The sequence below is a fragment of the Dendrobium catenatum genome, unplaced genomic scaffold, assembly GCF_001605985.2.
Source record: "Dendrobium catenatum unplaced genomic scaffold, ASM160598v2 fragScaff_scaffold_1221, whole genome shotgun sequence".
Lineage (NCBI taxonomy): Eukaryota > Viridiplantae > Streptophyta > Magnoliopsida > Asparagales > Orchidaceae > Dendrobium > Dendrobium catenatum.
Window position 1 is genome coordinate 1448442 of NW_021319683.1, and position 72089 is coordinate 1520530.

A 72089-nucleotide genomic window follows, 5' to 3' on the forward strand; every position below is an offset into this window, starting at 1 on the left:
ACAATGATGAATAAGATGAAAATAGTTTTACTACTAATCTTGATTCCTCTTTTTCCTCTAAAGAAGCTTTGGAGGCAATAGATGACTCAATTGATGGAGAAATTATTATGTGCGGACGTCAAACGTTTTGTGGACGTCGAACATTGTGCGGACATCGAATGCCTTCCGGAGACCAACCAGAATGTGCCTTGTCACCCATTTGCTCGGTACCGCGACTCGGTACAGCTGACATGACGCATTTTGGTTGGTCTCCGGACTGCGTTTTGCATTCGATCTCCACACAAAAAAACTTCTCCAATTCAGAAATTATTTTGTGTGGACGCCGAACGCCGTTTGGAGACCAACTAGAATGTGCCACGTCAGCCATGTGCTTAGTACCGCGACTCGATACTGCTCAGTACCGCTCAATATCGCTGATGTGTGCATTTTTGTTGGTATCCGAACGACGTTCTGCGTCCGGTCTCCGCACAAAATAATTTCTCGAAATTGAGAAATTATTCTGTATGGACGCCGAACGACATTCTGCGTCCGGTCTCCGCACAAAATAATTTCTCGAAATTGAAAAATTATTCTGTACGGACGCCGAACGCCATCCTGAGACCAATCAAAAAACGCCACGTCACCCATGTGCTCGGTACTGTGGCTCGATGCCATTGACGTGATGCTATAATACAAGAAATCTATTGAGCATGCCATCATAAGCAACCTAAAGGATGCTTCTAATTTAAATGTTGGACTCCAATCCTACTCGATCAAACATCGATAAATCCCAAATCCATTGGATTAAATACTTATCTAAGCAAATGCTATTTGGATAACTCCCAATCAATCTAGTTTGACCCAAGATCATGAAAACACATAAAACACATGCCAGTTCACAATCTAGAAGAGAATAAATTAGTAGCTCATCACTTACCCCTAATTAGCAAGTTATTGCTAAATTTACAAGTCATATTAAACCTTAACACAACTTCATAAAACGATAGAGCAGAAGACAATGTACTTAAGTAGGCTAATGATCCGATATTAAGGCTTAATGATGAATCACCAAGTTAATGGAAAGTAATTATTCTATTATATCTCACCCCAAATCTAATAGATCGCTCATTTTTACAATACTTATACTTAAGCTAAACTCTTTTTAACCTATTTGGCGGGCCCACTTCTCTAAACCAAGCAAGTGAAGTGAGTGAGAAATCACTCCCACATCCTTAAAAAACACATTTTTTCTGCTCCAAAATATAATAACTAATCTTCAACTGAATTCTATTGCTTAACATCAAAAAAGAATATTCTGTGTACATTCTTTCTCAACTGAATTTTTTGATTAAATCTCTAATAAGAAAAAAAGACTTAAATTTATTCCTTTAATATAAAATTATTAAAACATAAAACACATAACCGAATGAAAAATTTTCTCTCTTTATGTTGGAGTGAAAAATGAACTTTTTCAAATGAGTATGGACTTCGATGAGGTCACTAAAATAAGACAAATTTGAATCAATGGCTTAGAACATTTCTAATGGGCAACAAAATGAACAAAATATGAACCAAACTATGTTGCAAATATATGAATATGGTGACACAGACATAATGTCAGAGACCTATGATATGTCAATTATTGAAAATATAAGACATGCATGAATACGTGTTTGGTATTATGATTTTTATATTTTTAAATAATGAATATAAATTGAATAACAAAATATTAAGAATAATTAAGAAGCAAAAAAGACATTAAACTATTAATATTAGGATATTGAGATTCGAGTATCGATGTTATATGCCAAGCATTGAAATGGGAAACAATAATGCTATAAAGAATCGGACATTGATGTTGTGTAATGGGCATTAAGAATCGATGTTGAGATGGCGTCAATCTTTGATGTTGACATGACATTGGATAAATATGAGATGTCAAGATGGCGAGGGGGCATGATATTGGTGTAGAAATTGTTGTCGTCAAGTGTGAATGTTAACAACATCATACTTCGATGTTTAGATGATTTTGAAATATTGATGTTATGATGGTGTCGGACGTCGATGTTAATATGACATTCGAAGTTGTGAAACCCTAGCCATGACTAGGGGTGTAAATGAGTCGAGTCGAGTTTAGGACCTTATTGAGCTCGGCTCATTAGATGGAAAGCGAGCTCTAAGTTGAGCTTATCTCCTAGTAAACGAGCTCGAGCCGGCTCGCGAGTCGTGGGCGGAAATTTTTAAATTTAGGCGGGATTTTTAAAACTTAGTCAAAATTTAGAAAAAAGTATGAAATGTTTAACATTTAAATAAAACTTGGGAGGTTTTTATTAATTTTGTTAATATTTAAATTTAATAAATAAAATAAAATTATTTTAAAAATATTAATATTTATTTTTTAATCGAACAAATCTGACATGTTTTTAATGCGTGTCATGTCCAATATATGTCATAAACTACGCACCTCTTTGAAAAAAATTATCAGTGCATCATAAGAATCAGATCATCTCTAATGCACTCTTACAATATAAAAGATGTTATAAAACTTGTATACGGCAAGATATTTCTTGACAATTTGGGTGAACTCTCTAGCAAGTTCCTCATGAAGCCCCTTCAAATCAACTCAAAATCACATAAGATAGAAGATAGAAGGGCTAAATCAAGCTCAAATCCAATATCAAATCAAGTCAAACCAGGCTACGTCAAATCAATCTCAATTTTTAGCCATTACAAAGCTCTAAACCTCTGCGATTCCCTCTTAATGCCAAGTTAAATTAAAGTTAAAACTTGCTTAATTCATAAGCAAGGAAATAAAAAATTACTAAATTGCCATTACATATTTAGAAATTTCATAAATTCTAAAACTTTTTCAATTATCATGTGAACTTTTTCGAATTGAATTATAACTACTGTAAAATAAAAGAACATGGCAAGCTGGTTTCAAATAAGTCAAGAACTAGAAGAAACTAAACTTTGGAATCAAATCCGAATGTATACCGAGCAATACCGAGCTTCAGGTGACGTTGCACGTGGTAATTGGTTTATGAACGCGTTCGGTGACCGGACGTAGTAATTGCTCCAATGAGAGGCTAGAGTAATAGCACAACAAAAGTTGAGAGTAAAAGAAAAAAAAGAACATGAGAATTAAAGTAATTAGATCTTCTAGACATATATTCAATATGGAAGGAAAGTGTGATGATTTATTTATAATATAAAGATCTATTTTTCTCTTTTTATATCTGTAAAAGGAGTTATATGTATTTATGTATTGGTATCTATCTCATGTCTCATGTGTCTTCACTTTCCTTCATGGCCTTCAATTGGAGTTTCACTAATATCAATAATAATATTGTTTCTATTTTTGAGAGATAGATTGTAGTTAATAAACTATTCCCGAGAATATCTACTATTATTACATCATAATATTGTCGATGTGATTTGATTTTATCTTGTTTTTAATCTTGGAAGCTATTAAAACATTTGTCATGTTAATCCTCCATTTATGGATTTTGTCTTTATTGTAATATTTGTACTACATTTGATGATTAATGACAATAGATTTGAATCATCTGATAGTTTTGATCTTGATAGTAGAAGACATGAAGCAATTAGTTTTCTTCCCCATTTGATTCCAGAATTTTAAGAGAATTTGACTTTCCCAAAAGCTTTGGATGTCTCAAGAAATTTTTCGATTATTGTTAGTTCTAGGGCTGTTAAAATTGGGTTACGGGTCGGGTTCAGTCCAACCCGAAATTGCACGACACTGTTCGACCCAATCCGAACCCAACCCTTTTTTGCAAACGGATCGATTTTCCAAACCCGAATCCGACCTGCTTCGGGTATGTTTTACTAAATTTTTTTTTATTTAATTCGATTTATTTAAACCTGAATCAAATAAAGATAAGATTTACTTTAATCCATTTAAAATAAATTAAGCTTAATTTAATTTGGGCAATAATGTTTATTATTTTTTTAGAAATATCATTTACTTATTTCATAATAATCTTTTAAAACCCTCTTAAATTAATTAAAAATGGGTCAAACTAGGTTGATTTCGGGTTTCTGGGTCAACCCAAACCCGACCCGATTTTACAAACAGGTCGAAATCCCTAACCCGAACCTGAACCCGACTAGGTTCGTGTTCGGTTGGGTCAAATATTGGCACCCCTAGTTAGTTCTGTGTGGAATATGATTATGTTGATCAACCAAGTTATATTGTTGTCTTGGATCTCAATTCCATCTGTCATGCTCATTTGGTTTTCGCACCCGAAATTTTTTCATACAACCGTACAGCGCTGCAGCACTGTGTTCTCAAGCACTATAACTCTGTGTAGTTTACTTGAAGACAGAAAGAGAGCAGAGCACTGTGGTGCTCCAAATGCTGCATGCCACTTAGGTGCTCCAAACCCCTACGTTGCGGCTTTGTCTGGCAAACTGGAAACGAGGAATTGAGCATTACAGCCCTACAAACTTGGCGTCGAAGTGCTATAAGAAGGGCTAGCAGTTTTTCTTGTTTTTCATTAAGGGTTTTGTCCCTTAATAGTTTTGATATGTTTTCTCTTAGTTTGTTTATTGAGAACAATGCATGAAAGAATAGAGACAAGGAGACAACAAGAGAAAAAAAAGATATGTACTATTTCTCGTAAATTTTTGTAGTAAATTTTTTGGTGTGGGTGACTTTCCCGATTTCGGATTTTTTCATGTTAAATAAGTGTTTTCTCTTTCTATTGTATTTTCTCTTTTTTGTTTGTATTCGCTACATGATTTACTTCCCCAACAGTTATATCCAAAATGTCTCACATCTAATTATTATACAATAATAGTCTTTCGATATTAGCATTTGTATGGCTGATATGCACTGAATTTGACACTTCAGAGAATTTAACGGTTACATCTAGTTCTTCAAATAAGGAACTTTGTTACTAGCTTAGTGACTATGCTTATTTCAAATCTAAATATTGTTATGAGCAAGCAAAGTGGAAATCCACAAGTTTCTTGTGGCGACGATGATTTCTGCTATGATAGTAGTAAACTGCACATGTTGATTGGCAAGCGATGAATGACTAGAGGATTGACAATGGTGGAACTTGTTGCGGCTAAGGGTGGCTCTCTCCTCATCAAGTGGAGGAGAAACACATTTGTTGCTATGTATAATATGAAAGCTTCGATTACAAATCTTCTTGTAGTTATAAAAGTTATAAAGCTTCGATTACAATATAATTACGAGCAGAAATTAGTTGTTTGGTAAATTTTGCCCATGTTACTGTACTACATATTATATGGTTTAATGTACTACATATTACAATTTTTCAGACAAAGCAACTTAGGTGAAAAGAAAGATTCTGAATACTGTCCCTCAGATAATCCAAGGAGAAAAAAATCAACTTAATGCAGAAACTTTGATAGAAAAGATAGAAGATTAAGAAAACCCAAACTTTGTTATAGACACTTTAACCACCTTTCCTCAATTTAGGTGCAAGAAATATCAATTTTGCTTGATTAAACTTGCAGATGTACTATTCTGATAGTGTAACCATATAAGCATATTAAGAATTATTCAGGTGTTTATATGATGCAATAAGGTGTTTTGCAATTACACGCAATGATCAGAATAAATTAAGAAATATTCATCAGATCTGAAACATATTGGGAGCTAAAGATAGTAATATGGAACTTCTAGGGCTGATCATCGAGAAATTATTCTGTGCAAACACCGGACTGTCTGGAGGCGAATCAGAACGCACTATTTCACTCGGTACACAACGGTACATAGCCGCGGTACACAACAAAAAAATGACGTTGTATGTTCTGATTCGCCTTTGGATGGTGTCCGTTTCCACACAAAATAATTTTACCTGGTCATCAGAGTGAGCATGCGATATTACTGTAAGGAAATTACGTGTTTTCAAAACATTAATAATTCCAAATTGAAAGCCAGGTTCATAGATCTTGATTTATGCAACAAACAGATCAGCTCAACAGAAGTTCAGTCCATTGACTTTGTTGAAGTTCTTCTTAATTATTTTATTTATGTAGATCATCATTGGCACTGATATCAAATCTTCAAATATAAATATGATCGCTTGCCCTTCAACACCATATTCAATGGCATCAAATCCTAGCTTTGCTATCTTCAATTCTTTATAAAGATCACCATCCATTAAAGGGTATATAGATCTAGAATGGCTTACAAAGGGGTAACAAGTTCCAGTTATCTACCAGTTTAATCATTAGGGGCAACAATAAATCTCCTTCAATTCCTGTAAATAACCATTTAGGAGATAATATAAAGAACATATTCTTACCTTCTACTTAAAAATCTCCCAAAATATTTCTCAAGTTCTTTTGACTTCAAACTCTGATTTTTTTTATGCAGACCCTTCACCTATTAAATTCTTTGTTCTTCTTAGATAAATTTGTGCAGAAAGTGATAAAAAGTTTGAGATGACGTTTTCTGATACACTCTTATTAAAAAAAAAGTCATTCATTATGGTGCATAAGGCAATGTTTAGTCCCACATTGGATAGAAAAAAATATGTTAATGTTGAAATATTATGTGGTTGACCTTCCCTTATAGGCTTAAGCTTTTTGTTTAAAATATGTTTTCTTATGGGTGTATTCAGGCCAATTTTGATATGTCATTGTACCGCATCAAACAATATCAAAGCTGAATGTTTATTTGAATCAAGAGATTTATGCAATGTGTGACACTAATGGGTCTTGATTTTCTTACTACTATAATTGAGTAAATTTATGCGTGGTGATTTATATTTGTTTAAAAATAATATGTGGATAGCCCGCTCTCTTAGGCTACGTTTGGGATGACTTTTTTACAGCTTATTAAAGCAACTTTTTACTGCTTTCTAAAATGAAGGCTTCGTTTGGGACGGCTTTTTTACTGCTTTCTAAAACGGAGTTTTAGTACAAATTTTTTTATTTTTGTACTAAAACTCCGTTTTAGAAAGCAATAAAAAAGCCATCCCAAACGAAACAGAAATCTTATACTTCATTTGGGACAGTTTTCTTGCTACTTTTTAAAGCAGCTTTTTAATAAAAAAATTTTACAACTTTATTACAGCTTTTTAAAGCAATATTTTAGTAAAAAAATTAAAATTTTAAGATACAGTAAAGAATCCATCCCAAATAAAACCTTAGACTTAAGTTTTTGATTGAAAATAAATTTTACGCACGCATCAATCAAAACTTAATTGTCATTGTATGCAAAATTTTGAAAGGAGAACTATCATACCAATTAAGACACTTATTGTTCTCTTGAACAAAATAGCACAAACTATAACATTATTTGCAAATTTCTCTGCAATTGCTTTTTACTTAATTTACAATGTCTGAAATAAAAAAAGAAACTTCTGTGAACAATCAGCTTGAATCAAAGTCTATTAACCTTGATTTCAGGAATAAATCTTTTTATTGAAGTAACATAATGAGCTGTCTACAGTTGAATGGTCTATTTCTCATCACAGCCAGCTAAATTTTAATTGCCACCACAACCACCTATATATCATCATGAACCAAAATTCTTCCATCAAGACATATGTGGTACAAAGCATCTTCAAGAAAAAGGCAACTAAGGCTTCGTCTAGAACGGCTTTTTTATTGTTTCTTAAAGCAGCTTTTTGATACAAAAATTAAAATTTTTAGACTAAAAAGCTGCTTTAAGAAATAATAAGAAAGCCGTCCCAAACAAAACCTAAATAAAAACAAGGTATATTATTTAAGCTTAGATCAAGAGTAGCATATTCATCAATGTGTCCCCAATCTTTCATAAGCAGTATTACAAGCGTGACTGATGCTGGACCTTTAATCTGAAGATAGGATGTTTCAATAATTAATTGATCATAGTTCAACCTTTTTGGTTAATATTATTTTAATAATAAAAATAATTATCTTTTTATTGCTTAACAATATGATTAATAGAATATTGATTAAAAGCATTTTTTGACAAATATGGGAGGAGAATTGCACTGTAAATTATATTTAGCTTTACAAAAAAAAAAAAAAAAAAAAAAAAAAAAAAAAAAAAAAAAAAAAAAAAAAACAAATTACTGCTGAAAAAAATATAAGCGAAATAGAGCGGGTTGCTTGGCTATATATCTATGATTTTGTTTGAGACTAGCTTTCTTATTACCTTCTAAAATGACTTTCTGGTATAAAAAATTTTTGAACAAAAAGTTTTTGTACTAAACGAAGATCCAAGATGCAAGAAGACAACGGAGAAAGACGAAAGGAAAAGTAAATTTCTTATTATTCATCTTGGGTTGCATATGGGTACAGTATATATAGAAACTATAAGTGTAAGTAACCAATGTGATACAGACACATATACAAAATGCAATATGTGTTAACAGGCCCCCTCAAACTGTTGCTTCGGAGGAAGTAATCAGTTTGTTGGCGAGCTGTTGAAAACGAGCGATCGGTAGTGGCTTAGTTAGGATATATGCAATTTGATCTTTGGTAGAAATATGAGAAATAGTGATATCCTGATTCTTGATACATTCCCGGACGTAGTGACAATCCACTTCCATGTGTTTTGTTCGGGCGTGAAAGACCGATTTATTGGCTAATGTGATAGCTGAGGTGTTGTCACAGTAAAGAGGAGTAGGTGCGGTGGGATGACATTTGAAGTCTTGAAGTAGCCGGCGAAGCCACATTACTTCGGCGGAAGCTGCGGCCAGTGCTATGTACTCGGCTTCGGTTGATGATCGAGCTACAGCATTTTGTTTCTTGACGCTCCATGAAATGAGAGAAGAGCCTAGGTAGTTGCAATAGCCGGTCATAGATTTGCGATCCACCGAGTCGCTGGCCCAATCGGAGTCTGCATAAGATCGTAAAGCAAGTGAGTCATGAAAGAGTGGTAACCCGGTGTGTAGCGTACCTTGGATGTAGCGCAGGAGGCGTTTGAGGGCTTCGAAATGAGTGTTGAGAGGGGTTTGCATATGTTGACAGATTTTGTTAACTGCAAAAGCTATGTCAGGTCTAGTGAGAGTAAGGTATTGGAGGGATCCGAGTTTAGGAAAAATAAATTTCTTATAATTCATCTTGGGTTGCATATGGGTACAATATATATAGAAACTATAAGTGTAAGTAACCAATGTGATACAGACGTATACAAAATGTAATATCTGTTAACAAAAATTTCACTCATACACAACTCTCCTTGGCCTATTGGTTGAGAGCTAAGGCTTCCAACTAAGAGGTCTAAGGTTCGAGTCTCTGTGTATGCGTTGTGTGTGTGAGTTTGCCTTAAATGGCCTAAATGTCCCAAAAAAAAAAAAATTCACTCATATTTTATTCAAATTAGAAAGAAAGTACATTACCTTTTTGTAGTGTATTCAACCAATGCTTATTCTTCTTCCTAAATGATAGGCAAAATAATTATTTTAGAATGGTCAAAATTCCATATTAACCTCCATATAGACCCTTTTTTTAAGGGTGGCTATTTGCCCACTATGGACTATATGGGGATCGGGCCAAGAATGACAATATCAAAGCTTATTAAGAGGAGTTGTTGAGCCATCAAGGCGAATGCTCATAAGCCAAAAATAAAAAATAAAAATTATGACGAGATTATTTATGATTTTTTTTTTCATTTTTGGCTACTCAGAATTAAATGAATTGGATGACCAAAGATGTATAATTATCTTGTAACTAGCGAGAATAAGAACATTGAAATGAAAAAGTTCTAATAATTTCAATAAATTTTTTAGGGGTCACACCATTTAAATAAATGACTTAATTTTGAAGGAGAAAAATGTTTAAATGGAGATACCTATGGTGCATGAAATTTGTTTTATATTCCTAAAAGAAAATAAAAAAAAAAATTATGTAATGAGGTTGTGACATTGGCCTTAAAGCAAGGTTGTGGTACAGGTCTGGAAGAAGATAGTTTTTTTTTTTTATTTAATGTTTCATTTATTCCAAACAAAAAAGGTAATTATAGCAAAGGCTGAAAAACAGACAAACCCAAAATACAAAAAAAAAAGGTAAAACAATATCCAACGAGTTGACAACCAATGACAAAGACAAAAAAAAAAAAATCAATCGGACTCAATAAATGGCAAGATGCTCCCAACACCACTCCGTAGCGAGGCAAGAACCATCCAATAGCGGCATCAACCCACAAAATACAAGCAACATCCCACAAGCCACACATGCAACCGCTGAGCACGAAAGCATGACCACCAAAGCCAACAAGGTGGTGAACAGAGAGCCGCCTCATCATCGTCCAGAACACCAATCAATTCTACACAATTGAATCGCACCGCATCGAAAGAGAAGTGGTAAACCAAAAGAACTATTCTTCTTAGTTTTACTTCTACGCCTTTTGCTATCGCCACTTGATTCTGCTCGATCAACAACTCATCCCACCATGAAACTATACATATCATGAGACTCATATCCATGCTCACCGAAATCATCATACCCCTAAGCCAAGGTAAGTGAATCGTTTAGCCAATCGGCTTAATCCAACCTTGAGTTATTCAATTACGTAGCCATATGGGCTTTCAAATCCTTATTGGACATAACCAAAATTGGAATAACAACAAAAGCCGCCTTTTCCTTCGATACATCAATAATAGGAGACAAGGACGGCTCTAATGAAGTCAAAGGTGAGTCAATAGAAGAGGATGACTCATTCAAACTAACCTTATTAACTTCACATACATCTAATTTGAGACCATCCACAATTAGACAAGAAACATTAGTGGTTTCAACATTCGCAACTGTATTAACATCCGAATTACCAAGATCAATGGAAGGCACAACCATTCCAAAAGCATGGAGAGACGGGCTAACAGGTGGATCCGAAGCTATAGGATTAGGATTAAGACTAACATAAGCATCTTGAACATTCACATTAGCCTCCTCCTCAACAACAACATGTGCATCATCAGGAGGAACTCAACATAATGGATTATTTCCAATTGATTAGCCTCTAAATAAACATTACCCTAAATCACTCGTGCACGGGAGTGACCAATTCCAATGAAGGATTAACATCATAAGGTGCCACATTTTCCGAACGACCTTCATCGCTATCAACCTCCATTTCTGCACTGGTATACCAACATTGTCATGAGAATCTCCACCACCCACATTAGCCTTTAAATGAGGATGAAGAGAGACACATTCTTTTCTAGTATGACCTAAAGCTTTGCAATGCTCACAAAATGAAGGAACTTCATCCAACAACATAGGTTGAACATAAACAAAATTTTCAAGACCCAATCGTACTTTATCAGAATACCATTTTGTAATATCAAGTTCAACCAAAACTCTAGCAACTAACGGTCGAGACTCTACAACCGTAGCATTATCAATTCAAAGAGAACGTCCAAAAAGAGCCCCGAGACCATGAAGAATCCAGGGAGAGAAGAAATGCAGACACAAATTTGGGAAGGAGAACCAAACTTGGATAATGGGGGATTCCTCAGAAATGTCCACAAATGGGGACCACTTAATTAATTAACAATGTAGGGTCGATAAGCAAAGACATGACAGTAATCCATATCACAACACAATTTAATCAGAACATGACGAGAATTGAAAAGGGTGACGAAAAATTCCCCATAAAGTTTTAAGTTGAAGAAAAACTTCCTAATTGCATCCAAAGAAGGGATATGGTTAAGGAAATAGCAAACAAGAGAGAAAGTAAAGAGGGTTGCAAGAGCCAAAACCTCTTACTCTGAAACCCACAGAGAAGGTAAACCCCGAAACAAAGTTGGCTTAAGGTCTGCAAAGGTCACATATGAGGAAGACTACGTTAGGGCATCAATAAAACAATGAGGCTTGCATTTACCATCCAAAAATCTTTGGTCCTCCAACTGGACAAGGTTAGGCGCCATAACAAAGAACCGAACAGAGAAAATCCAAACCAACAACCAACAAGGAAGACAAGAAAAAAAGTTCCAACAAAATAAGAATCTTCTTTGATCGAACGGAAGATATCATGATAAGCACAAACCCGCCTTAGGTCGAAGGCAGGCGGAGAGCCGAAAAACCTTGGGCCGATGCTAGATGCGAGAAAGGTGACGGGAGGCGGCTAGGGCCCTAGCAGCGCCCCAAGTGTATCGGGGAGAGACGAGCTAAAGTGGATATGAAGATAGTTGATGTGCAATTAAGGTTGCTTTATATAAGATAACATTGATTGCTATGTAATTAAGATTACAATGTAGGTCAAGATACAACAATGATAGTGATACAAGTAAGGCTGAGACGAAGGTTTAACTTCAATAATGATTATGTTATAAATAAGAATTTGATGAAGGTATGGGGAAAGATATAAGCTTATAGAATTTCCCAAAAAAATATTGGCTCTTATGCACTTGGAAAACCCGATGCTTTAATGAAGACCGCTTGTAGGATATCTCAAATGATTCATGCTGCTCTATTAAACTAAAAAAATCATACATGATCTTTCACGAGTCAAAATGGAACTTTTATTTGGTTTGGTCACCTGACGTAGCTCTACGTTCGGACGCCAGTAAAATAATGCCACATGTTCTCACTATTTACTGCGCGGCCCGACAGCCCCGACCCGGAACGGAAATGGGATTGCTATGTTCGCATGTTGCTAGGTATTGCTCGGTATTGGTTGATTTTGCTCGGCAATAACGAGAAATACCATTTTATGAAGAGCAATACCGAGCAATACCGAGTAATACCGAGTAATACCGAGCAATATCGAGAAAAACTGAGTATTTCTCGGTATTGCTTGGTATTGGTCTTCACAGAGCGATATTTTTCATTATTGCCAAGCAATACCTTGCAATACCGAGCAATACTTAGATCAATACCGAGCAATACGCGAACATAACATTCCCGGGTCAAGTCGTCGGGCTGCGTGTTATTGAGTAAGACCACGTGACGACATGTTATTGGCGTCCGAACGTAAAGCTACGTCAGGTCACCTGACCTAATAATTGTTCGTCAAAATGAGATGCTATTTTGGTAAAATTTTCATTTTATTTTCTGTTGGGATTTTTGAGGGATGAAATTTTTAACATGATTAACTTTTATGTAAGATTTAGAAGAAGGAACGCAGTTTAAATAAAATTAAAAAAAAAAGATCAAAAACATAAATTAGAAGTGAGTTTTTCAAAAAAAAAAGAAAAAAAATGAGTTTTCAGAAAACGTGAATTAGAACATCGCTTTCATACAACAACAACAACAACAACAACAACATCAAGCCTTTATCCCACTACGTGGGGTCGGCTACATGAATTCTTTTTCTCCATTGTGTCCTATTAAAAGTCAAATTCTCGTTTAAATCTAATAAAGAAAGGTCATTCCTAATATTTTCTAACCAAGTCTTTTTAGGTCTACCCCTACCTTTCTTAACATAAGTCAAATCTAAATATGTAAAAAATATCTTTAGGTTGAGTTTAAAAAATGTTTAACTATTGAAAATTAACATTTTTTTTTGGAAAATAATAATTAATAAATTTGAAAGCAAGGTTAAAAATGTTGTTTGGAATTTATTAATTTGAAAAAATAGTTGTAAAATTAATTTATTTATTTTTCTATAAATAAATTATAATTTTCATAAATTAGTTATAATCAATAACGTATATTTGGAAAAAATTGACGGTTAACCCCTCTGGTCAATCTAAACCGTTCCAGTTAAAACAGATTCTCCAATCTGACGGCAAAGAAACTGCATGCTAACCTGTCATACTCGCCGCCATAAAGAGCGCCGTTTAAGATTTAAATTAACTGTTCGGCAAAGTTAACGGCACCATAATACGTCCCGCTCCACTTTCGCCAACGGCCCCCGAGCGGACGGCTCCGTTAACCGCCGTCAGGCGGTTCCCTTCCTCTTTTTTTGGATTATTTATTTTATTTCTCTCTATCTGCCCTTCAACGGGCGAGGGTTTTTGAACGGCCACGACTCGAGGCAGAGCTTTCTCAGATGCTGAGTTTCGATACCCTCTCCTGCCGCCGATGAGCTTGCTTTCCATCTACGCCTCCGCTTCCATCTACCTCTGCGGCCTATAGTTTTTTTTTATTTCCGGATCTTATTGTCGATTCCGTGTTCTTTGTGGTTACCGTTGGAAATATCATAGTTCTTGATTTCCCACTCTAAACCCGTTGCTTCCATAGATCTTGATCCGAAAGCGTAATATTTGAGAATCCATTTGCTCTTATGATTTATTTGCTTGTATTTTTAGTTTGGATTCGTTTGTCCTTGCAATTGTGTTCTGCTGTTGTGGTCTCATTGTTGAAGTTAGGGCTTTCGGGGTTTTCCATCCAGGTTGCTGGTTTTGGGATTTGATCGGTTGAAGTCATGTATCCTATGAAGGCAGAGGAAAGCTGTGCGGAGAACAAGCAATCGGTTACCCCATCAGGATCGACGATATCGGAGGGAAGCAATGGATTCTCCAGGATGTCGGCTGCTGGATCAAGCCCGGCAAGCTCTTCGCCTTCTCATAGGTAATTCAAGATTGAGAATTAAATGAGGGAGTTGGGTTAAGTTCTAATTTCTTTTTTTCGGGTGGGAAAATTGGGCAAACTCACACACATCATATATGCAAGCTTTAAACTCAAGACCTCTTGGTTGGTAGCCAAAGCTCACAACCAATAGATCAAGATGAGCTAAGTTTCCAATTTTGGTGTAAATAAACTATTAGATTACTGTAATTTTTGCTAAGAAAAATATTTTCCAGGCATTAGTCTCTTCTTTAGAACCTTTCCTTCATTTGTTACTAAAATTAAGTTTTATTTATGGGTTCTTAATAAACAATGAACAATCAGCTCATTGAATCATAGATGAAGTTTTGATGTTTTTAATCCTGAAAATAGTAAAATTGTAACTTATCAATGGAAAATCCATAACTATAACTGTCAGAAAGGCAAATTTGAGAATCTAATACTCTATAGATGAGCCATCATTTTGACAGTTTTTTTGTTGGAGACTCCCACTCCATCTTACTCGGCTTTTTTGTTTTCTCTATTGTAAGTGACTCTATTCTCATCTTAGTGTAGCATGATGACCAAATGTTGCTGGCTTGGAATTGAAAGCAACTAATATAGCAATGCACCATGAAATGAAACAAAAGCAAATGAAGTTTGTTTGATCATTTGCATTTCTAGAAGGAAGTTATAGATTTTTTTTTTCTTTCATTTCCTTCACTCAACCCTACACATGCCGTAGCCTACTTACTTTTGTAGGTAGAGTTTTTTAGGATTTGTTTGGACTATTTTCTATTTTTTCTTCTATTTAATATTTGGATAAAACATGTTTGGTAATTGTTTAATAAGTGTTTTTTTCTTAGGTATTGATTGGGCTTATTTTTTTCACATTTTTTTGTTTTTTTCGTTTTTAAAAATTTGGATAAAACATGTTTATTAAGTGTTTAATATGTGTTTTAATTTTTTGTCTTTGAAAATGCTCACAACATTTTAGATGTTTTCAATTTTTTCAAAATGATTTTTTTTCTCCCTTCACCAAGCTCCATCCCTAAGGTCTTGAGCATCATCAATGCACAAGCTCTGATGTCTAGCATCCCTTGTCAAGCATTCTCCATCCTCGAGCATTTTTCATTTGGAGTCCCCTAGCATTGTCATTAAGTTCTTGAGCCTGAGATCTATCACGTGTCGTTGAGCTCCATCAACTGTGATCATGAGTTCGTCAATGAGCTCTATCCGACATCCCTAAGATCTATCCCCAAGCCATCTTTGCCTTCCACATCCATACTCTTTGTCCTAAAAAAATTATCCCAAGCTTTCTCCCCAATACAAAAAAAAAAAAACTAAGATGCCAAACAAATTTTATTTCACCTTAAAACAAAAAAAGAAAAAAATAAAATAAAATAAAACTAAAAAATAAAAAATGAAAGCAAAAAGTGATCCCAAAGGAATCCTTAGTAAATCTATGTTGTTTTCTCTTCCTTACTATACTTAGTGATTGATCTATCTCAACCTATAATAATATTAAGTATTTTGTATTAGTTATTATATATATATATATTATATTAATTAGTCTTAATTAGCCTTTGGTTATTGATTTTAAGTATATGATCATAATTACTGCCTTCAATTTAATCTTTAATATATCATTTCAATTAAATTACTAATCTCATAGTTTTTACTTTAAATGTACATAACATAACATAACATTAAATCTTTCTTTTCTATTCTCTTTTAAAGTTTAATTAAATTATAGCTTTAATATTTTCTAAATTTATTTCAAAATATAACTTTAAAAAATTTTAAATTTAGTTTTCTTAACAACAACTCCTAACTTTTAAGTAATAAATTTGTTCTAACTTTTATCATGATTTATCATATGTTAAACTTCTATGAACCAATATATTTCAAATAATTATAATTTAATATGTAATCATAGGAGAAGATCTAGAGTTTTTTCTTAATTCAAAAAAGATGATAGAAAAATAACATTGATTTGATTCTTATTGAGATAAAATTCCTTAATTATGTTCATTAGAAATTTTAAAATTTAATCATTTCTATCATTACATTAGTTAGCTATCAAAGTTCAAATCTTAAATCTCATGTTTTAGGAAAATTGAAAATCTTAACATAAATCTAAAAATTCTTTATGTTTTCAATACAACAACAAGCCTTTATTCCATTATGAGGGGTCGGCTATAAATCTTATTTCTCCATTGTGTTATATTAAGATTTAAGAGTCAAATTCTAATTTAAATCTAATAAAGAAGGGTTTTTTCTAATGCTTTATAATCAAGTCTTTTTAGTTCTATCTTTAGTTCTCAATATAAAAAATAAAATTTGGGTTTACTTTGCCTATTAAAAGAAAGAAGAAGAATTGATCTACTCGCTAGTTCGGTTGCACAATCACTCACATCCAATCTATTTCTCCTGCTTGTTTTGTTGATCGAGACTTTGTTGTTCTCCTATTTCTCTCATTTGCTCAAGCTCGCATGTCTGCTTGCTTGCTTTGCTCAAGCTTCCTCCTCTTATTTGATCAAGCCTGCAAGGCCATTCACGATCTCCTTCTCTATATCGTTCTCACTATCTCTTGCTCTTGTTTCTCCTCTCTGTCGTTCGGTTCCCTCCATCTCCCTTCTCCTCTTCTCTTGCATTTTAAAGGCAAAACTGACTAATGTCGATTCATTTGAATTGACGTTAGTCGGTTTGTTTCTCTCGTAAATGGGATATTACAATCATCTCCACTTATAAAATTTTCATCCTCGATAGATTTATTCTTATTTCCGTTCCATCTTTTTAACTGAGTAATATGTACATCCTCGTTGATGATCTTTCTCTTATGCAACTTTATTTTCTTCAAAATAATTTGAAAATTAATCTCCATCCTTTTGGCTCTATACCAATACCTCATAGTCATCGATTCCTAAATGTACTAAAGATTGCCTAATTATAATTGAAATGAGCTGCGATGCATATCTTCATAGTGCGGTAAATTTTGCTTCATATTATATCACTAATTTATCTCCTTGCACTATCCTAGGAGGGAAAAAAAAAGAATTTTTTTTTATCTCCTTACACTATTTATTATGAATTTGTCTTGCATCTACCTCCTCATAGAAAAAGGCACAAACCACTCACTGAAAAATTCAGTTGACGAGTATATTGGGACGTCGTCCAATTTATCCTAATGCTATTTTCTTCACAAGGTGGTTTGACCAAGTTCAACAAACTATTTGAAGTGCTATGGAGAGTTCTAAAAAAGAAAGCATTAATAATGCTTATATTCAAGTCACTAGGGATATGCATGCTGGAGCTGTTACTTGTGTTCAAACACAAGGTAGTTTAACCAAGTATTTTTCAATTTCAGTTGGATTACATCAAGGATCAACTTTAAGCCCATATCATTTTGCTTTAGTCATGGATGTTCTTATTAGAGATTTGCAAGAGGATGTTTCCTGGTGTATGCTCCCTGGTGTATGCTTTTTGCTGACGATATTCTTCTTGTTGACATGACTAAAGAGGGAGCTAAAGGTAAACTTGAATTATGGAGGTCAACCTTAGAGTCTAATGGTTTTCGTTTAAGTAGATCTAAAACCGAATATATGGAGTATAATTTTAGTAATAATAGATCTAGTGGGGGGTTCGTGACTTTGAGCAATCAAGTTATTAATATGAATACACATTTTAGATATTTTGGGTCTATTGTTCAGAGTGATAGTGAAATAGATGGTGATATTATCAGTAGAATTCAAGTTCGATGGATGAAGTGGATGAATGCATCGGGGCTGTTGTGTGATAGTAAATTACCACTAAAACTTAAGAGAAAATTCTATAAGTTGGTGGTTAGACCTGCAATGCTTTATGGCGCAGAATGTTGGCCATTAAAAGAGAATCATAATATTAAGTTAAGTGTTGTAGAGATGAGGACGCTGAGGTGGATGAGTGATTTTACTCCTAAAGATAGTATACATAATGAGCATATGTATGAAAAGATTGGAGTAGCTCTAGTGGTAGATAAGATTAGGGAGAGTCGCCTTAGATGGTTTGGTCACATAAAATACTGGCCTTCTGATGACTCGATTAGGAGAGTAGATGTATTAGATTTAACCTATGTTAAGAAAGATAGAGGTAGATCTAAAAAGACTTGGTTAGAAAATATTAGAAATGACATTTCTTTATTAGATCTAAATGAGAATTTGACTCTTAACCGGACACAATGGAGAAAAATGATTAATGTAGCCGATCCCACGTGGTGGGATAAAGGCTTGATGTTATTGTTGTTATTTTCTTCACCACCTCTTTGCTTCTCCGTTTAGCACAAATGTAGCAAGTGACACTTTTCTCTCATTTGGACAAGATATGTTATCCAATATCTTCTCTATATGTTATTCATTTTTTTATCTCAAAATGATCTTTCAACTCTATGAAATAATGGCGGTCACATGTCTTAAAATAGCTTCAAATATTTGTCCATCCCAATTCCATGCTGAGAGATCGAGCCTTAGTGTAATAATATGATATTTGTCCTCATCCTCATCTGGTGAGAGCATTGGTGTTCACGTCACATTAGGTGGCACTCGTCTCCCACCATATTTTTATTTGTCACATTCTTTTGATCTTCCATGTTCCTAAGATATATACGATAATTAACATACTATTTAACAAAACCTCCAATTTGTCTTACAAAAATTACTCGTTAATCATTATAATGCCTATTTTGTTTTGATTGATATTTTTTTTTTCAATTGAACCTTATGCTTAGATACCACTTTTGTCATGAGTTTGCTCGGAGGCTCAGAATACTAAGGTAGGAATGAATAGTCAAATGAATAATTTAAATTCTATTAACTAACATTGATTAATAATAAACTACTTAAAATATGTTAAAAGAATCAGTGAAACCAGATAACTTATTTTTTAGAATCACTGAAACGGTAATTTTTTTTTATTTAAAGATAACTTATAAAAGATCTGGAAGCATTTAGTAGTATAATAATATTGTGAATAAGTAAAAATTCTCTTCTTTTGTAAATAATACAATTATCACAGGAACTATCATCTAATTAGAATCATTTAAGATGCTTCCTTTTTTCACTTTCCTTTCCAATTTTTTTTTCAATTAAGCGTGTGGTATGTTGCTCATCTAACCAATACCATAAGGGAGTGAACTCTATCAATCAAGTATTCACATGCAAATATTACTATAAGAGTCGTTTCATATACATTATACATGTCATTCCATACCTTTTATAGTATATCTTAGATGACATTTGATAGAAAATTTAAATGCCAACCAAAACTATCATTTTCTTTCAATATGTTCAATATTTTCTTCAATAGAGATAAATCATAATTGAGTTTGCTCATGTTTTGAAGGCAAATTGATTATCTTTATATAAATTTAAATATTATTTATCTTTTCAGTATAAAAGATAAGATTAGAGTTTACCTTGCCCAATAGAAGAAAGAAGAGGAATTGGTCTTTCTCAGTCGATCGGCCCCACTATTACTCACATTTAATCTATTTATCCCTTATACTTATTCAATTGCTTTAACCTCTTGTTTGCTGAAGCCTGCAGGCTCGCTCACAATCTCCTTCTCTATATCTTTCTCCCCATCTCTTGCACTTGCTTCCTTTCTCTGTTGTTTGACTCCCTCCATCTCCCATCTCCTCTTTGCTCATGTTTTGAAGGAAAAATTGACTAATATCGGTTCATTTCTTTCGAAAATGGGGAATTATAATCATAGAGTTTTTCAAACATGTTTTCTTGACATCAAAGATCAACATTAGGTTTATATGTATTTATTATTGGAAATAGAGAAGCTTAGTAAAGATATTCAATTTCAATACTAGTGTATACTAGTTTTAGTGACTATAGTTTTGATAGTTGGTGCTTTTTTTAGCCAAGTGAAACACTATAATAATGTAAGTAATTTTAAGAGACCTAATATTAGTATAACAACAATTGAGTTCATGGTACAATCTCATTGGTTATGAATAGATAAGAGTAAAAGCTCAAAATAGTCCCCCGACTATCAGTAAATGTCTAATTTAGTCTCAAAATTTGATGATATTCCAATTTAATCCCTGACTATTAAAAAATATCCCAATTTGGTCACATGGCAAAAAGTAACGGCTAAATTTAACCCCAACAGTTAAATTGAGGATTTTTTGAGTATTATGGTGTATGTGAGATTATATTATATTATTTATATATTTTATTATTTATTATATGAAAATAAATAAATAAATCATAATGAAAGTTCACCAACTAAATAACAAGAGTGAATGATTAATAAACGTGGTTAACTTTTATTATAATTTTTATATTTATTTTAATATAATAAATAACAAAATATAGAAAAATAATAATATAATCTAATATACATCATAATACCCAAGATTCTCTCACATTCAACTGTGGGGGTTAATCTTAAATATTATTTTTGATCTTGGAATCAAATTGAGATATTTTCTAATAGTCGGAAGATTAATTGGGATAATATGTAAGTCTGTAATTAAATTTGACATTTATTAATAGTCAGAGGATTATTTTGAACATTTACTGGAATAGATAATTATCGATGTTGGAAGGTTTGGTGATACATTAGTGTGATATATTTTAGTGACTTAAATTTAGTAGACAAAAACAGTGAGGGAGTATAGATGAGGATATTATTCAGAGAGAAAGTTGTATGATTAAATGGAGAAATGTTTTGAGAGTGCTATATGGTAAGGCAATATCATATAAACTTTAATGATAATTTGTAATTAATAATTAGCTCAACACATTATATGGATTCAAATTTTAGGTATTAAAGAAGCCTATTATTCCTTTGGGTTTGTTTGGGACATCTTTTTCACAACTTTACTTTAAATAATGTTATCACAGTTTTATTTTACTGTAGTTTTTCATGCTTTTTAGAAGTTTTTATGTTGAGAAGGTTTTTCCTTCCTAACTAGATCTGCTATATATATATATATATTTACTAACTAGATCTGCTAAAGTATGGTAGTTGTAAGAAGTTACAATCTCATTTTTTCTTGAGTGAAAAATTTAGAATTGTTTGACTACCAAATTTTTTTTCCTATAATAGTCCAGAAGAACTAGTTTTACAAACAATTGAGCCATCCCAAATAAAACCTTAGTTGGTTGGCATTAATGAGAATGTTAAGAAAAAATTGTGGTTAAATTATGAGATATATGATGATAACAATTATATGAGAGAGATGGTGAGTTTTCCCCTATTGGGGATGTATTGTAAAAGTATTCACAGGTGTTTTAAACACGTCATGGAGGGTAGAAGTCACATTAGAAGGGGACTAAATAAAATTAATGCGAAAGAGTAAGAAGTAAAATGGATTTGCCAAAGATATCATTGCTAAAGTTGTATAAAATGGCTTACATAATGTAGAATTAGCATCTCATATAACACTTAATATGAACGAATGATGAAGACTTTTTAAAAATTGGTCCCAAATAGTTGGGATAGACTAATGATTATGATGACTCTTTGAAATTGCTGTTTGCATGCTTCGGCGTAAAAAAATGTACTTATGAGTCAAAAACAGTATGCTCTTTAAATTTATCCACATTTAAGTTGGTTCCATTGTCAGTTATTTTCGAATCAACACATTGATGCGCACATTGTATTCAATGCCCGATTCCATCTTTTGTACATCTATCTCACATGGAAAAAAGGCAATTTACTCTGAAACTATTTTCTTAATTATTTATCGCACTAAAGGTATTTAACCCAAAACCTTATTACAATTGAAACACTTTATTTCTAACTATTTATCTTATTTGTGTATACAGAAGATGAAAAGTCACTTTTATGTAGGAGAATTTGGGAATTTAATTATTGATTTAAAAATGTCTCATATTAGCTGCTACATAAGCACCTGCTGGAGCCTAATTAACGCGTGGAACTATTTGTAGAGGGTAATTGTTCTCTTTTGAGTAACCTAATATTGACTTGTTGCCTCGGTCGGTGGCCAACCCTGTCTCTTAACCAGGTTGACAAACAAATGCACGTATCCTCACATTGAAGATCAAATCTTTTGGTACTCCTCGTCAATGGATCTGATTAAATGTTCTAATTGAATGGAAGAGATTTACTAAGTGAAAATTTTCTTTTAGTGCTTTTAACAGTAGTATTGATTGGGTTATTCTGTAGTGATCTTAAGTTTTGTTTTTGCCACTGTTCCACATCCGGTCGAGAAATGCATGGTTTTCTACTATTCTAATTTTTATCGATGCTGCAATTTAGGAGGATGACTGGTCCCATAAGGCGAGCAAAAGGTGGTTGGACACCAGAGGAGGTGAGTGTCAAACTGTTTAATAATATTTTGTACTTATTCATATACTTGTTTCAATAATTGAATTTCTAAATTAAATGATTTTAGAGGAGGTTATTCTAGTTAAGCTTACTGCATCTTTGATCGACCTTAGCTTCTATCACTGCAAAGAGAAGTTAATTTTGTTCTTGACAAAATGTTCGTTTTCTAGCTTATCTAGAAATTTGGGCGTCACAGATTCTAATTTCAAGATTTGTGATTTATGTGGTTTCCCTTTGAAGACTTTACCTGTACGGGGGGGTAGTTTTACCTAGGTTTTGAACATGAAATTTTCTTGCAGTAATTTTTCAGTACTTTGTCTATCTCATTCCTGTGCAAAAAAATGCTTGTGGTTATAATGATTTCTTTACAAGGTTTGGCGGTCTTTGATGGCTTATCACAGGATGAAACACTTAAGCATGCAGTTGAGTTACACGAGGGAAGAAGTTGGAAGACAATAGGTTTATTTCTAGCTTTTTCTGTTGTCATTGCCCTGTTTTGTCCTAATTATCTGTATTTTGTTATTTTTATTTAAGAACTGCAGTTTCTTACACATGAATATCATTTGTTGCGTACATTTAGGCTGCTAACATGTAATGACGGTAGCTGCCGAAATGAGGATGGACATCTGCTTGATATTAGTGATGGGATTTGGGAAATTTATAAGCATGAGGAGGCTTAAGAAAGCTAAACCTCTTTTGAACTCTACATGGTATTAAAGTAGCAGACTACCCATAGATGCTTTTTCAGGGTATATGCATTTGTTATAGAGTTCATATATTAATAATACTTTAGCAATATCAAATATAGCGGCGAATAAACACCCCATAGATCACAATCATAAGGCACGCAAGTTTAGATAATTAGATGATATCCATCCACAAAGTGGTTAAATAATCTACTAAGCTTCGAAATGGCTACGTGGAGTGATTATACTTTATTTAATTTGTATAATTAAGGATGGAGATACAACTTTATCTATGCCATCAAATGAGAGAATGCGATCACCTGCTACGAAAATAAGGGTTGGACGTTGAGAATGAGATAGTATTGCTCTTACAACTGCCCCCTTCTCTATTGTTGGCACCCTCTCTTCTCTCTATTTGCTTGTGGGTTGTGGATGTTTAAAATCATTGATTTCTTCCCATGTTATAGAATTACGTAAGTGGATGGGCGTGATTTTAACATATTTGTCCAGGAAAATTTTGATTTCTTCATTTCCTGACGTGCATCTTCTTCTTTTTATAACATTACAAAGGTTTGTTTATGCATTTGGCTTTTTTTATTAAAGTTCAAAAGGCTAGGTAATTTACTTGTAAAGAGGCCATGAGACTCCAAGAATGTCAGAAGTCTATGTTTATGCATATATCCTCTTTGCACAGTTTATGGAGGTCAATCTTAGAGTCCAAAGGTTTTCGTTCGAGTAGATCTAAAACCAATTATATGGAGTGTAATTTTAGTAGTAATAAATTTAGTTGTGAAATTGTGACATTGGGTGCAAGTCATTAAACAAATTGCATGTTTTAGATATCTTGGGTCTAATGTTCAAAGCAAATGGTGAAAAAAGATGGGGATATTATTAGTAGAATTCAAGTTGGATGGTTGAAGTAAAGGAATGCATCAGGCTTGTTGTGTGATAGAAAGTACCTGTCAAATTTACAAGAAAATTTTATAAGATGTTGGTGAGACATGTAAGGTTTTATGGTGTTCAATGTTGGCCATTAAAAGAAAAACCCCCAAACTTATGGAAAAATTTTATAAGATGTTTGTGAGACTTGCAATGTTTTATGGTGTTGAATACTAGCCATTAACAGAAAAGCATAAAATTAAGTATTGTAGAGATGAGGATGTTCAGGTAGATGGGTGGCATAACACTTAGAGACAAAATGCAAAACAAATGTATACATGAAAAGATTGAAGTAGTTCTAGTGAAAAATAAGATTAGAAAGAGTCGGGTCGGTCTTTTGATAATCGTGTTAGGAGAGTGATAGGAAATACTTGATTTCAAGTAGTTCATAATCAAAGTCTGAAGCAAATCGCGATAATTTCTGCTGTTCACAGCAGAAAAACAGTAAATTCTGGACCAAAACAGAGAAAACCTGAGAGAAAAATGGAGAAAAACTCGCCCAAACACTTGTACTTTACTAGTAGATGAAAGAAAACTTGTAAGATACAAAGATCCTCAATTCGAGAGGAGGATCGCACTCTCCCAATCTCTAGAATTCGTTCTAGAGCCCAAGCCTCCAAGAAAACCCTAATTGCAATCAAACATAACATGAAAAACTCCCTAATTCCCTCATCCCCTTTAATACAAGATATTTCCTAATTTAATTTCCCTCCCAAAACCAATCTCCCCACTCCGTTTGAACATTCGAATCCTTTGGAGAAGTGGGGCCCGCACATATTAAGCATTTCGGTTTAAAGGAGGCGGAGGTCTCCGCCTCCTATAAACCAGCGGCTGGTTATGCCGCTGGTTCTGGACCGGTTCACAGAGAACCGGTCTAACAGAGAGTATTTGTATTAGGTTTGACCTATGTTAAGAAAGGTAGAGGTAGATCTAAAAATACTCGGCTCGAAACAATTAAAAATGACTTGGTTCGAAAATATTAAAAATGAACTTTTCTTGGATTTAAATGAGAATTTGACTCTTAATAGGACACAATGGAGAAAAATGATTCATGTAATTGATTCCATATAGTGGAATAAAAGTTTTTTTTGTTGTATTTTTTTTGTGTGATGTTTCTTATGAATTTTATCCTATGTTGTGTACATACGGAATTTCAGTTGGTTTCATGTTTAACGTTTTTATTATGTAGCAAAATCTGTTCCGGGTAGGACAGATGTGCAATGTCTGCATCGGTGGCAAAAGGTTCTTAATCCAGCACTTGTTAAAGGTTCTTGGGCTCCAGAGGTCTGTCATTTCAATTTAGCATTCTTCAACGAGTACAATTCGCCATTTTTTTGTCTAATTTACCTGTCCTTATACAGGAAGATGGCACTATCATTGAACTTGTTGCTCAGTATGGGCCAACTAAATGGTCTGTAATTGCAAGATCTCTTCCTGGACGAATTGGAAAACAATGCCGAGAGAGGTACTATTTTGTGTTTTCTTAAGTCTAACTTGCACAAAACTGACTATGTTTTTAATCGATTTAAATGAAAAAATTTCACCTCTTTTTTACCTTTATTTGTTGGCCTTCTTTTGTGTGGATCAATCTAAATTATCCACATAAGAACAACCGTTAAACTTTTAGTTGGTATTGCGTGAAGGAATGGCTTTTATTTGTCTATATTCCTCATAACCACTTAATTAACTTGTTTCAGTAGAACTTGCTGATTAAAAAAATCTGCAATTGGAAAGTGTCCAAATTTTCGCCCACACGCATGGTAATCTGTTCATTTTAATCATAGAAAATGTTTATTGAAATAAATAACTAACAAACAACAACAACAACATCAAGCCTTGTCCCACTACGTGGGGTCGGCTACATGAATCCTTTTTAGTCATTGTGCCCTGCTAAAAGTCAAATAGTGAAATCATTTTCCTTGAACGATAGTGGCATCATAGTAAACTGAAGGATGGAAGTAATAATAAAGCTAAAAAACCATTAGTTCTTGGCTCAATCTTATCCCAGATGCTCTCTATCTGTTGGGATGTTCAACCAAAGAACATATCCATGAGGACCTTTTTTCATCTTTCATTCTTTCACCAAACTAAAAGGTGTATGACCTAGTGTCATAACATTTTAATAAGATATAAGTTCAGATATATTTCTGTGGTTAGAGATGTTATTTCCATTAATTATATGATTTCTAAGCATATATTTATGCTTAAACTTTTGGCTATTCCTCTTCTTTAGAAGGTTTTAAGATTCCTAGGATCAGTCAAGCAATGTATCTTTAAAGTCGTACGTACTTGTGATTTTTGATACGTCTTGGAAGTAAAAACAGCAAGTAGATAGGAAGCAAATTACATGAATCAAATATTAGGACTGATTTTTGAATTTTCTTTTCAACAATAATGAAAGATACAAGTGATCTACTATTCGAGAGGTCTATCAGCTCTCCCAAAAATCTTAGATGTCGCTAGAAAACTCACAACAAACTCTAGAATAAACTTCAATAAAACATAAGCTCCAAACCCTAGACCAAACTCTCATTTAAATAGCCATAACACAATATACACAATTAAAACCTTCCTAAAGAGCATAAACACAATTAGGAGACCTTCATAAACAATTAAACCCTTCATAAATAACATAAACACAATTAGAAAACTTTCCTAAATAATTGAACTCTTCCTAAACAGTGTATACACAATAAGCTCTAAACAACTCTCTTGATTAGGAACCTTCTTAAACAGCTTCCCCTTAATTACGAATCTTCCTAAACAATTTTTCCTTAATTAAGAACTTTCCTAGACAACTCCCCCTTGATTAAGAACCTTCAAAAACAGCTTCCTCTTTATTAGGAACCTTCCTAAACAGCTCGCGTATCAATTTCCTATCAAATGGTGTATTTTCTCATATTTTGACTTTTCATTTTCTTGCTTGGGTAATTGATGGTTAGTAGTCTTTGGGGAACTCTACTTTTTATGTTTATCCTTCTGTTGAAAATTTTGTTGCAGTTTTTTTTTTAAGATTTCTTTTTTATTTCACTTTTCACAAAATTGAATAGCAATGCGCCAATGCCTATAACTTTCAAAAATGACTTCCCAAAACCTTCCAAACACTCCCTTTACTAAGGAAAGGCTATTAATTTGAGAAGTTTCTAATATTTGCAAGATAAGTGAAATCTTTATATCTTGATTTTCATTTTATCTTGTTCTTGACCTGCACATATTTCTCAATTTGACTTTTCTTGATTCAACTCACCAATGGCTTAATATTGTAAAGGTGGCATAATCATTTAAGCCCAGATATAAGGAAAGATGCTTGGTCTCCTGAAGAGGAAATGAAGCTCATGGAAGCCCACCTTAAGCATGGGAATAAATGGGCTGAAATTGCAAAGATGTTACCCGGAAGGTATTGATTCTTTATGTTTGTTTGCTGCGTGTATTTATTTTGAAGCATTTTGTTTAAAACAAACTTTATAAATACTGTCTCAGCAGTACTACTGGTAGGCATTTAATTTTGAATTGAGAATCATAAGATTATTTAGTGTATGGAAAGAAATCATTTGCCTTCTCATTTTATCAAGTAGATGAAATACTTATTGAAATAAATACCGAATTCTAAGTAATGTAGGAAATGCATTCTTAAGTGTTGAAGTTGAGAGAAAATTTCCATAGCTTATTTTCGTAAGCTTGTAGATCTGCAACTTTCTGTCATCATATCCAACAGCAGCAGTTACTGCCACCTTATACCTGGTATTTATAGTTGACTATTTTATTTGGCATTTTTATTGCTTGCATTTTAGTTTTAATTATAATCTTTGTTAATTATTTTGCAATTTCTTTTGAAAAAAAAGCATATAGATAGAAATAAAAAAAAGGATTCATTTAGCCGACCCCACGTAGTGGGACAAAGGCTTGATGTTGATGATGTTGATGTGAGGTAGAAATCTAGGTTAAGAAGAGATATCTATTGTTAATTAAGTTATGGTAGCTTTTGGAATAGTTTAGTTAGCAAATCGTTTGATGAACTTTTACAGATTACGCGGATGCTAAATGATTGGAGAAGTATTTTGATGTCAATTTTCAAGATCACAAGATGTTCAGAAATGTGGTAATTAAATTGATTCATAAAATGAAATTACGGGAGGCATTTCAGAAATATTACTTGGAAAAATCAAGTTGATATTGAAAAATAAAATTTGTTTATATGAGAAAGATCTAAATTGGAGCTGATCATTATGTTATGACAAACATTGGAAAAGTATATAGAGAAATCAAAGGATTTTCATATGCTATTCATTGGACTTGAAAAGGTATATGATTGGATCAAAAGTGTGTGAAAGTTATCAATGACGTGAAAAGTCTTTATATGTTATAACATCTTTGTAATGTCTCCCCATTTGGGAGTAAATGGGCCGGAATTGCAAAGATGTTACATGAACTTATTGATTCTTTTAGTTTGTTTGCTGCATATATTAATATTTAAAGTATTTGTTTAAAACAAAACGTATAAATATTATTTCAACAATTCTATTGCATTTAACTGGTAGATTGGATGCACAAACATTAACACGAGGACATGGATATGACACGATAAGGACATGGGATATGTCTTTTATTGATAATTTAGGATACGGAATTACGGACACACATTAGACATGATATTATGTTTTATATTTTAAAATTTAAAATAATGTGTATAAATTAAACAAAATAAATATTATAAACTTATAGGGTATTAATGGTCATTATTTTTTATTATACAAAGATATATAGAAAATATCAAAAATAGGGGTGTCAAAATTCGAGTTAGTGGGCAATGGATATTGGGTCAATGCAACATAGATACAGACACACATTAGACATGCTATTATGTTCTATATTTTAAAATTTAAAATAATGTGTATAAATTAAACAAAATAAATATTATAAACTTATAGGGTATTAATGGTCATTATTTTTATTATACAAAGATATATAGAAAATATCAAAAATAGGGGTGTCAAAATTCGAGTTAGTGGGCAATGGATATTGGGTCAAATTCGAGTTAGTGGGTTGACCCAGACCTGGCCCAATTTTTCAAATGGGTCATAAATTGAAATCCTAACCCAACCCGTTTGTTAAATAGGTCGATCCGAACTCAGATTTTTTGGGCCGGGTTCAATAATTGACAACCCTAACCGACAACCCTAAGCACAATTTAAACAAATGAAAAAAATCATAACATAAATTGAAATTAATATAATTAAAAATATTTCATTGTATAATAAATTTATAGAGTTATTGTTATATACTATTTATTTGAAGGATTTATCTCAATTCAATTTGATTATTTAGTGTATATTTGAAGAATATTAGGCTTTAGTATCAAGAGAAGAGTATGTCAATCATTACCTCGTTGGGCTTGGGGACCGGGTTTGGCATTGAGGGGAAAGGATATAGATCGGTAGACTTTGTAGTCAAGAGGGGAAAGGAAGTTGAGAGACAAGCATGAGAGCATCGAGCTTTAGAAGCTGCTAGCTGGATGCATAGATCCATCAATGTCGATCCAAACCCTTGCAGAAAGGAAAATTTGTGGTGAAATTATTTACGAGAGAAGTGTCGGAAAGAGAAATGAAAAATAGAAAAAGTTTGGTTTTTATAAAATTTTAATTAAGTTCTTATAACATGCATGTCTGATTTTCTTAATTGGTACATGTTAGATGTGTGTCGATGTCCGACACAGGTTAGACATTGCATATCCCAGAACATTAAGTGTTGGTACATCATAAAATGATAGTCATGTTTACCTTTGAATCGAGAATGACAAAATTTTGAAGTGTATGGGAAAAAAAACTGAACCTTCTCATTTTTTAGCAAGACTTCTTTTCTTCTTTTTATTTCTCTTTTGTTTTTCATATGTTTCTTTTTCTATTTTCTACGCGTCCATTTAGTTTCTTGCTTTTGTCTTTGTTTGAATGATGCTCTTTATTTTCTTATTTTGCATGCATCAGGTCAGGAAGTCATTCCCTATTCCGGCCAGCCCATCAAACTCAAGTTAGATAAGATATTAGTTGAAATAAATATTATGTTCTAGGCAATTTTGGAAACACAATCTTTAAATATTCAAGTAAAGAAGAAATTTTGATAGTGTATCTCTGTGAACTTGTAGGCCTACGACCTGTTGTCCTGTTGTCATCATCTCCTGCAGCATTACTCATTGCCACCTTATACCAACTATTTAGAGTTTACTATTTTATTTATTTGGCATTTCTTATTGTTTTGCTTCTTGGTGTTAATTCTAGTCCTCCTTTCAAATTATTTTGCAATTTCTTTGAAGAAAAACATGTCGGTGGAACTCTAAGTTGAAGAGAAATCTATTATTATTCAAGTTGTTCTAGCTGTTGAGGTTTAGTTAACAATCCTTCTATAAAATTTGAAAGAGAAAGTAGATGACAAATAAATGGAGAATATGTATTTTGGCATCAATTTTCAAGGTCACTAGTTGTATGAGATTAAATTGATTCATAAAATGGAATTTTGGAAGACGATGTTGAAATATTTACTTAGAAAAATCATAATCATATTAAATAATAAATTTAGTCTATACCAGAAAGGTCTATATTTGAGGTGATTTTTATGTTAGGATAGGCAATGAAAAAGTACATACAGAAATAAAAGGATCTTCATATGATATTCATCGGGCTTAAATGATACATGATTGGATCATTGGCTTGATTTTGTGGGCTCGAAAGATAGAATCATCTGAAAGATTTACAATTGAGTGCACTCCTAAGTTGCAACTATCTTTTGGAGATCAAAATAATGGAGGCAGCTCATTTCTTCGTTTCAAAGCCTCCTAATTTTTAGACATTTTGATTATCTATCCTAGATGAGTGAAATCATTGGTGATTTCCTTAAAATGATGGAAAGGATGAGATTTTTGTAGTGTGGGCTCCGAAAATTTGGCCCCGGCCTCTGCCCGCTTTGCTTTTTCTTTCAGGGGAGTTTCAACGGATTAAGTTCCGGGATAAATTTTGGAAGGCAGATTGGTTTGTAGATAAGACACTACCCAAAGATTTCATCCTCATTTTACGAGGACTTTATGATTTGAGTTCTGGTTTCCTATAGGCGCAAGCCCCTATAGTTAATTACCCCTCCCGATAACGAGAGAGAACTTTCGATTAAGGTTAGTTGTCGATCAGATACGTAGAGATACGTGTTATCTGATATATAGTAGCAACATGAGTATTGGGTTTTGGAAATTTGGATGAATGATATTTAAAATTGGAAATTGCACCATCTTGCACTTAAAGTGGAGTGGGGGAATGGATGATTGACCCGCGCAACATCCTTAGACGTTAGGTGTATACCTATGACATGCTCGCCGGGGCCCATGTGGGTGTATGATTTTATCGATGAATCTTTCTTATAAAGGGCCTTGAAGACCTAATATGAATGTATAAAATAAATATCCTGGTCGACCTCGTGACTTCATATTTATTTAATAGTTCGAACCGTGTCGAAAAGGATCGGGTTCGAACTTAGATTCATCATTTGATCCGCGCAACATCCCTAGATGTCACGTGTGTACTAATAACATGCTCGACGGGGCCAGTACGGGTGTTTGATTGCATACTCCCTTTTGTGTACTTATGTGTATACTAATTACAGTGCATGTGCGGGGGTATTTTTGGAATATTTGACGGGTCTTTTACGACAGCTCGTAGGAGCTTGCATTTGTTGTAGTACTTTCATATTTGTTTGTAGGAGATATGTTGGATGCGTAACGGATCTCCTACAGTGGCCCGTGGGCATTTGCATTTCACCAGGCATCATCTACTCTTGCTTGTAGGAAGCTGGTGCATTCTGCTGACGATGGACAATCATTGTAGCAACTTTGCTATAACACTAGTAGGTAGCTTGGGTATGCTACGAACATACTGCTTTTATATGCATAGAGATCAATATATATATTTGTTAGTCATTTGAATGGTAGTTGATCATAATGGTATTGTAACCTCTACTGCATGCTACTGATCATCACCCATAGTTATATTATTGTGCATATGGAGAATATTCTATCGTCGCTAGAGAGCATCTACCCTTACCATGATCTTCTACTCAATGTTTAAAATTGCACAAATAGGTATTGAGGCATTTTTTGTTCATGAGACGAGACGTAAGCCTCAAGGCGTTTTGAGGCGTAAACCTCAAAATAAAATATTACATTAAGTGCAAATAAATGTTAAAAGTAAATTTTTATATAGTACCTAAATTATATGCTAAAATATGACATATTATCTTTCTATTGAACTATGAAGTAACACAATAACATATGAAACAAAAAATTGCACTATATATAAAGTGTTTGGTGATAAATTGCATGAAATATAATTGAAATACAAATATTACATTAGCAAAAAATTATTAAATATAGAAACTGCATAAAGGTATCTTATAATATTAAGTTCAACTTCAAATTCTTTTTTTCTTAGTTCCCTACTTATCTAAATTTAATTTCTAAAGCGATAACAATTTCACTTAGAAGTCATCCAGCGGCATAACAAAAAGGCATATGGTGTATGCAACAGATTGCTTGTGAGTGATAACTAAGATATGCAATGAATACAATGGTTTCCATATGGTTGGCCTCATGAACACAACTTGCAAGCAGAAGACAACACACCTGTGACACAGGTGAAGTCCTATGAATCGTTGTAGGAGATCGGCCATACATACAACATCTAGCCTATAAATAGAAGGGAAAGTTTGTTGTGACAATCAAGAAAATACAACAAAATGCAACTTATCTTTCAATCTACATCAGCACACAGATGAATATATCAACTGGTCTGCAAATGATAAAATCTCTTACATATGTATATGGTACAACATATGATAGATGTTAACATCTACTGACGATAATGGAATATATATCATATGTATAGTAGTATGTTTAGTATACACATATAAGTGACGGTCAACTGGTTATGGATGTAACAACGCCCCTACAACCAATTACCATTCAATAACAAGCAAATACGTTGATCCGTCGCAAGAAGAAAAGATAATATGCATCAAATATAGTTCATACAGGCCACTACAGGAGACCCATCATGCACTTCACAAGCAAAATGCAAGAGAACTGCAACAATTATTTTAGGAACAGATGCCACACATAGCTCTTGTAGACGGTCTGATGTATCTCCAACCGCTGCAGTTATCAGCTCAAGGGGGTGGCCCTCGATTTCAACATATAGGGCATGAGTAAGAACACAATCATCCACGTTGAAATGATTTATTCTTTATCTAAGCCGACAATAGAAAATGATGATGATGGCATAACCTGGGAATTGCCCGTCGAGCTCTATATAAGTCTTGGGAAGAGAAAACTAGATCAAATCTTCATTTTCAAAGATGGAGTGAGTCTTAGTCCAACCAAGCTCTGAACATTGAGTTGGATAAAATTATTAAGGCTTGCAAGCTTCTTGATGAGTAGTGGTCATGCATCTAATGTACCACCTACGCAACTATTAAAGCTCTATGATTGACATAAGCTTCTACGGGCTGTTGCAAGAGACTTGTCATATGTCCAAAATTCCATGCATATGCATCGTAATTTGTATACACATATGTACACGAAAGGGGTAAATGCAATCACAAGATCTGCATGGGCCCCACGATTGTATTATTGATACACACGTGACGTCTAGGAATGCTGCGCGGGTTCATAAATGAACGTAGTTCGAGCCCTATCCTTCTATATGGATAGATAGGAGTCGACACGACTCGAATTATCAAACAGATATACGATCAGGGTGTCGACCAGAAGATCTATTTTATACGTTCATATAAGGCCTTTAACAAAGAAAATTCATTAACAAAATCATAAAGCCTAAGGACCCGATCCTCTGTCAAGCAGTAGATAGAGTCAATAAGGTCCAATCAATGAAATGCTCGAATGCCCATTAACACCCCGATGATGACCGTGTTGAATGTTTATCTCAACCGGAAGGGTTCACAAACAATTTCAAATGCTTCCAAACTTCCATAAAATTCGAATTCCTATAAAAATACAAGTGACTTTAGCGTCACCTCGATAATGGCCCTGTTGAACGAAGATAATGCGATCAAAAATCTGGGAGAGGGCCCCAAATTTTTTATCACAAAAAGCAGACTCTTTCTAGGATGATAGAAATACATAAAATACTTAAAAGAATACAAATACTATAAAACACAACTTTATATAATAAAACGACTTACAAACAAAGACTCTTACAAACTTGACTCAAATATGACACCCTAAACTTGCTTTCCAAAAAAAGAAGGATACTTGTGGGGTGTAAACTTGCGGAGAGACGAAAGAGGTTAGAAGCCAAGACGAAGGGCGGAAAGAGCTCACAATATTTCCTGGGGAGATGAGAAGGAGAATGGAACAAGCTCGCAAGCTTTTCCAATAAAACCCGCAGGTTTACATTTCCAAAAATCACATCATAAACTTTTTTAAACATACACAAAACATCTCTATAGATAGGCATGAGAGGGGAATACAAATAGCCACAAAACATTAATTTAAAAGCTAATTAAATAGGGAATATGAAAAGCCAACAGTCATTTCTAGGAAACGAAGCACCAAAGCCACGGAAAAGCCCCCATACACTCACGGGAAACAACCCAGCTAGGAACCGAAGAGGCAGCCGCAGAAACCAAAGAGGCCCGCACAGAACCGAGGCACCAAGGCACGGGAAAACCACCCAGCACGGAAAACCAGCAGCCAACCGTAGACACCAAGGAGCCAAGGCACGGAAATCCAAGAGCCAGCCGCAGGAAACCAAAGAGGCAGCCATGGGAGCTAAGGAGCCAAGGCACGGGAACCCAAGAACCATCCACGGAAAGGAATAGACAAGAAGAAGAAGAAGAGACAAAATAATAAGCTACTAATAAATTAATAAATGATCTAAAAACATAGCTCATAATGAGCTAACTCTTAGTTCAATAAATGAACTAAAAATCAGCTTATAATGAGCTAAATCTTAGCTCAAAAATTAATGAGCTAGCAAGCTCAAGGGAAGTCAAAATCAAATTTTTTGAGTTTGATTTGACCCCCCTTATGTCTACATCACTCCCCTTCTTGAGAACTCATCTCCCGATAAGTTAGCTTTGTTCTGAAGGCGATGCATCAAGAGACACCAAAGCTTGAGATTGCTCACATGACACCAAGACTCAAATGACAACATGACTCAAAACAAAACTTACATGATGACATCAAGACACACACGACTCATAAGATTTTACCTGACAAACTGACTCACAAACCTAGGAAGACACAAAACAAGACTCAAGCACAACTATCATGACACACCAAGACTCACTAGAACTCACAAACAAAACTTACATGACATCAAGACACATACGACTCATAAGACTCTCAAGACTTACACAACAAGACTTGACTTGACAGACCAACTTAAAAACTTAGGACTTCCTAACTTGCTCTGATACCAAATTAATGCGATCAAAAATTTGGGAGAGGGCCCCAAATTATTTTTCACAAAAAGCAGACTTTTTCTAGGATGATAGAAAGACATAAAATACTTAAAAGAACACAAATACTATAAAACACAACTTTATATAATAAAACGACTTACAAACAAAGACTCTTACAAACTTGACTCAAACATGACACCCTAAACTTGCTTTCTAAAAGAAGAAGGATACATATGGGGTGTAAACTTGCGGAGAGACGAAAGAGGTTAGAAGCCAAGACGAAAGGCGGAAAGAGCTCGCAAAATTTCCTGGGGAGATGAGAAAGAGAATGGAACAAGCTCGCAAGCTTTTCTAATAAAACCCGCAGGTTTACATTTTCAAAAATCACATCATAAACTTTTTTAAACATACACAAAACATCTCTATATCATAAACTTTTTTAAACATACACAAAACATCTCTATATATAGGCATGAGAGGGGAATACAAATAGCCACAAAACATTAATTTAAAAGCTAATTAAACAGGGAATATGAAAAGCCAACAGTCATTTCCAAGAAACGAAGCACCAAAGCCACGGAAAAGCCCCCATACACTCACGGGAAACAGCCTAGCCAGGGACCGAAGAGGCAGCCGCAGAAACTAAAGAGGCCCGCATAGAACCGAGGCACCAAGGAACGGGAAAACCACCAAGCACGGAAAACCAGCAGCCAACCGTGGACACCAAGGAGCTAAGGCACGGAAATCCAAGAGCCAGCCACAGGAAACTAAGGAGGCAGCCGTGGGAACTAAGGAGCCAAGGCACGGGAACCCAAGAACCATCCACGTGAAATGAATAGACAAGAAGAAGAAGAAGAAGAAGAATAAGAAGAAGAAGAAGAAGAAGAAGAAGAGACAAAATAATGAGCTACTAATAAATTAATAAATGATCTAAAAACATAGCTCATAATGAGTTAACTCTTAGTTCAATAAATGAACTAAAAACCAGCTCATAATGAGCTAAATCTTAGCTCAAAAATTAATGAGCTAGTAAGCTCAAGGGAAGTTAAAACCAAATTTTTTGGGTTTGATTTGACCCCCCCTATGTCTACATCAGAAGATCTCAACCGGAGAGGTTCACAAATATTTTCAAATGCCACTCAAATGCCTGAAAATCAAAAAATCCCTAAGATCATCCAAATTCAAATATGTTTAATATTGAAATTATCCATCAAACGCTTAAAGTAAAATCCATTCACCTTTCGTAATAGTTTTCTATGGTGGACAAATTTAAAAATAACTTCAGCTAACTAGAGCTAATGTTTAGTCGAAAATATCACTAGGATGCATTCTCAAATATTCTTCTGCCAGTAAAATGTGGTACATGTCCTATAACCGACAATTTTGCCGCCAAATGGCACCGCAGGATAAACGGTTATGACCCGGGGCCCTCTGAGCTAAGTGATTTTGCCGTCAAATGGCATCATGAAATACCGGTTATGGCCAGAGCCAATATATTCCTTAGTGACATCAAATCCTTGAGATATGAATCAATAGAGTTTAAAGCCCTCTGTTAGCTAAAAGGTGGATTCAAATTTATCCCCTTAGGTAAGTACCCACCCTAGATCTACAAGGTCCTTGGACGAAGCAAGCCATGACTGCCGATAAGGATCCTTCTATCAGGTTGGGTCTACCTCCTCTGATTAAGTAGATCAGGGACCATGATGGTCCGGGATGATAGAACCATGGGATCTTGATCGGGTCCATCATCACTCCCCCCAGGCCCCCACCATCCGCTTTAAGTGTAAGATGGTGTCATTTCAAATTTTAAACATCAAATCTCTAAACTCTCTAATTCCTAAGCCCATGCTGCTACTATACACTAGAGAACACGTAGTTCTACGTATCTGATTGACGACTAGCCTTAATCGAAAGTTCTTTCTCGTGATCAGGAGTAATTAACTATAGGGGCTTGCACTTATAGGAAAACATAACTCAGATCATAATGTTCTTGCAAAATGAAGGCGAAATCTCTAGGTAGTGTCTTATCTACAAACTCATCTACCTTCCAAAATTTACTCTGGAACTTAATTCTGTTAAAACTCCCCATGTCCGAAGAAAGCAAAGTAGGGGAGGCTGGGGCCGAATTTTTGGAGCTCACATTGCAGTTTGCTTATCATTTTATGTGTACTATTTGGTGTCACCAGGATATGAGTTAAGCAATTTCTAGGGGCTTGTATACATTGCAAATTTGTCGTGCTTGTTGATGCATAACATATTTTGTATGTAGATTATGTCTGCAAAAGATTAGTCATATTCATCATACACTACTCCTTATCACTTGCAGGGGTTCAATGTATTTTCTTGCAAATTAATGTTGACTATGGGGAAATTGCCATAGTCTTTGTGTGTCTCCATGTTTCGCTCATATGCATATTACTGTATGTTTCTTGAGTACATGCGTAGGATGGCTTGTATATTGAATATTGTCTTCATTGCCCGTCGGCATTTATATCTCAACTAGTACGATCAATATGCGTAAGTCATAATGCCCATCAAAAGTTCCACATTATTGTTTGCAAGCATGTTGTCATACCCCTTTCAATCTTCATTAGTTATTGTTTGTGGATGGGTCATGTTGAATGTTACAAGCCTCTTACTATCCTTTCAAGTTGACTTGTGGCGTACGTGGCGAATTTACTTGTTAATGCTTTACATTTCAAACGACAGGATAAATCATTAATACTCATTTCAGATCTTGCATTATTGCTTGTGAGTGTGTTGCCATCTCGTTATTTTAGAAATCTTAGCTTGTTCATTGACAATCATATGGAGGATAGCCAGTATGTGCATTTTGTTATTATTATGCATTTGTTAATTTAAGGTATGGTTCCCTATGTCATGTTCAAATTCAAGTCCTCTGTAGTCTGATTTAATTTCAGTTCCTCTGTTTACTAAAAATTTTGGTAGCCTCCCAGCATCTCCCCTATTTATGGGAAATTCCATGAGGCATAGCCTGCCCACCACGTTAGAGTAAAGACGTGCATGATTAGTGTTTGATGACACCGCAGCCATAGTTTTTAGTTATGCCATGCCAGAGAAAGGCGTGAAAACACAATTTTTTCCCTGCAGGCACTGAGGAAGACACGAGTACTTAATTTTTGCGCCGTCACGCTAGAGAAAAGCAGGGCTCACCCGCTTCGCTGTAGGTGTCGCATTGGGTTCCTTCCCATCACATTAGAGAAAAATGTGCATATAGGGTCTCTGGCGCGCCATAAACACTGAATGCGGGATTTTACATTTGAGGGATTTCTGAGTTTGTAGAGCATTATAGCTTCGACATCGAGGTGATGTGTGGATCAGGAAGCTCTAATTGGTTGAATCGATGGGAGGAAGGAGATCTGAAGTGTTGGCCGAAGAAGATTGGAAGTTGGGTGGAGGGTTCGACAGCTGCTAGGTTCAAATGGAGGAGAGGGAGATACAAATGGGTTGTGAGAGAGGAGCTAGGGTGAAGTCGCAGGTAGAGGGAGATCGGGTCTTTGGAGGTCCGATTCGAGTGGCTTGCGGCTAAGTGGAGTTCGGTAAGGTGGAAATCGGACAGAGCTCAGTGGCTGCTAGGGTTATAGTGGCGGGATTGAAATGCAGGGAAGTCAGATGATTTACAACGGGCAAGGTTTCTTGAGCGGAGAGAACACGGAGGAAGCTTGGTTTGTGGACCTCGGTTGCTTGGAGTCGGATGAGGTCGTTCGAGTTGTAGAAGAAACCGAACAGGAGGCCTTTCGGTCTTGTTTTAACGACGAGAGTGAAGCACTATCGATGCGAGAAAATCCCGGACTGTTTTGGCATCGTTTGACCTGCATTTCAGCGGGATTTCAGAAGATTTGAACGGAGCAGGCGCGACGATATGAAGTATGCGGGATTTGCACAAGATTTTTTTGTTTTTAAATTTTGTTAGAGGTCAACAAGTTAAAAAAAAAAAAGCAGAGTCTGATAATAGCAATTTATTCTTATGGTTGTACTTTCTATTCATTAGGGACTACTAAGTAGATGCTATGTTCAAAGTTTTATGTTTTCTTTATCCTTTTAGAATGCCATACGAGGTAGATGATCTCTTGGCATTGAGGTTGTTTATCTAGTTTTTTATGTATTGAGGTTTTCCAACAAGTCCAAAGAGTTTCTAGTTTCTCTTACTTTTTCAGTATTATATTTTTTTGGAAAATTATGCGCGTGCCACCTGAAATCTGACTATTTATGAATCTAACATCCATGATCAACTCATTAAAAATTTAATGAAAGAAAAATTGGACTGACAAGCGCCAAGGACTGAGCAGATGCTACAGAAGAAATTGCTACTAGTGTTTAATGTTAGCTTATTATTTCTTGTGCAGGACTGACAACTCAATAAAAAATCACTGGAACAGTTCTTTGAGAAAAAAGGCGGAGTTCGTTCTGAAAACTGGTAAACTTCCACCTGCTGATATGCCTGGCATTCAGTATGGTGCTGAAGACAAAGCAAACTCAGGTCCTAATCAAAATTTTAATTTCTCTAATAAAAGATTAGTAGCAAGCGCCAATATTCTACCAGAAAACTGTTCCTCTGCACATTCTAGCGTACCACCAAAGATTAGTGAAGCAGAAAACCAGGACAGTTTGATGGTTCCCGTATCTGCAGAAGTTTCTGAATTAAATTCTTTGGATGAAGCAGCAAAAAAATCTGGCAAGCAAATTTGGGTGGTTCCGGTATTAGCACAAGTTTCTAACTTAAATGATTCATTGGTTATAGAAGGAAAATCTGATACTTCTGATGTCCCTCAATGTCCAGCACAAGCCTCAGAAATAGATTCTGTACATAGTAGGTCAGACTCAGGGGTCTCTTGCTTCACTCCAGAAGTATGCCAAAATGAGAAGCCTTCTGGAACAAAACTCTATCCAGTTGCAGATAACCTTAGTTCTCTCTGCTATAAACCACCTCAATTAGAGGATATTGGTGTTTCTGTCATGTCATCACTCTTATTTGAAAACAACTCCTTGCAGCCAGCATTCAAAGTTGAGACAGTTTCTTCATCCGATGGTCATTCAACCCCATCCTCCGTGAATGTTACTAGGTCTTTCCAGCCAAGTATAGAATCCATTTTAAGAAGCGCAGCTAGAAGTTTTCAAAATACTCCATCCATAATAAAAAGGAGAAGTGAAGCGCATTCACCGGTCCCTCCTGGTACAATGAGCACAAACGAAACTAGAGTGCAGGATAGCTGCACTCCTAATGAAGAAAGTGTTAATAATATAGAAGGATCAGCATTTTCGGTATCCAAGTTATCTTTTAGCCCATGTACTATTAATGAAGATTTGTTAGACAAGGGAAAGGATTTCGATATTTCTCCACCATATCGGTTATGGTCCAAGAGAAAGGCAACTTTCAAACCAGTAGAGAAGCAGCTTGATTTTTCCTTGGAAAAGGCAAACATGGATGTGAATACCAAAATTTCAAGTTTTGAAGTTAACAAGAACTCCTACAGCCCTACAAATATGCATGTTTGGACCATGCAAGGAAAGAAGCTGAAGAATGATCTTGCTGATCTAAAGACAGTGACTTCTCCAATACGTTAAAGTTGGACGTGACGTGATCAAGAGTCTGTAAGTGCAATATGAACCTTACCTTAATGAGCTTTCTCTCTTTTTCAATAAGCTGTATTTTTTTTTCCAGCTAACAAACCTGTTGAATTTGCTTGTGTATTATTCTGATGTTTTAAAATGCATGTACGACACTCCACTTTTCATGTGAATCTGTATCTTCTAGTAATAGATAATGAAATTAGTACATTACTTTTCAATGGATTTTAACTCGGTTATTTGATATGGTAAAGTCACTGCCCTAGTATTTTTTGCAAACTTTCTCTGATCAATTTACTTTTGTATCATTCTAATGGCTTTTAAATGTGTATATTATGTTTCACCTTTCACGTTAATACATATTTTACAGTTATACAGATTGAGATTTATAAATTACTTTTCGATCATTTAAAATGGGTTTTTACTAAGAATTTAGTATGCTTAGGGCCCTTTCCTAGTATTTTTGGTAAAAACCTTCTTACATGGAATGCATTTCACAGTTTTTATCCAACGTACAATGGTTGGCCGTATTTTGAACGGTATCCTTTGTGATCTTTGTGATTAGAGAAGCTTATGGATACTCCCAAGTAAAATTGGCTAAACTGAAACTAAGACAATAAAACCAGCTCAGCTTTGTGAATTTCTGGGACATGCCAAAATGCATAAATTTAAGGTAAATGTTGTGTAGCTTATATTTTCTCACTGTAAATATGAATCATGAATTCTGCCAAAACCCCAAGAAATGAATCCTAACTAAGTTGTTGGGATGAAGCTAATGAACATGCTGCTGATAATGAATTGTCTCATTAAAAAGAGTGCGGAAGAAAGCTGTTATGGAGCATAGCTAGGAATTGGAAATGTTATGTCCTCATTGTAAATAGTAATCATAAATTATCTGTCTACTTGAAGTTTGGGGATTTTAAATGAGAAAATAAGAGAATTGGTAGACATAATGATTAGAAGAAGAATAAATATTGTTTGCTTTTAAAAAATTAATTGGAAAGGGCAAAAGTTCATAGACAATGGGGAGGGTTATGAGTTTTTGTATGTTGGAAAAGATTACTAATTGGAATGGGTAGTGGATGAAGAGTTAAAATATAAAATTGTAGAGATGAATAGATTTAGTGTGTTGACCTGCAATACTATGCAAACAGAGAAAAATAAAATAAATTTTATTTCTCTCGTACCTATTCGGTGCCAGACTCCGCACATCGTTCGCGCAAATCCAGCCCAAATCTCGTGTACACGTCCGAGTGTCATTCATCACACGTCAACGACAAACAAGTACAATCAACAAACCACCTGAGATTGGTGAAAGGTGGATTCGATGCAGAAACAGTGGCTCTCCTACGAATATTTTCAGGAGGTCGTAGTGGATACAGCAGTCCCCCGCAAATAAACACGAGTCACTTGTGGATAACAACATTGGGTATCTCGCAAAGCAAAATGAACCACTGTGGATACAAGTATAGATATCACCTACGACAATGATGATTAAGGTCTACGAGTACATCGGGTACAAAGGCAACCCGATGTACGAAAAAGGATACCCCCTGGCAGAAGAGAGGAAATGTTTGAACAAATTAGAATCAAACTTCCTGGTGTTCCAAAGTCCCTTCTTAGTTCTATACTTGAGAAGAAAATAGTTATGGTGCCCACAAACACCGGAAATAACAAGTCCACTACACCGAAGAGCCTAAAAAGAGTTCTTTCCGAATCAACAATCATTGACTCCAAAGTCCAGAAAGTCCCGTCCCCGGTGAATGAGAAAGGGGGGAGTCAACATCAAGGTGATAAGGTGCCTCACCGCACCAGATGCTACGCCACCGGATCTGTAACACTTATGCAAACAGACAGAAGGCGTCTACAATCTACAATGCCACGTCACCGGATCCGCAACATTCGTACTAGCGGACAGAAGGCATGTATAAGCTCTCAAATGAAAGGATGTGTGCATCCAAATGATAGTTACTTGCACAACTACAATTATTTTGAAATATCTCTGCGCGTGCACTATAATTTGTATACACATAGGTACACTAAAGGGATAAATGAAATATCGACCCGCATGGGCCCCGGCGAGCGTGTTATTGGTACACACGTGACGTCTAGGGATGTTGCGCGGGTCAATAAGTGAATTTAAGTTCGAATCTAATCCTTCTATATAAATCAATAGAAGTCGACAAGGTTCGAACTCTCAAACAAGTACACGGTTGTGGGGACCGGTGTATTTGTTTTAATACATTCATATTAGGCCTTCAAGGCTTATAATCAAGATAATTCACTAAACAAAGGCATGAAGCCTACAAAAGCCCGATCCTCCTAAGCAAGTAAATAGGAGTAGACATGGTTCAAACCATCGGATAAATATGCGGTCACGAAATCGACCAGAATATTTATCTTATACATTCATATTAGGCCTTCAAGGCCTTCAACAAAGAAAATTCACTATCAAAGGCATGAAGCCTACAAAAGCTCGATCCTTGGCCAACAGCTTGGCCGAGTTGACAAGGTTCAATCAATAAAGAGAAATGACCTCTAACACCCCGATGATGGTCGTGTTGAATGATGATTTCAACCGGAGGGGTTCACAAATACTTTGAAATGCCTCCCACAAGTCCACCCAAAATCCAAAATCTCATAAATTCCAATTCCAGATATTTAAATTGAAATTCAATCTATCAACACTTAAAGTAAAATCCATCCACCCTCCGCAACAGTTTGTCGAGGTGGACAAATTTAAATATAACTTCAGCTCACAAAAAGTCAAATGCCTAGTCGAAAATATCACTAGGATCCATTCTCAAACAATCTCCTGCCAGTAAGGACGTGGTACGTGTCCTCTAACCGGCCGTCTGCCACCAAATGACACCGCAAGATAAACGGTTATGACGACCCGGGGCCCTCTAAACCGAGTGGTTTTGCCGCCAAATGGCTCCACAAAATACCGGTTATGGTCGAACCAATACGCTCCTTATTGGTATCAAATCCTTGATATATGAATCAATATGATATGATTGATAGGGCATAAAGCCTTCTGTTAGCTAAGGTGAATTTAAATTTGTCCCCTTAGACAAACATTCAACCCAGGTCTACAAGGTCCCCTTGGACGAAGCAACCCATGGCTGCCGACAAGGATCCCTCTATGGCTCTATCAGGTTGGGTCGACTACCTCCTCTGACTAAGTAGACCATGGACCACGATGGCCCGAGATGACGGAATCATGGGATCTTAATCGGGTCCATCATCCATTCCCCCACCATCCGCTTTAAGTGCAAGATGGTGCAATTTTCATTTTTAAATATCAAATCTCCCAATCCAAATTTCAAACATCTGAACTTTCCAAATTTCCAAACCCAAATCCATGCTGCTACTATATGCCAGATACCACGTATCTCTATACGTATCTGATTGACGACTAGCCTTAATCGAAAGTTCTCTCTCGTGATCGGGAGGGGTAATTAACTATAGGGGCTTGCGCCTATAGGAAACCAGAACTCAGATCATAAAGTCCTCGCAAAATGAGGGCGAAATCTCTGGGTAGTGTCTTATCTACAAATCTATCTATCTTCCAAAATTTACCCCAGAACTTAATTCCGTTAAAACTCCCCTTGCTAGAAGAAAAAGCCAATCAATGCACGGCGGGGAGGCCGGGGCCGAATTTTTGGAGCCCACATAGTGATAGGATGATTGTTATTAAGGTAATTGCCGATGAAGATATCATGAATGTGGTAAATACTTACTCTTCAATTTGGATTAAAAAATAGTTTAAAAGATCAATTTAGAAGAGATGGATATACTACTACAACATATAAGACAAAGGATATTTATTGAAGATGATCTAAATAGGCATATAGTTTCTAATAGGATAGTCTGTAGGACATTCACGGTGGTTATGGAATATGCAATAAAATTGCAATGAGAGAGAAGCTATATTTGATTTCATAATAGCCTATAATTTTGTAATGACAGATATATGTTAAGAAATGAGAAGAACACTTATAAAAGTGGAGCCACCAAATGAAAAATATATTTTTTTGTTCCACTTAGAAGAAAAGAAAATTCTTCTTGCAAAGATTATAATTTAATTCTAGATGCGATTTTGTTCACACAACTTAGAGGCTAGTTGGAAGGATCCACGAACCCAATTGGTTAGTCCTTAAAATACAGAATATGTTCATTTAGGTCTGAATAAGCTTTAGACGAGCTTGTACAATTATCTTGTTAACATTTCTTGCCCAAGTATCTATTTTCGTTATTCCTTCATCAAGTTCCTAGCTTAGCTGGTTTTCAGAAAATTGTTTAAGCTTGTATCAATTATTTGCACATTGTGGTCGACCATTAATTTGTTTGAATCGTAATGTAATTCAATAGCTCATAAACAAACATAAACAAGTATGCAGACCATCTATGATGGAACTAAATAAGCTACATAAATGCTTAAATAAGCTATATTTAAATGAAAAAGGATAATGAATTTCAAACAAATATTTAAGTAGATTATATAATTATAATCGGTCCCCTTAAGAGAAAGGGATTTGCAAAAGGTCATTCTTACCCTCACTTAAATAGACTTGGCTTAAGAAAGACTTAGGGGTAGAATTGGCATTTAGATACTTCCAAAATTCATAATCTTCAAAATACTCATAATTAAATATAGGTTCTATACATCAAATTTCTTAGAATTTTGCGCTCTAATTTATAAAATTATTTTCGTCGAAATCCGACAACTTCGAATTTTCCACTTAAAACTCGTCGCTACGCTTTGAAAAGCGTGCGAGGTCTAAAACGACGTTTTGCGGGTTTTACAGAGGATTATGCCTCGCCTCACGAACGAAAAACGCCTCAATACCTCATTACGCAATTTTAAACAGTGATTATAAGCACTGTGAAGCTATAGTTGAGCTTATAAATGAATCACTATCGCCTAGCTAAATATATTTTGTTCATGGTATAACGAAAGAACTGATGTCCATGCTGTTTCGTAACCTTTCATTGAGCTCGCTCTGTTCAAACTTTTTAAGAGAATTTTGCCGATATTAGCAGTTATTCATTGAGCTTCGTATTGAACAGCTCATATAGGCTTCGTTTGGGACGGCTTATTTACTGTTTCTTAAAGCAGCTTTCTAGTACAAAAATTTTAAAAAGCCGTTTTAAGAAGCAGCAAAAATCCGTTCCAAATGAAGCCATAATCTGCTGAAGTAAATTTTCTTCTTTTGCTGTAAATAATTTAGACAGCATAATTACAGAATTCTCTTATCATCTTCGTTTGTTTTTGCAGGTTTTGCTTTAAAGTAGGTATTGTATCGTGGAAGTTGGAGATACGTTGATGGGAACACTCACAGGTTGGGATTTTTTTTTTCAACCGATTTCTCTTCCTTGATGTAGATTCTTTGAACAGAATAAAGGATAATCTGGACGGAAGAATTCTGCTTTCAATATTTTTTGGGGATGCCAGACCTGAAGGCTGGTAAATGCATCTTTCATTACAGAAATAGTGAATTCAACATGCATATACAAAAGATTCAGATTTGTAAAGACCTTGTACATAAGCGCTCGATAGAGCTTCATCTTTCTACTTACGAATATGATCTTCCCCTTCAGCTAGTTATACGGAAATAGTTTACAGTTCTACATGTAAAGAACCTGAGGTAATTGTTTTCTGTGACCTGAAAGAAGTTTGCAGTTTAAATGAGAATTGAAAATCATTTAGGCTTCATTTGGGATGGCTTTCTTACTGCGTCTTAAAGCAGTTTTTAGTATAAAAAACTGCTTTAAGACGCAATAAGATAGCCGTCCCAAACGAAGCCTCAGATTTCACATGTTTTCTAAACAGTTGGTATTACTGTTAATTCTGTTGGTCTCATCAATTGCTATATTGTTCGATTGGTAGAGTTAGGATTAGCTTTCGACCATGAACTTATTCTACGTATATTTGCACTTCTAAGAATGCATGAGCTTTTAAATGATAAATCTGTCTGTAAACTATGTTTTCAGTATTTTTTTATGGATAAAAATTAGCATTTCATGCTCGTTATTGTAAGGTTAAGATTTGGGTGTATATATATATATATCACGATCAATCGAGTGCATTGAGAATGATGACCGACGGGCACCAAGCCCTTCGACTGTTGTTGAAGTCTCTCAAATATTGTTTGATCACAAAATGAATTGCATCGATACACTCAGCATATCAAATTTATCAAAGAAGAGTCATTCGTGCACAACTCAATAAAAAAATAACTAGGAGCTCGACTGTTGGCGGGCACTAAGCTGGTAAAAATAGCTCGAACGACTTCCGACTATTTAATAAATTATAAGTTAAAATATGATAAACTCAATACATATTCATGCTCTTGATGATAAACTAAATGTTATGCTTTCATACACATGCATCATTTTGATTGTTAAGCAATGTTTATGGAAAAAAAAAAAAAGAAGCAATGTTTATGGCATTCATTTACTTAAATGAGAAGTGCATTTATATCATCCTTACAATTTAAATATGATAGCTAATATGCATGCTGTTTTCTTTTCATTTGAGTTATTGTAATTCAGATTTGTGATTTATTGAGTTACATTTATAACTCATACATACTATTAAATAAATATATACAAGAAATTATATAGTTTAAATGAGTAAGAGAAGAGAGTTTGTGTAGTGATGATATGGAGCTCAACATGATAAGAATTTATACTTCTTAGATGTTATAATTGTTAAGACTTTTTTGTGATCCAACTTAAGTTTATTTTTTTGTATTTCTTTGTTAGCTTTTGGTGTTCTTTTCTTTAGTTTCTTGTGTGACTTGTATTGCCATTGGTGTGGCTATTTGTGTCTTTAAATGGACTCTATAGGTTGTAAATAGAGTGATAGTTAAGCAATAAAGCATTTGATTTCAGCTACTCTCCCTCTTCCCTTCCCCTTCTCAACACTCTTCCCTTCCAAGAAGCTGAAGAAAACTTTTTTACTCTCCAAGAATCACAACAATAATACTATAATGTATATATGACTTTGTTAGCACAAATAAAATTCATAAATCTAACTATTCTCTTAGGCTTCATTTGAGATAGTTTTTTTATTGTTTTATAAAGCTATTTTAGAGTGTAATTTTTTAAAACTATTGTAGAAAGTAGCTTTAAAACAACATGAAGCCTTTATCACACTATGGGGTCGGCTGCATGAATCTTTTTTCTCCATTGTGTTCTGTTATGAGTCAAATTTTTAGCAACGAAAAAGCAATGGCAAAACATATACTATGATTTTGATCTAAAAAGCAAAGCAAAAAAAATGTTAAATGAAAATTCAATGTATTGGAAGTTCATAATAAAAAGAAAATTGTGACAAACTATTTTGAATATAAATAGAAGTATTTTAATATTGTGTCTGAGCTCCTTTTGATTTCTATTCATTCATGGCCATGTTTGGATTGTGTAAAGAATTAAAATTTAAAACAAAAAAAAAAGTACTCTAATGGAATGCGATTTACATCCTCTATTGACTTTCAAATAACAGATTTCTAAGTGTTTAAAGAGTTAAGATCAAATAGGAACATCCACTAAGATTTTTTTTTTTTTTTTAACTCCCAAAAGGAGCTTACACGTTGATAATAAAATATTACAAGTCTTTACAGAAACAATATCCCTCTAAAATACAGTAATTAAAATAAAACCTACGGGACGTTGATTCAAACTATACAAAACCAAGCAAATGAAATGAAAAGCAAACAACGAAGAGTCTCACCGGACGAAGCCTATAACGAACAATCCACCATAAGCCAAGAGAGACAGCTAGGGCAGCAAACAAGCCGAGCCGAGTCGAGTATGTGAGTGTTCATGTTTGAGTTTGTTTATTATTAGCTTGTTCAAGTTCGGTCCATGTTTGATTTGAGCTTTATTGTTTGTGTTCATGTTTGATTTGTTTAATTTAATGAGTGTTCATATTCAAATTGTGTTTGATTCGTTTAGTGCTTATCGAGTTTTAAACAAACAAGCACTGACGAGCTATATTCGTGAACATATTTAGCAAACAATCTGTTGAACAAACAAGCTTTGAATTTGTTCATGAACATCTTAAATAAACAATCTAGCAAACATGGACAATGTGAAATGTCTCTTGTTCATGAACAAATTCATTATATTGAATGTATAAAATAAAATGAATTAAATTTATAATAAAAGCAGTTGTCTATTTAAAATGAAAATATGATTAATCTATATTCATATGAAATTTATCTGTTGCAGTTCTCTTCATTTGGTACAACAGTTGAAAAATTAAATATTAATCGAGTTTTTATCGAGCTTATTCACGAGTTCTAAATCGAACACGAATCAAGCTTCTTATCGAGCTTAATGCCGAGCTTGTTCATGAGCTTAAAATAATGTTGTTCGTGAACATAAATGAACTTAACACAATAGTGTCCAAGTTTGTTTATTTAAGAATCGAGTATTTAAAATGTTGTTCAAGTTTGTTTGTTTAGTTAGTTAAACGATCACAAATGAGTTTTAATCGAACTGAGGAATGAGCAGCTCGTCGAACGCTTGGTTCACTTACAAACCTAGAGACAGATCAGACGAGCTCAAAGAAGTGAACCTGCAAGAATAAAAATAAAAGAACCAAGCAACAAAAAGCCAACCAGTAGAAATGAAACCAAACAAACAACCACACAGGGGGTTCAACCAACCTCCAACAAAACCCCCAACCAACAGTAGATCCAAACATCACACCAAGAAATCATTAGAGCTGAGCCCCACACAAACAACCAAGACCCAACCAACCAAGCACAGGAACCCCCAACCGACCAAGCACACACTAGCCAAAAATCAAAGAAAAAAACACGAAAAGACCAACAACAACAGAGAACAAAACCAGGCTTACTTCTATTTATGTTTACGCCTACGACGTTTGCACGCATTTTTGACTAGGCGACCCACCTTTAAAATTAAAGGTTTCATTGAAATCATCGTCAGGCCCATCCAAGTCATCCCCACCACCCACACCAAGCGATGAAAAGGACTCACCAAGCCAATCGGAATGGTCGTCATAAGGATCCTTCAAAGCCAACCCCAAATGAGCTCTCAAAGCATCATTAGGTAGAATATAAATAGGGGCATCAACAAATGACTCTTCCACAATTATGTTATGAGACAAATCCAATCCACAAGATGAATCATTCAGCGCCATCTTGTTAACATCACAATGATCTATCTTTATATGAGACAAGCCAAAATCAATTTCCTTCAGATCCATAACACCATCCGCATCAATAACAACATTAGAAATAAGTGCAACCAAATCCTTATGGGAATTATGGTCATCAACGGCATTGTCGTGCCCCAAATTTAAATCAACCCCCCATCGATGGGATAGTATTCTTAATATCCACGGCAGAGGACATCAAACCAGTATTGACCCCTAAGTCATCATCAACACCCTCCCTGAATTCACATTGCTCAACAATCAGATTAGGCACATGAGGAGAGATAGCCAAAGGGATATCAATTTTGATGGAGCCATGAGTGGAATCCCCAACCCTCGCAGATTCTTCAACCAACAAAATCTCCCCCATATGGCATGAGGCGTTAGCCACCTCCATATTCTCACGCACAACATCCACAACATTTCCCCCCACAACCAGAGGTGAGGAAGCAGAAACAACACCGACAAGCTTAAGAGGGGCCTTAGCTAAATGTGGATGCAAAGAAATACATTCCTTCCTAAGATGCCACAAAGACTTGCAATGATCACAAAAGGAAGGGAATTTATCCATTAAAACTTTTTGGATATAGCCCAATTTCTTCGGGCCAATCCACACACAATTCGAAAAATTTTTAATAATGTAGAGTTCAACAAGCACACGGGTAACCGAAGGACATGAGCCATTTGAGGTTGCAGTATCACATCGCACAGGCCGACCAAAAATAGAGCCAAAACCATGCAAGATTCGGGGAACAAAATGATGCAGACGTAGATTCGCTAACAACACCCAAATAGGGATAATAGGAGATTCTTCAGCAATATCAAATTCTGGCAACCATTTCATAAGTTTCATGAAACAATTATTCACAAAGTATGAACAATGAGCAAAAACAACAAAAAGCTTCAAATTAAAGAAAAAATTCCTAATAACATCAAGCGCCAGACAATGATTAGGAAAGTTTCTAACAAGTGAAAGTGTAAATGGAGCAACAAGGGACGAGATTTACTCCTCCGAAATCCATAACAAAGGTAAACCATAAAAAGTGAAAACTCTTAGATCTGGAAATCCACATACGATACATCATCCGAAAGAGCTTCCAAAAATGACTTAGGTATCGAATTTCCAGCCAAAAAATTGGGATCAAACAATTTCACTTGATTAGCCGCCATCCGCGAAGGCGGAGGCGGCAAAATTATGGAGAAATATAGACCACAAGGGAATGAGGCGAATTACATCAGCAAAGGGAAGGAAAACTTTCCTGCGAGGGAGACGGGGAAGCAGCTCACCTACGCCAGGACCGACAAAAAACCCTAGCAGAGGAGATTACAAGTTGGGGAGATGAACCTAAATCAGTTGATTTTTTATTGACATTTACGAAGATCTCTCTATGCTTCTTAGTGCTCAGTTTAGGTCAGGTCAGTTGAGCTTGGAGACTGGATATCAGCACAATTAATTTAACAATGAAGTTTATATTTTTATTATAAATATTGGAATCTTTTTAATACTTTTTATCCCTTGACTATTTTAATAATAATATGTCAATCATATCATTAGCTCCATAATAAATTATTTTTCCTTTTATATACAAAACAACTTGAATACTTTTTATTACCCTGAATCATTTTATTTGTGAAAAAAAGAATTTCATATATTTCAGTATTTTAGTCAGGAAAATATGGAAGAAAACATATTTCTGTTCAATACTTTTCAATGTCCAATACATCTCAACTTCATACTGTTACCAACTTAACAAAGGATTCCACTTCTTGTTCTTCATTTTCTCTATAAATTTGCTTATTGAAAAACAAAATCACACAACTCCTAGTTAAGAATGAATATATATTCAATGCTATTCCAAAATGCAATCACCATAAACCCAAAAACATAAACTTTAATGAAAATTTTCATTAAAAATTGTTAAGCAAGTCTCTATCCATGATTCATAAGTTGAAAAACTAAATCCATTGCAGTAAAAACTCTCACCATGAAAATACCACAATAAGTGACTTGAACAAAGAGGAAGTATCATAAGCCTCACATATGTAAAACTCAGCAGAATAACAGGAAATGTAGCAGTCCTTCCCTTCTTCTCAATGATGACCGGTCATCTGCTTTATGAGTTTGCTTAACGTACCATGCTTTGCAGACCACAGCTCTGCCAACTTCTGTTCTTTGGCTTCTGCATCTCTTCTCAAAACAAGTAGCTGTTCCCTGCATTCAGCTTCAATCCTCTCCAACGCCAGCTGCTGCTCCTCCCTTAGTTCCCTCACCTTCAATTCAATCTCCTCAATTTTCTCCCTCCTTTTACACGCCTTTTCTGACTCTAGTTGCAGTTCAACTCTCTTCAACCGCCACGCAGCCTCTTTTTTATGTGCCGCCCAAACCTGATACCCTTCCTCCAGTTCCCTACAACACTCAACCAGCTCAGCAAAAACATTCTGTTGTGAATTGATCAGGCCTAATGTACTGTCAGGTGCCCCTCTTTCAATCTGCACCCAGGGTGCAGGTGGTGCAGCAGGAATTGTTGATGGTGAGAGAGAGAGGGCAACTGATGGCGAGCTCGTGTTATTGGAATTTGCAAGCCATGGAGGAAGCAATGGTGTTGCCATGAGCAGCGGAGCGACGGGTCGTTGCTTCACCAGTTTCTCTGCAAAGCTCTCAAGAATGCGATCGTATTTCCCAGGTTCAATGGGTGCTGATGAAACCCTGTTGCTCTCTTTCAGCTCACGCTGTTGTTTTTCCTTGAAGACCTCCCACCACTTGCCTAACCGCTTGGCAGTGCGACCAGGTACCTCTGATGCAATCTTCTTCCACTTGTTGCCGTGCTTGGACTGAAGGTGAATCACCAGTCGCTGTTCTTCCTCTGTGAGAGAACCCTTCTTGATGCCTGGCTTGAGGTAGTTCTTCCAACGCTCAAGACATGACTTGGCATCTCTTTCGAGGCAAACATTCATGCGCTGGGAGATGAGGTTCCACTCCCTCGGCCCATATTGCTTCACGTATGCTCGAAGAATGGCGTCTTCTTCAGCTCTCCAGCGCTGGCGTTCCTTCATTTGGAGAAGCTAGGAGCCATAGTCCTGGATCCTTCATAATTCAACTGACAAAGAGATGGCATGGAACTTGGAGAACATTTGATCTAGTGCAAAACCAGCTGAAAATGACAATAGAGTGATTCAAATAATAAAATAACAATATTAGTTTGAAAATCAAATGGGAAAGCAATAGGGGGTAAAAAAATTACATTGGCAAGCACCACTTGGTAAGCAGGAACTTTTGTTATACTTAAGTGAAAATAAAACAACCAAGCTTAAAAAGAAGAATTCAAGACATAACAATAATGGTTCTCTTAGTTGAAACAGTGAAAACTGTTGCACTGCACATATGGGAATCTGGTAAATTCCATAACTTCCATTTACTGAACATATTACACCAATGTCAATGTGGAACCAGATGACTTGGAGCAGCAAAACATATCACCATCACTACAGAATATTCTTTTCCATCCTTGGAAGAATATTACAAAACAGAAAAGGACTTGTTAGATATTGATCCTAGAATTAGGTTTGTAACTTGTTGTGTAGCTTGTTGTGTAGCATTTGTGCTTATAAATAGGTAATAGGTTGTAATAGATTTGTATGATTTAGAAATACAAATTTCGTTTCCTGCTCTTTCCTTCTCCCTTCCATCTCTCTCCCTCCTCTCCCAAGAAGCTCAAGAGGAAGAACTCTTTCCTCTCATCCAAGATTCTACAGAACTAAAATACCTACAAGTTTCTTCTACATGAGTGTTGATGCTACCCCCAAAACCAAAGCTATTTCAGTGGTTGAGTTAGCTTCAAATGTCCATTTAAATATTAAATTATATAAAACTCCTCTAGGGGAATGAAGTAGGGTATTTAAAAATATTTTGTATTAAACTTTTGAAAGAATTTTCAAATTAAAACAGTCATTAACTGAATGATCTCCAAGTGTATACTATTAGTCCTGGTTCATAGATTAAGGTCCCTTAATTAGTATCCTCTCCATTTACTCGATCCTAAAGTCATTACAATGTGCAATCACACCAACCCCAACCACTTATTTCACTATGGGCAGGGCAGGTGATTTGAACAAAACTACTAAGGTTTTGTTTGGGACGACTTTCTTACTGCTTCATAAAGCAGCTTTCTAGTACAAATATTAAAATTTTTATACTAAAAAGTTGCTTTAATAAGCATAAAGAAAGTTGTCCCAAACGAAGCCTAAGTCTCCATTTAGAATTTTCAGTAGTCCTAGCATCTAGAAAGCACAGAAAAGCACCAAAAAATGCCACAGCAACATTCTATTCAAGAAAAGACATCTTCACTTAGATCATTAATAATAAGACAACTAGATATTTCCCCCTCCTATCTTTGAATAAGAGTTTCTTTCAAGTAGAAATATCATCCCAAATGTCTTATTTGGGGCAAAAATGGCTAAAGCAGCAATAAATTTTCATAGATAAAGAAAGTTAAAACTGGCAAAGCTAAAAGCATCCCATGGTGTCACTATCTCACATAAAATTCATAATTTAAACAAAAAAAAACATAGGTCCCCATCCAAGTCTCGTCAATTTCTTTCATGATATAAGCAACACAACTTGATCTTGGTTTAGAGCTTTAGCTACCAATCAAAAGGTTTAGATTTGAAGCTTGCGATGTGATTCTGCTCAAATATCCCAAAAAAAATTATATAGGCAGAAAGGCAACAGAATCAATCAAATCAAATATCTATTTTTAAATGAATAGGCATGAACCAATAAAACAAAAAATTATACATAAAAGTTTGTATATTCAGGTTTGCCAAAAGCTAAGAACAGTATGCTTCAAACTATTTGACTCCATTTCAGAAATTAGATTTCCAAGCATCCATAATAAATGTCCAGTATAAAAGAGATACAACAGCTACCAAAACACGAGAAAAAGGAAAAAATAAATAACAAAAAAAAAAAAAAAACCAAAGCACATTAACAAAGTTATACAAATAGCTCCTTTGAAGCCTTTCATAAGAACATAAACCAAGAACAAACCAGCAGTGATTACACCAAAAAAAAAACCCTCTAAATCCACATTCAATTAAAGATGCATTAAAATTTTAGATCTCTCACAAAGTTAATCTCCTATCATCCATACTCTCTAATTTAACAACAACAAAAAAGCGCCGAATCTGAAATAGAGCTATCTCATTCCATTCACTTAGACCTCCAAAATGTACACTGTAAAGCCCCAAAAACAACCCTTCCCATTTATTGAGAAACAGAGCACCTAAAATTCACCACATTCTTAACAAAGACTTCAAAGTCGATCCTTTTCTTACATATTCCTCGTCCCAAAACCAGATAAACTACATCCACAGCTACAATTACAACCAACAATATTTTCTTTTTCTGAACAAGAGAAATAGAGATCTTACTAAGCCAGCAAATTCTTTCCCAGCAAGCATCCTCGCCTTTCTTCTCTCCCGGACCAAAGTAGAACAGCTCGAGATAGAAAGCGATAGAAGTAGAGGTGAGGGAAGATATTCAAACCCGCTTGAGCCCTACATATAGGTCGATAGGGCAAAAAAAAGAAAGTGAAATCCGAAAGAGCCGTAAAAGAAGGGCACGCGAAGAGGGAAAGTTAAAAAATAAAAAAAACTAAAAAGACATACTCGACTACCGAGCACCGAACCAACACTCGAGGAGACAACCGAACCCTGGAAGAGAGAGAAAAATAAGAGATAGAGAGAGAAACTGGAGAGGGAGGAGGAGGACCACCACTCCCGTCGGTGCCCACGTCACCTCAGAATGTGCGGACGTCACTGAAATCGCGCGACGACACGGGGGAGACGCATCGGCGACGGAAACGAGAGGAGAGAGAGAGCGAAAGTGAAGACGGAAAAGGATATTTAAAAAAGACGGGACCGTTACGTCCTATCGTGGGGCCCAATTGATTTACTGTATATTAAACAATTGAAAGAGTTTTTATATTTATGTATTAAACGAATCAAGTTGAGTTAAATAGTGAACTTATCGAGCAGGATTTTTAGGTAAAAAAGTCAGCTTTAATTCGAACTCGAGCTCGAGCTCTAGTCGAGCTCAGAAGGTTAGCTCGAATTAGAGCTCATCCCACTGCAAATAATCTCGAGCCGGCTTGCGAGGCTCAGCCGGATTTTTTAAATATTATTAATTATTTTAAATATTTAAATTTTAAATTTTTTATTAATATTTTAATCATTTATTATTAATTTTAACATTAAATATTTTAAGCATTTATTATTATTTGTAATATTTGAATTTAATAAATAAAATAAAATTATCTTAAAAATATTAATAATTCTTTGAGTCGGCTCAAGAGCTCACGAGGCGAGCCTCATCAAGCTCGAACTCGAACTCGTTTACTAAATGAGCTCGAGTTCAAGCTCGACTTGTGAGCACGATAAGCTCGGCTCACGAGCCCATAAATGAGTCGAATTCGAGCCAGCTAGGCTCACTTACACCCCTAATTGAGAGTGTTTTTATCTAAAATAATGATTTTAAATTATACACAAAAAAATTTATAAACCATTATTTCAAATATATATTGAGATTCTTACTCCAATTATATTTAAAAAATTAAATAATATTTGTCATATGAAGAGCTACTAAATTAAATAAAATTAGGAGATGCTCAAATCAAAAAATAAACAAATGAATAAGTGACAACAAATCAAAAATATGCTTCTCAAGGTATTGAAATAGAGACCATAAAACGAGCTCGAGCTTGAACAAAAACCACAAAATCTCGATTCATTTTTAAATGAGCTCGAGCTTGAACAGAGACCACAATAGCTCGATTCTTATCGAGCCGAGCTCGAACAGGATGCTACCAAACGAGCTCAAGCTTGAACATGCTGAAGCTCAACCGGCTTGGTTCATTTGCAGCCCTACTCAAAATGTACATGTTTTTCTCATTTAAAAACTTTAGAAGACATAATGTAATAAATTCTTTTTGAAAACGTTCAAAGATCATAACCCTGCAAGCTTTTTCTCATTTAAATATCTTAAAAAGTCATGAATTTCAAAATGTGCATACTCTTTTCAAAAAATCTCAAAACACAAAACTTAATGAGGGCATACTATTTATCATCTAAAAATATCAAAAGATATAAATTCTTTCTAAAAACTGAAAAGCCCCAAGTCTTAGAAGGCATACATAAGCCTCAAAAGATATAATTTTCTCTCATCTAAAAATCTCAAAATGCATGTGCCTCATAGGGTATCATATCTTTTCTTTTCAAAAGAAATCATGAATTAGGAGTTTCAAAAAATGACCCAACTGGTCAACCTGATAAAAAAATTTGATTTCATGACCCATTTAATAAATAGGATGGGCTTAGATTGACCCGTTTATTAAACGGGTAGGGTTTGAGTTGACGTGCAATCAACTTTTGACTTGAAAATAACTTATTTAATATCGTTTTTCTATTTTTTTTAACTTTTGGGCATAATTTTTTATTTATGATCAAATATCATAAACTTTATAATTAATAAGTTAAAAAAAAAATTTAACCAAAACGGATTTGGGTTCGGATTAATCCTTTTAACCCGTTTATTGAAATGGATGAATTTGGGTTGATTGTATTTAGGTCGGGTCAATTTTGGCTCGGATTCAACCCCGACCCATTAACCTATTTTTACACCTCTGACATGAATATAAGATTATTTAAAAGCCACAAACATCATAAAATGTATAACAAAATCCTTATCAACTAATAGATCAAAGCTACTATATTCCAACTAAGGAGAAAGATCTTTATGTTGTTAACTCAAATATTCAACTATGCTATGTTGGATTTTTAGCAAGACATGAATATTTTAAATACAGTTAAATAGCTTAGTCTCCTATGATGGATAAGTTCTGAAAAATTCATATCATACTTATATAAAAATTGAGAGTTCATCAATTATCATTATTACTCCTAATAATTTGATTATAATATTATTCAATCTTGTATGTATTACTATAAAAATATATATATATAATTAAGAGTTGGACAAATAAAAACTTTTATTTTAAAGCATGTACATAGCTGCTAGACCAATGTAATGTTAACATACTCTTCTTCATCACCACCAAAGTTTTTTCGAAGCTTCTATAGCCTTCAAAATTTTAAATTTCTTCTTTATTTTTAATGAGTGATCTCTTTCCCTTTGAAGTTAGTTCTAATTTTCAAATTTATAGCTTTTGCCTCCCTTGTTATTCATCTTGAGTGATACCACACAATGGTGTTTACAACATTCTGATGTTTTGTATCATCAATGTTGACAATATTTCGAGACAAATTCTAGAACACTGACATCAATATCAAGCTGAGAATCAAGTAAATTAGGGCATGAACATATGATCATTCAATAAACATTTTAGGGCATCGTCATCATCTCCACACCAAGGAAATGTCGTTATATAAATCATTATCCCTTGCACGGGCTATACCAAATTTAAAAGATAATTAACTCATTTGGATAAGAAAATTAGAATCTCAAAACTGGTTGAAAAAATCTCCTCATCTTTGATTCTATCTATTCAAATAAGGATAGTTAGTTCCTTTTCAAGAGAAAAACGAAGTTTTGATAATATTTGTCTGATCGATGTTTTGATAATTTTTGTCTAATTGATATGCCTACTTCAGGTAAGACTAAAATTATAATCAAGGAGATTTGACATAGTTCATATCTTAAAGGGGAGGTTTATAATTATCATTGTCTAATCACCATCTCCAATCGCTATCACCCGACCATAATTACCTGACTGATGTCACTTTACAGTCATCATTTGACCATTATTATCTAACTATCATCATCTCAACTAATTCTCTAATAATTTATATTACAATCATAAGAAATTAAGTTAGTGTTCTAAATTCTGAAAGATCGGCTTTGCTAATTGATGGGAAGAGTAGATTATTATTATTTGACTTACATAGTGAATTATTTTAACAATGTCAAACCCCATAAATTTCCCCCTTAAAAAAAAATAAAAACTTTGCATACAAAATATTTTGACGGCTCTTGAAATAATTCATTTATCTTTGTGTATGATATATCTTCAAACAAAATTAAGACAATATACTCACTTTATAATTGTTGCGTCCATGAGTATTCGCGGCGGTAGAGAAATATAAAGTTTATCGTCTTAGCAATGTACGAAAATTCGGCACGCAATCAGATAAGAGAGAGGGTGTAACATTCATAAGAGACACCAGAGTTTTTACGTGGAAACCCTTGAAAAAGGGGGAAAAACCATGAGGCCTGACCCAATTTGAATGAATCCACTAGTATTTGTAGTTGATTACAAATGATGCCCTTCCTTGGGAGAAGCCCTTGGCTTGATGGTACAAATGTACATCATATAGAGCGCATTACATAGTGGGAGTTACAATAATATACATGTTTGTTTAGTTTGAAAGGCCATAGTTGGCACGATACGAGGGTCCGAAAGACCGTAGTTGGTAGGAGATTTGGGTCAGGAAGATCATTATCTGGCGATGTAGGTCGAAAAGACCGTAGTAGGCTACAGAGGTCGTGAGGACCGTAGTCGGCAGGAGATCGGGGTCTGAAAGATCGTTGTCTGGTGATGGAGGTCGGAGTGCCCGTTGTAGGCGAAGAAGGTCGGGAGGACCGTAGTGGGCAGGAGATATGAGTCTGGAAGACCGTAGTTGGCAGGAGACCGGGGTAAGACCATTGTCTGGTGATGGAGGTTGGAGTGACCTTAGTAGGCGATGGAGGTCGGGAGGATCGTATTCGGCAGGAGATAGGAGTTTGGAAGATCGTAGTAGAAAGATGGTACTTCGGTAGAACTCTGGGCGTCAGGTGATGGCCTGGTGGAGCTCGGGGCCTCAAGTGACAGCCCGGTGGAAGTCCGAGCTTCAAGTAGTGGCTTGGTGGAGCATAGAGTCCCAAGTGGTGGTACGACTGAAGTCTGGGCCTCAGGTAGTGATCCTGTGGAAGTCCGGGCCTCAGATGGTGGTCCGGTAGAAGTCCGAGCCTCATGTGGTGTCCGGCGGACCAACGGCGTCAGGCGGTGATCCGGCCGAGGTAAGGGCCTTAAGTGGTGGTCCGGTAGAGTACCATCGTTAAACGGTGGTCCGGAAGAGGTGAGGGCCTTAAGTGGTTTCAGGCGGTGGTCCGGCGGAAGTTCCCCCCTCATGTAGAGAGTGGGGGTCTTTTTATATATTTTCATGAGTGACACACCTCGTAAATCTAGAGAAGATCTAGGACAGGTTCGAAGTGCTCCATCGGATGATTCGTATTGATTCCTTCTATCGTAGAGAGTTTTTCAACTGTTTAAGTGCCTTAACAATGTCGGAATTCAAAGATCTTGGGCTCGTTGGATTCGTCTCGTCAAGACGCTCGATTTGACTATAAGCATTCCATATTTGAATATCATTTCATGGCCCAAATAATGCTTTTACCCTTCCAAATGTGGTCCAGACCCCGATTCCGACCCATTTGGGCTTGGGTTGGACCAATTTTGGTGCTGTTTGGTTCGTCTCTTTGAGATGTTCAATTTGACTATAAGTTTGCATAAATTGGAATTCATACGATTCCAAATTTGATTTTGAAAGTTTTCAATTTGAATATGCCTCGAGATTCGTGCTCGATCAAAGCAATTTTTGATGACGTATCAATAATAATGAATATGTTAACATGCAATAATACTAATTATTTAACATCTTTCAATCACTACAACAAGCTACTAATGTTTATGTTGCTTAGTTTAAAACCTTTCATATATTTCTTTCTTCAAAATCTACCAATAATGTATTAGTAACCTAGTTCTAGAACCTTCTTAAGAGTAAAATTTTTCACAATTTTTTAATCAAATAGAGCATAACAAGGTCATTACCTCTATTAAAGCCAATTGGTTATATGGATAGCTGAGAGTTACACAACAAGAATTTAACTTGAGGTAAAAAGTTTTATACAGTAAAATATTCTAAATAATTAATTTAAGTTAGTGAATCAATAAATTATTATTAAAATAAGTCTAAACTTCATAATAATGTCAAACAAACATGACTTGTTTGAAAAATTACAATATTTTAGAAATAAGAATATTAGCATCTTTCAATCACCAGTAATTTCAATAAAATATGATTCAGACATCAATTAATCAACATTTATTAATAATTTTTATATCTCTATCTTTAATCAATATCATAAAATAATTTCTTTAAACTCATTTAATGAGACAAAAAAAATAAAAAATTATACAGTGATTAAACATTACACAACCACTGCTCAGATTATTAAAATGATGAATTCGGCTGACATACAAATTACCATAAATCCAAGATAGATGTAATTGGTTATATTGCAAGATTAGTTTATTAAAACATCAGTAGAGAAATAAAAAATATTTTACCAAAATTTGTTAGCGGGTGCATATAATAGCCCGCATGTTGACTCTGTAAAATTTTTTTTTAGAGTTAATATAAGTCCAAATTATAAACAATGCATTGCCATAATATTGATATTATAGTATTTTAATTACAATAATTTTTTCGTAATTTTTTAGCGCTGGTGAAAATCTTTACAAAATTGAAAAAATCTGCAGCAGCGTGGATCTAAAAAGAAAACATTTTAATATTGGAATTAAAGCAGCATATTGCTCTGCTAGGGTTTCCGCTTGAGCTTCTCCTTTGCGATTCTCCTGGCCGCCTCCCTTCCCTCCTCTCCGGGGAGGATCGCCTTTGTCACGACCCGACCCGACGGGGACGGATCCCGCCCGAGCCGGATCGCGACAGAACCTTCTTATCCAGGATCTGGCTTTGGAATTTGGTTCTGAACTGAATCTTCCAAAATAATTAACTCAACAGACACACAAACACAGAACAACAGAGCTACTATAAGTCACCAAATGCAGCGGAACAAAACATCTATATTTTCTTTCTTTTCCTCAAAACAATCATCTACAAATACGGTACATGGCTAGCAGAAAGAACACAGAAGAAAAGCCATGACCGTACAAAAATCAAAAGATACAAACAATACCTATACTGATCGGACTCTGAACTCTAGTCCTGGACTTCCTTCCCTTTCCCAGAACCTGAAAACCACCAGAAAACAAGGGTGAGCTCAACAGCTCAGCAAAGCAACAAACCACCAATCTAAACTCTCAGAATCCAAAACCACACTCATCAGACAGAAATCAGATCAGAAATCGGAACAGAATCGAAAATCAGAACTTATACGGACAGATATCAAATCAGAATCAGAGTCGTACAGAAATCAGAAATCAGAATTTCAGATCATATCAGAACAGAATGGTACGGAAATAGAAATCAGAAATCAGAAATCAGAAACAGAACAGATCAGAATCACAATTGCTTACAGAACAGATACAGAAATCAGAATCAGATCAATATTTCATTCATAGCTAAATGCCCTGACACTGACGGAATCTCTACGGATTCCGGCCCCTTATGCCTCCCTTCCCAGACACTGACTGAATCTCATAGGATCCAGGCCCCCTTATGTCTCCCTTTGTGCTCACGGCACCAGAACAAATGTGCGTATAGCACCAGAACAGAGACGATCCTGGAGCAGATTTTTGATATTACAGCCTTAGGGATGTCCTCCTCCACTCTTCCATCTCTCACGCTCCCTTCTTCTTCCTCTTTGCTCCCGCGAGATTGGAAAAGTCTATTTGCTACCCAACCTCTGGTTTCAAACGATTTCACCTCTTCGATCACCCATTTTCCTACCGAAAATGCTACAACTCACTTCACTGCTGCTCAGTTTTCGGCTGGTGCTCCTGAATGGGCGCTCTCTTTTGTCGGCTATTCCATAGGGCGAAGGCCCTACTATGAAGCTCTGCTAGCCACCATCAAGAAGACCTGGAAGCTGAAAGGTACTCTTTCCCTTTTGACTTTAGATGATGGTTTTTTCCTCTTGAAGTTCAACAATCGGGAAGACTACGACATGGCGTGGTTCGGTGGACCTTGGTTCTTTTTCGGTAAGCCTTTCATCCTTCAGCGATGGACGCCGGATTTTGTCCCAAAGCGAGAGGAGTTCCCATCCATCCCGCTGTAGATAAAAATTAAAAATTTTCCACTCTCTTGCTGGACCCCAGAGGGGATTTCAAAGATTGCTAGCTGTGTTGGTGTTCCACTGGCCGTCGATGCCCTGACTGCCGCAAAAACCAGACTCACTTTCGCTCGTGTGTGTGTTCAGGTTAGCAGTTCTTCTCCCTTGCCGGATGAAATTTTTTACACGATGGATGATAAAACCTTCCCTCTTACCGTTATATATGACTGGAAGCCTGTTCCTTGCACTTTTTGCAATTCTATCATGCATTCCCAAACATCCTGCCCTAATAACCCCAATCCTACTATCACAGAACCTCCTCAGAACAGGGGCAGAAGCACCAGTAGAAAGCCTCGTAAAGCTCCACCTCCTCGCCTTAATATCCCCAGACCCCCCATTCCTGTGATCACCCAACCCAACCTTCCATCTACACCTATCACCACCTCCTCCCAACCTTCACCTCCCACAACCATCACCCAACCCTCCACTGATATTCCATCCTCTCATGCTGCCCTGCCCAACATCAACTCTCCTTCCACAGAGACTTCAGATTTACTGCCCCCTAATCCTTCGCTGCTTGATGCAAACCTCACTCAATCCAACCCCATTTCCTCCACTCCACTTCTGAACTCCCCTCCCATCCCTACCACGAATAAATTCTCAGCCCTCTCTGTTCAAGATAACTCTTCGACTATCATGAACACCAATTCCTGTGGAATGGGTGATGTCGAGCAGCCTCCTAACTCTGCTCGGGAAAAACCTGGCAGCTCATCCCTTAATAATGACAAACCTTCTACCTCACAGCCACCTACTTCTATTACCCAACCCAAAGTCACCAGAGGAAAATCGGCCAAGAAGGCCACCACCCCTAATTCCAAATCCCAATGACCAGCCTTCCTTTATTGGCGGCGGAACACCCGTGGGTTCAATAGCCCATAGAAAACTTTGTGTTGCAAGAAGCTTGTTAACACTTACAACCTTGACCTTATTTTCATTTTAGAAACTAGAATTTCTACACCCAATAACAGCAACAATTGGTTCCTTTCAACACACGCCATCTTCCCTCATGAAGGTTCTTATGATAACTTTGCTCTTGCTAGTCCCGACAAAATTTGGGTTAAGTGGAACTCATTGAATGTGAGCTTTAACCCTGTTTTTACTTCTAGTCAGCTGATTCATGGTCAGGTCTTTTATGGAAATGCGGAATCTTTTTTGGTATCTGTGGTCTATGCTTCAAATTCTTTGGATGAAAGGCAAAATCTTTGGAGGGATTTATTGGATATTGCTGACAATATTAACTCTCCTTGGATAATTCTTGGGGATTTTAATTGTTGTCGCTACACTAATGAAAAGGCTGGGGGATCTTTGCTTACTCATAGTAAGGTTTCTGATTTCAACAACCTCATCTTTAACATTGGTGCTCATGATCTTTCTTCTGTGGGGCACTTTTTCACTTGGTTTAACCAACGTACCGACAACCCTATACATATTAAGCTGGATAGAATGCTGGTAAATGATGCCTGGTTACAGTCTTATCCTAGTTCTTATTATCTGGTGGATGACCCGCAGATATCTGACCATTCTCCCATCATTTTACACAATACCAACAAAATTCAGCACAAGCATAGATTTCTCTTTAAGAATTACTGGGTCAATAAACCTGAATTTTGAGATGAACTGATCTCTGTGTTCTCCCAAAAATATCACATCAGCTCGATTTACTCCTTCTATTAGAAGCTTAAGACTCTTAAGCTTAACATAAAATCTAAGAATTAGATTTCTTCTATTGACCTTCAATCTGAAATTACTTAGCTCAAAAGTGTACAAAATCATATTCTGAGGCAAATTCATGATGCTCCCCTTGAACCACATCTTAATCTGGCATTGAAGGAGGTTAATCACAAGGTTCTTGAGAAAAATTCCAACTGGTTTGATTGGGTAATTCAAAGAGCAAAAGCTAAATGGTTATCTTGTGGGGAGGATGATCTTAAATTCCTCTATTCTAAGATCAATGCTCGGCATAACACCAATTTTATCAAAAGCATCACAACTTATGAGGGGACCTTTTTCGATCCCAGTAAACTCAACAATGCTATTGTCCAACATTTTCACAAGCTATTCAATACTGCTCCGCCTCACTATGCTTTTGGGAATGCGCCTATTTTTCTTACTGTTCCGGATAGCTTTGCCACCCATCTTGTTGCTCCTGTTACCACTGATGAAATTAAACATGTTATTTTCTCAGCACCCAATTCCTCGGCCCCGGGACCTGATGGCTACTCCTTTGAATTTTACAAATCCACGTGGCATATTATTGGGAAGCAGCTCTGTGATGCTATTTTATCCTTTTTCTCCACTGGCTCTATGCCTAAGCACGCCAAGGCCACAGCTCTTGCTCTGATTCCTAAAAGACCTCATGCTCAAGACATTACAGATTATAGACATATTTCTCTCTGTAATACCTTTTATAAAATCATAGCCAAGATTTTAGCAAACAAAATGAAGGATGTTATGCCATATATTATTCACCCTAGTCAGTCTGGCTTTATTAAAGATAGAATCATCACTGATAACATTTTGCTTGTGGATGATTTGCTTAAGGAGTTTAATAAGAAAGGCAGCCAAAAACACTTTTGTGCTAAATTTGACATTCACAAGGCTTTTGACACGGTTTCAAGAGAATTCTTACTTAGGCGACTGATTGCTAAAGGCTTCTCTACAGCCCTTGTTTCCTGGATAAGAGGTTGCATTTGCGACGTGCATTTCTCTATATCTATTAATGGAGCTCTTGAAGGTTATTTTAACTCTTCTTCTGGCTTAAGGCAAGGGTGCCCCCTTTCACCCTATCTCTTCTGCATTGTTATGGACAGTCTTTCTTCATGTTTTGAGGAAGCCAATCTCAATAACACCTTTAAAGGCTTATAAGCTGGTAATGAGTCCTTCTCCCATCTCCTATACGCTGATGATCTTTTGGTTTTTGCCAAGGCCAATGAAAGCAATGCACACTCTCTCAATGAGATCTTACTCAATTTTGCTAATTTCTCTGGCTTTAAAGTGAATAGTAATAAGAGTAGCATTCTGTTTTCTATGAATACTCAGTATGATTAGGAGATTTCTAATATTCTCAACATTCCAATCTCTTATGCTCCTGTCAAATATCTTGGAATCCCTATTTTTAGCAAGAAGCTCAAAATTTCATATTTTCAACCTCTTATGGTTAGAATTATGACCTCCCTTGATGGCTGGAAAGCAAAATCTCTATCTATTGTGGGCCGTTTACAATTTTTGAAATACACCATTTTCAATATTATTAGTTATTGGGTGAGAGGCTCCTTAATCCCCAAAACCTGCATTAAGAAAATTAACAGCCTTTGTTCTCGGTTCTTGTTTTATGGTGACATTCACAAGAAGAAAATTCACATGATTTCCTGGAAAGATACTTATAAACCTAAAACTGCTGGAGGATTGGGTATTCCTACTATTGATTCGTTATATTATGCTTTTGGTTGCAAAACTATTTGGAGATTCTTCAACAATGATGGCTTACTGTTTAATTGGTGGAAGGCCAAGTATCATTCCTTTTGGAATTTCAAGATCACTAAGAGCTCATCTTACTGGCATTTTCTTTGTGATATTGCAAAATCTTTTAGGCAAAATCTGACCCTTAATATCACTGCCTTCAGTAAGCTTTCTTTTTATTGGGATCCATGGTGTATGGATCTCTCTGTTGCTGAAAGGTTGGTTAATGATAATATGGAAGGTTTAATTCCCTATTTCGATTGTTCTGTTAGTGATTGTTTTTCTGCTGGCACTTGGCCTTTACCTTCCTCTATCCCTCCGAATTTAGCTGCTTTGATTTGTTCTGTATCAAACTCTGGTAACTCGGTGGTTTCTAGCTGGAATAGCAATGGCAAAACTTCTTTCCACACTTTTCATAAGAAGTTTTTTCAGGGTCTGGAAACTGTACAGTGGGCTAATTTTATTTGGTTTAAACATCATGCTACCCGTTTCTCTATATACTCTTGGATGGCTTTTATGAATGGGCTTAAAACTGCAGATGCTTTGATCTCCAGGGGTATTCCGGCTTCTCCTGACTGTGTTTTTTGCAAGACTGACAAGGAAAATATTAAACATCTTTTGTTTGAATGTGATTTCTCTTATAATATTCTTCTAAATACTATTCCTCAGATGAGTTGTATGCTTTTTAGACCAAATCTGTGGCAAGTTTTTAACACCATTGAGGAAGGGGATATGGATTACAGTCGAAAAAGCCTTTGCTATCTCTTGCTTACTGCTATTGTTTATTACATCTGGAAGGCTAGAAATGACAGGCTTTTTGGGAATACTATTGACTGTCAAACCACTGTTATTGGCAACATTAAAAGAGCTGTTCTGCTTAAGATTTTGAAGAAGAAATGCTTTCAAAATTTACATCATTGGTTGGAATGAATTGGCTTGAGCTTTTGGGCTGGCTCTTTTGGACTGCGGAAGTTTATCACCTGGACGGCCTTCTTAGGCAACCGGGCAACATGGTTTTGAAGGGCAATGATGAATGCAACATTATTTCAATCCCCTTGGATGGTCTTTTCGGCAACCAGGGGATCCAATCATCCGACTGGATGAATTTTGACGCTTGGGAGTTTAACTTGAGGGTTGCAACCTGAGCCCTTTTTATTATCTGCCACTTCTCTTTTCTGCACCCTTTATTGTCTGTTTTTATTAGTTTTCTGCGGCTTTATGCTGATAGTTTAGACTAGATCTCTTTTATTCTGCAGCATTTTTTGTGGCTGATAGGATTTTGTTGACAGCCACTGGTAGGTTGTGGTGGCTGTCAATTTTTTACTGTAACTCTTTTTACATTATATGAAATGGGCTACGGCCCCAAATATTCCAAAAAAAAAAAATCTTTACAAAATTGGTACTTGTGGTACAAATAAGGATTTTAGGACCATCAAATGTCCAGTTTTGCAAAACTATTTTACCAAAATCTTTTAAATAAAATATGTTATTTTTTGAATATTTTTAAAGTTCAAATTAAATTTTAGGTCGCGCGACACAAAAATTTAAGAGAGGGAATTTTAGTTACTAAAACAATAGAAAAAAATACTAACAACCATTAACACTGAGAATCAGCATAATCTTTATCTTTATTTTTATCATCATCTCATTAATTTTGGAGTTTATTTATACAGACTCTTTTTCATTAATGTGCTTTTTGAGATTTTAACAGCGATTGATTACAACAATGACATAATAAAAATTAAAAACCCCAAAAGTAAAATTAAAAAAAAAACATAATCAAATATCTAAAATAAAGAAAAATATTCATAAAAATTAACAATTAGATTCCAATCCATTTAAAATTTGAACATTTTTATTATACAACAATAAAAAATTAACTTACCAAAATGAAAATAATATTCTTTGATTTTAAACTACAGTGCTAATTCGATATTAAAAAATAATTAAAGGCGAAATCAATCTTTTAAAAAATTAACGAACTCTTAATTGTAATTAATTATTCTCATTAGATTTATTATGTCCAGGAAAAAGCAGACAGTCAAAGAGCAATTCTACAGCCACGTACACGTTTTTGCACTTTCTCCCTTTCTTTAAAGCGTAAACCATTCCCCATTTATCCTCCTCCGTACCATTAAAAAAAGAAGAAAAAGAAAATTATCATTTATTATTTCCCAGGAAAAAATTTACCGTTTATTCTCAAGAAATGGAAGAGAGAGAAAGAGTAAGGAGCGCGGTACGGGCGGAAGCGGGCAGAGGATCATTAGAGAGAGAAAGGGGGAGATAATGTGCATGCGGTAGAGAGAGAAAGAGAGGAGTGAGAGGAGAGCAGTAGTCCGTGTTTCCCGGCGGAAAGAAGACAAAGTATCGATGGGGACTCGACGTCGGCGGCCCGAAGGCAGCGCGGCCCGCCCACTCCCCCTTCCCCACTACACTGCAGCCTGTCAGCCTCGCCGTCTGGTTACGTCGCTTTCGTCTCTGCATTATATATTTAGAGATAGAGAGAGAAATAGGTGGTTTTATTCAAAGCGTGTAGGTAGTGGGTAGAGAGGGATTGTGGATAGAGAGAGAAAGAGCCATGTATTGGGTATATATACCCACACCCATCCATTCAAAGCGTGTAGGTAGTGGGTAGAGAGGGATTGTGGATAGAGAGAGAAACTGATGTTAAGAGCCATGTATTGGGTATATATACCCACACCCATCCATGTAGTCTCATAGCTTTATGGGTGGGTATGGGTGGATCTTCAACATCGGAGGATAAATCAATTTACATTGCTAATCGCCTTATATCTTATATTAATGCAATTTTCACTACGTAGTGTGCAGCACTTAACCACGTGCGATTATGATAAATTATGATATGCAGTTTAAAAGTTTGCAATCATAACAAATAGCAAAAAGCCTCAAGACCATCAATCTGTGGCAGATTGCATTCAAAAAGTATGAAAAGTGGGTGGGTATACATGGGTACGACATCCCGAAAGTCACAATGGGTGGACGTGGATGGGCGAAGCCTGTCCAAGTAAAACATGGGTACCTAACTAGGACCCATGTAGGGCTTTGTTAGATAGTGGTTTTAGAGATGCAGAGAGGGAGAGTGGGGAGAGGGGTTTTGCCATCGCATCAGCGAAACCACATAGGTTAGCTGCGCCGTTTATATGGGCAGGCATAGGTTTTTATTGGGGAAAAAAATTGGGAGAGGATTAAAATTTGGTAAAATAAAAATATATATTTAAAAAAATTTTTTATTTTTCTCCAAAAAATATATTTTAATATTTACATAGATATAATATTTTAATATTTTAATTACATCATAATATATACATAAAATTATAATTTATTTTTGAAAAATCTATACTAATAGATATTTTAATATGATTTAAAAATTAAATATTATAAATAAATAGAAATATTTGGGTTTTAAATCTATGAATATATAAATATATAAAAAATTACAAGTAATATTTTGATGAGAATTTAAAATAAATAATTAAGAAGACTCATATATATTAGTAAAATTTAAATTTATATATTATGTATTATCAATAAATATATCAATTTTCAATATTATATATGTAGTTGAAGATTAATAAATTATATTTATAATAAAATTTATTTAAGTTAAATTTAAATATATTTATGCTATACTTACTTAAGTTATATAGTAAATTAATTTAATTTAAGTTTGCACAAAACATAGTTAATTTTAGTTTGCACAAAGTATTGAATATACTAAAATTTTAATTTACCCAAAAATATATATTTTATATTATATTTGAACAAAATTTATATTTTGTGCTAATTTTTTTTGGAACATTTAGATCATTTAAAACAAACTCACACATACAACGCATACACATAGACTTAAACCCTAAACCTCTTAATTGGAAGCCTTAGCTCTCAACCAATAGAAAAATTATTCCATCAGGTTACCTGATGTAGAGCTACATCAGGTAGCTTATAATATGTCGCCACGTGTACTTACTCTTTACCGCGCGTCCTGACGACCCTACTTGGACCGAATCCGGGATTACTATGTTCGCATATTGCTCGGTATTTGCTCGGTATTGCTCAGTATTACTCGGTTTTGTTTGGCAATAACGAGAAATACCGCTATGTGAAGATCAATACCGAGCAATACCGAGTAATACCTAAAAAAACTCGGTATTGCTTGGTATTGCTCGGTATTGAACTCGGTATTGCTCGGTATTGGTCTTCACATAATAGTATTTTTCGTTTTTGTCGGACAAAATCGACCAATACCTAGCAATACCGAGCTACGCAAACTCCCGGCTCCATTCCAAGTCGGGTCGTCGGGCCGCGCGGTAAAGAGTAAGTGCACGTGGCGACATATTATAGGCTACCTGATGTAACTCTACGTCAGGTAACCTGACAGAATAATTTTTCCAACCAATAAGCCAAGGAGAGTGTGTTATTTTGTGCTAATTAATCTTCATCTATCATGTAATTTGAATAGATTTTAATTAAATATATTTATTTTATAGATTTCAATAGTTTATTATCTTTTCCTTAAAACATTACATATGCACTTTGATTGAGATATATATTGTTATAAACAAGAGAATCAACTCTTATAAGGACATCATTATTATATTTATCTTTAAATTATTAATATTTACCAACTCTAGAATTCAACATCAAATCAACATATAACAAAATAAAATCTTAAATATATAATGCATTGAAATACATGAATGGATAAAAGACCCCTATTTCTAATGCCAGAAATCAATAATGAATTCCTTCTTTTTGTCATTATAGTTTACTCAATTTAAGCGTCAAATGCTTCTTTAGAAGATCTAATATATTATGAAGGTTTCAAATTGAGTAATGAAAGCTCCTATATAAATAAAAAGATAAA

At 35.3% G+C, this 72089-nt stretch overlaps 2 protein-coding genes across 5 annotated transcripts; one reads left to right on the forward strand and one right to left on the reverse strand.

Moving 5' to 3' along the window:
• The first annotated feature begins 13980 nt into the window (after window positions 1-13980).
• LOC110108439 (transcription factor MYB3R-3) lies at window positions 13981-47258 on the forward strand. 3 transcript variants are annotated; one of them, XM_020839071.2, is made up of 9 exons: window positions 13981-14116; window positions 14252-14430; window positions 22684-22735; window positions 23154-23211; window positions 25567-25661; window positions 25739-25842; window positions 27646-27774; window positions 40202-41447; window positions 46705-47258. In XM_020839071.2, exons 2-8 carry the CDS (start codon window positions 14285-14287, stop codon window positions 41418-41420), a joined length of 1803 nt encoding a protein of 600 aa, XP_020694730.1. In that variant the 5' UTR covers window positions 13981-14116; window positions 14252-14284; the 3' UTR covers window positions 41421-41447; window positions 46705-47258. The 3 variants fall into 3 exon arrangements, with proteins under 3 accessions (XP_020694730.1, XP_028555078.1, XP_028555079.1); XM_028699245.1 differs by lacking the exon at window positions 46705-47258 and adding an exon at window positions 41924-42683; XM_028699246.1 differs by lacking the exons at window positions 13981-14116; window positions 14252-14430 and having other exon boundaries at window positions 22687-22735; window positions 23125-23211.
• A 5247-nt stretch (window positions 47259-52505) lies between these two features.
• LOC110108449 (transcription factor AS1) lies at window positions 52506-56497 on the reverse strand. 2 transcript variants are annotated; one of them, XM_020839092.2, is made up of 3 exons: window positions 56287-56497; window positions 56050-56175; window positions 52506-53771 (listed from the first exon to the last, which is right to left on the reverse strand). In XM_020839092.2, the coding sequence occupies exon 3, from the start codon at window positions 53671-53673 to the stop codon at window positions 52711-52713; it is 963 nt and encodes a 320-aa protein (XP_020694751.1). In that variant the 5' UTR covers window positions 53674-53771; window positions 56050-56175; window positions 56287-56497; the 3' UTR covers window positions 52506-52710. The 2 variants fall into 2 exon arrangements, with proteins under 2 accessions (XP_020694751.1, XP_020694752.1); XM_020839093.2 differs by lacking the exon at window positions 56050-56175.
• Window positions 56498-72089: the final 15592 nt, after the last annotated feature.

Excerpts from the sequence above, each read along its gene's own strand:
- LOC110108439 (XM_020839071.2), top strand. The coding sequence starts at position 14,285 with ATGTATCCTATGAAGGCAGAGGAAAGCTGTGCGGAGAACAAGCAATCG. Across the intron at positions 14,431-22,683 it reads AGCTCTTCGCCTTCTCATAG|GAGGATGACTGGTCCCATAA; the intron begins GTAATTCAAGAT and ends GCTGCAATTTAG. Across the intron at positions 25,843-27,645 it reads GGAAAACAATGCCGAGAGAG|GTGGCATAATCATTTAAGCC; the intron begins GTACTATTTTGT and ends AATATTGTAAAG.
- LOC110108449 (XM_020839093.2), bottom strand. The coding sequence starts at position 53,673 with ATGAAGGAACGCCAGCGCTGGAGAGCTGAAGAAGACGCCATTCTTCGA.